Source organism: Papaver somniferum, chromosome 8 (genome assembly GCF_003573695.1).
Source record: "Papaver somniferum cultivar HN1 chromosome 8, ASM357369v1, whole genome shotgun sequence".
In the NCBI taxonomy this organism is placed as follows: domain Eukaryota; kingdom Viridiplantae; phylum Streptophyta; class Magnoliopsida; order Ranunculales; family Papaveraceae; genus Papaver; species Papaver somniferum.
In genome coordinates this window covers 171908053-171979248 of record NC_039365.1, presented here as the reverse complement: position 1 = coordinate 171979248, position 71196 = coordinate 171908053, and the positions used below count along the sequence as shown (strand labels likewise).

General features: G+C 38.2%; 6 protein-coding genes across 11 annotated transcripts; 2 read left to right on the top strand and 4 right to left on the bottom strand.

Annotated features, from left to right (window-relative positions):
• The first annotated feature begins 12151 nt into the window (after positions 1-12151).
• On the top strand, positions 12152-13405 carry LOC113306467. Its single transcript, XM_026555398.1, has one exon. The coding sequence runs from the start codon at positions 12152-12154 to the stop codon at positions 13403-13405; it is 1254 nt and encodes a 417-aa protein (XP_026411183.1).
• A 25085-nt stretch (positions 13406-38490) lies between these two features.
• On the top strand, positions 38491-40335 carry LOC113303983 (probable glycosyltransferase At5g03795). Its single transcript, XM_026553073.1, has 4 exons — positions 38491-38827; positions 38911-39116; positions 39203-39551; positions 39636-40335. Exons 1-4 carry the CDS (start codon positions 38636-38638, stop codon positions 40302-40304), a joined length of 1416 nt encoding a protein of 471 aa, XP_026408858.1. The 5' UTR covers positions 38491-38635; the 3' UTR covers positions 40305-40335.
• LOC113303984 (acyl-coenzyme A thioesterase 13-like) lies at positions 39133-41211 on the bottom strand. Of its 6 annotated transcripts, XR_003337964.1 has the most exons (5): positions 40925-41209; positions 40637-40777; positions 40437-40521; positions 40228-40321; positions 39133-39423 (listed from the first exon to the last, which is right to left on the bottom strand). XR_003337964.1 is itself a non-coding variant. In XM_026553075.1 (4 exons), the coding sequence occupies exons 1-4, from the start codon at positions 41093-41095 to the stop codon at positions 39374-39376; spliced, it is 447 nt and encodes a 148-aa protein (XP_026408860.1). In that variant the 5' UTR covers positions 41096-41211; the 3' UTR covers positions 39133-39373. The 6 variants fall into 6 exon arrangements, 2 of the variants coding, with proteins under 2 accessions (XP_026408860.1, XP_026408861.1); XR_003337961.1 differs by having other exon boundaries at positions 39525-40521; XR_003337962.1 differs by having other exon boundaries at positions 39936-40521.
• Positions 41212-47308: 6097 nt separating this feature from the next.
• LOC113306466 (MDIS1-interacting receptor like kinase 2-like) lies at positions 47309-48233 on the bottom strand. The gene is made up of 2 exons (XM_026555397.1): positions 47807-48233; positions 47309-47694 (listed from the first exon to the last, which is right to left on the bottom strand). Exons 1-2 carry the CDS (start codon positions 48039-48041, stop codon positions 47309-47311), a joined length of 621 nt encoding a protein of 206 aa, XP_026411182.1. The 5' UTR covers positions 48042-48233.
• Positions 48234-48577: 344 nt separating this feature from the next.
• Positions 48578-49276, bottom strand: LOC113306465 (MDIS1-interacting receptor like kinase 2-like). The gene has a single exon (XM_026555396.1). It carries the CDS (start codon positions 49274-49276, stop codon positions 48578-48580), a length of 699 nt encoding a protein of 232 aa, XP_026411181.1.
• Positions 49277-62647: 13371 nt separating this feature from the next.
• Positions 62648-67533, bottom strand: LOC113303982 (carotenoid 9,10(9',10')-cleavage dioxygenase 1-like). The gene is made up of 9 exons (XM_026553072.1): positions 67025-67533; positions 66843-66913; positions 65425-65439; positions 64911-65022; positions 64717-64816; positions 64460-64522; positions 63071-63189; positions 62883-62983; positions 62648-62714 (listed from the first exon to the last, which is right to left on the bottom strand). Exons 1-5 carry the CDS (start codon positions 67436-67438, stop codon positions 64724-64726), a joined length of 705 nt encoding a protein of 234 aa, XP_026408857.1. The 5' UTR covers positions 67439-67533; the 3' UTR covers positions 62648-62714; positions 62883-62983; positions 63071-63189; positions 64460-64522; positions 64717-64723.
• Between the last annotated feature and the right edge of the window lie 3663 nt (positions 67534-71196).

The window sequence follows — 71196 nt, the reverse complement described above, 5'->3', positions numbered from 1 at the left end:
GAAGGAGATCAGAGAAAAAGACATTCAACTGAACTGTCTAGCCAAAGAGAAAATGGATCTAGCTGTCAAACTAGAAGCTCTTGGTAAATCTCTTACAGATAAAGAGACACATCCTATGATTCTGACTAATGATGCTGTTGTGATTTCTTCTGATGAGGAAACTAAAAGTCCTTGCTCGGCTTTTACAGATTGTGACAAAACTGGGTTAATCACATCTGAAACAGCTTCTAGATCTACTGATGATCAAACGAAATCATGTCCAAAGGAAACTTTGAACTGATTCCGTGTTGACTCTAAGGAATACAACTTTCAGTCACTTGACAGGAAACTTATACTTCTTCAACGTACGGTGGTAAAATTTTTGAAAGAAGTTTCTTGTCTTAAAAAACTGAAAGATTATTCCTCAGTAGAAAGACAGATTATACTACATCCCAATAAGATCAACTCAAAGGAGTCAGAGGAAAGAGTTGATAATCACTTCTGAAAAAAGGTTCCTCCGCACCCATATCGAAACAATTCTGGTTTTGATGAGGAATGAATTCAGAAGGAAGGGAAAGAGCGAATCTCTGCCAAAAGAAACAATCAAGAATTTCCGATAGTTGTTTCATATTATCACACTAATGTGAATAATAAGGAAGTCCTTAGAATGAGAAAATCTTATGAAAATATCATTAAAAGAATTAAGAGAGATCTAGCTATCTCCGAGAATTCTCACATTAGTACTTTTTCTCCGCATGATCATATCTCTAGAGTTAGAAAAGATCATTGTCTTGGGAGAAAATATCTTGGGCAGAAATTTCCTAAAAGAAACATGAACTATGTTTCTGATATTCACTGTAAGCTGGAAATAGCTTACTCCGATACAACTTAGTTGTATCATATGTTGTGCTTTCTCATCTTTTCGTTCTCATAATCTTTGATGGGAAAGGCACAATAAAACAGGAGCACAATTGGTTGTGTAGTTGATTATCAGAAAATTTTCTATGAAAGTATATGGGTTGCTGCGAATCCATGGTAGTTGAAAATGTTCATGTTTAACATGATTTTCCAAAATAGGTGATATTTGTAATTTTCGGATGTGTTTAATAAACCTTCCAACTTAGAAATCTCGGACTAAGGAAAGGTAATATATTGTCTTATATTTTCGGATTTTACAGAGGTCTTTTGGTCCGAAAGTTGTCTCTTTTAATAGGAGAAACTTTTCCTTATCTGTATTCGAAACCCTGAGGAATCCTTTATATTCGATTATAACCGATCATGCCTCTAGTAACTCGCAGTGTCTCAAAGACTAATAAGGAGGAAGCTCAAAAGGTTGAGGATTGTCAAGGAATCAATACAGAGAGAAAGAAGAAAGGCATTATGTCTGAATATGACTCTGATAGTTCTGTTGGATCACAAGATGAGTCATGTATGTTGGCTTACAACCTTCAAGATCCAACCAAAACCAGGTGGATTCGTTCTGATAGTATGATTGACTATATCCAAGGTTTTGAGGAATTGAGAACCAATCTCATTACAACAGTTCGAAATCAAGATTGGCTCAAGGATAAGATTGATGAAACAAAAGATAATATAGCTGATATGAAGATTCAAGTTGAAAGACTTGAAAAACAAGAAGTGGTTGCGGACAAGTCCCTTGAGACATACTTTAAGAGTTTGAACACTGAAGAGACCTCGGTGAACAACAAGAGCACCACTGAAGATTAAGTGATGTGTTGTATTACTTAATCTAGTATAATAGACATGAATTTTTTATTTTTTCGTTGATTGTATTGGTCTATTATGAATAAAACTATTATGAATAAAATTATTTGATTACTAATTTTTCTTGTGATAGTTTTTGGTTTACATAGCTTGTGCTTAATTGCTTTTATCTTATTGCTATGTATGTTTATGGGATGTTTGGTTTCGGTTTTACTACCTTAATATTCGATCTCATATATTGTGAACCCTCATGGTTTGGATGACTTTTTGATTTAGCGAGATTAAGTTCTATCCCTAATAGGTAGGCTTTATCAAAGGATTATGAGGGGTTCTAATAGAAACAGTATGTGAAAAAGTCACAATATGTTGAATCGGTTTTTGGTTTAGCATAAAAGCATATGTGTTTCGACGGTTTTTAACTTTTGCTTGCAATTGTTAAAACCTGTTTTCAACCTTTCTGTGGTAAAGGTTGAGGTGTGTTGTTATTATTTTGTTTATGCATAAGGATGACAACGTGGTGATATTTCGATATCAATTTTCCCTGGACCAAGATGCTATCATATTGGAGAAGTGGATGCGAAATTTGAGGTAACAATCTTGTTAGTTAATTGGTTTCCTGTTTAAGAAAAGCCTGAGTTTATATTATATATATTTGTTGCTTTTGCTTAACAAAATTTAGGTTCAATTGATATTTATTCCATGATGTGTGCGTGGATGTGTGTTTCAATTGGTTCCTGTTAAGAAAAACTATTGTTATCATGCTTTATTGTGTGGTATCAATAGTTTAGGCTTATAAAATTTCGGTACAATTGATGCGTGTGTGATTCAATTGGTTCCGGTTAAGAAAAACTATTGTTATCTTGATTTTGTATAGTTTCAATGGTTTAGGCTTACAAAATTACAGTGCAATTGCGGTGCTTTTATTGTCTATGTTGTTTCAACTGCTTCTGGTTGAGGTGAATAATTATGCAAGTTGATTTTTGTTGGTTAATATGAATTATTTATGGCTTAACGAAATAATATGTGTATGGGATGAGTTGTTTAGTCCAATTCGATTCCGGATAAGAAACTAAGTTAATTATGATCTTAGTTTGTCTTATCGAAGTGAGGTTTCGGTTATTCAAGTCTAATCGAATGCCTAAACAAGGAAATGCTAGTTAACTAACCTAGTATTTGGTTTGTTTAAAATTCATAGGTCTAAGTTTATGTATAATTAGAATGTAATGAGAAAAATGGAGTTAATCTTTATTTTGGTCTTATCGAATTAAGCGGTTGTTTTTGAACAATCGGTTTAGCGAAGGAACTAATGTGATTAGTTGTTTTTGGTTTGTTAAACTAAATGGGAAAAATTGTTTCGTGCAATTGTTTCCTTGGTAAAATATCAAAATAAGACTACTTTTAGTTTCGGTTTTGATATTGGTTATCAGAACGTGATGTGTGGAACCCTCGTGCCTAACTCTATAGGTTTGCAAGTCTATTCTGATATTTGTAAGATTCTTTTCGTGTTGTCCTTTATTTTTTTGTTTCTTTGTCATTTTGTGACAAAAAGGGGGAGAAATATATGGGGTAAACAAGTGATACTGGCATTAATTTTATATTAACTGGTATCACTAAGGAAAAGAATATTGGTACTTGAATGTTTTATCTAACGAAAGAGTTAAAGCACAGACTAAGGTGGAGTAACATGTCATATAGATTGGTATAACAAAGTCGTGCGGATTGAATATCTACCTATCTTCCTTAGGGGGAGTATTTGCTTTGTTATTATAATGTCAACAACGACATTTTCAAGGATTCAATTTAAGCAGTTTTACTGTGTTGTTGGATCGGGAATCAAACAGAGTGTAATGAATTCTTGTAATTTGTTTATCCATATGATGTAAGAGTTTTGTCACTAAAATTAAAAAAGGGGGATATTGTTAGAGCATTCCTCGGTTGAACCCACCAAGCGTTGGTATGTCAAGTTTGGTTATCATATTTTAGTGAATCAAAACTCATGTTAAGAGTCGCTTGATTATGTTCTAGAGTTAAACTTTGTATAGGTTAGCTTGAAAGCATTAGGATATGAGACATTACAAGTATTTCGAAGTCTTAAAGATGTGAAGAAGCAAGGAGATACAACGACAACAATCATCCTTCCACTTGAGGTTAGTGATATTTGACTTGAACTGTTTCATTCCATAACGTATCTTTCAAGTCGTGCATATTGAAAACATAACTGTGAAGAATATATGAACTCTAGATAGACATAGCATTAAGGAATACAATACGAGGTTTATTGCTTAACCATTGAACTTTGTAGATAAGGCATCGCCATAATCATTTGAATGCTATTGTGATTATGTATGGTTATGAGGTGAGGATTTCATCCTAGGGAAAAATGTTTACATGTGTTCTAAGGAAGTAAGTTCATAAACTTGTTTGTGAACCGAAAAGGAAATTTCCATGAGTTATTGGTTTTTTTATTTATTGCATATCTTATGAACAACCAATATGTGTGATAGAGTATAACCGCTCACAACTTGTTGTATTCTTGGTAGAACTATTCACAAAGTCCTGACTTTTGTACTGGTATAACCTTTATTATTAAAAACAATCTTAAGTAATCACCTGTGATATGATCGGATTATGCCTGCCTTAGTGATGAGTGCCGAATATTGTATATATTTATCCCTTTTTGTTGGCATTTAACTCATCTTTTGTGCATTAATTCTACATTTTATCCCATATTCTGTATTTTCATTGTTTTCAAGAATAAATATTTTTCTTACTTAATTTTGCATTTTTAGGTAATAAATAAAGTCTGGATGACTTGCGGAGCGGAAAAGAGCTGAAGAGTAGTGAAAGGCCGGAAGAAATTACGCAAGGAAGCCGCAAAGAATGGAGCGCACGTCCAAAAAGCTAGGAATGGGCTCAAGAAGGAAGAATTGTTCTTAAAGAAGATATGGGCTTGGCATACCCAAGGCCCAAAACCCTTACCCAAACCCATTTTCTATATCCATACCCGCCTCCATTCTCAGCCGTTAGATCGGATCCATCTCATCATCCAATGGTCGCTTCTTCATCGTGCATCAAAATCTGAAGTCCCTGCAAAACACCATAGTACCTAAATTCCAAGCCTTCGGATTAGATCACATTTAGATCCTACGGTCGCTTCTTTGCCTGCGCATCAAACCTCGATACTTCCGCTTAACACTATAACACCTAACTCCATCTGGTGTCGTTAATTTTGTTGTATCTCATAATCCAACGGTCGCCACATACCTCTCCATCGTAGCCGTTCGATTCAATCTATATGGGATCATCCAACGCCTTCCACTCACTGTTCATCAAACTCCGCTGAACCTGCCTCACACCCTAGCGACCGAACACCTACACCCCAAACAAACAGACCCTTCTCCCATTCTATCGATTTCTCCTCCTTCTTCCCCTTCTTCCCAAAATTTTCAGAGCTGCTCCTCCTTCTCCCGACCAAATCAGAGCGTCACCACCAGTTCCATCACTGCCACCACCATCTCTTCACCGACACCACCACCATCTCTCTAGGCTAGATGTTTTGCCCATTTCACATCCCGTGAAGCCCTAGGGTTTGGAGTTTGTAAAACAGCTAGCTAGGGCATCAGTAGGGAAAAATATGAGCTGAGGAAGAGCATCAGAGACGCATAAGAGAGATGGGTTCGACAGAGGAGACAATTTCAGGGTAAGGGTTAACTTTTCACAGACCCTAATTTTGTCTGTAATTTAGGGATTTGGGTGAAAACCCTAATTTGTAATTTGAGGGAAATTTCTTTGGGTATAAATTGAGGACTGTGGTGTGTGTAATTTTTATGCCTGGAATAGCCGGCGTCCAGGACTTTCATGTTCTGTTAATGTTTTTTTTCTCTTCAATTTTGTGCTGTTTCATGCACTGCTCCTGTTTAATCATGTATATGTTCTACTCTTAATATCCTGTTGATGTTCATGTGTGTTAGTTTCTTTCCCTGTTTTAATTTCCTGTTGATGTTCATGTTTGTTGTGCATGTTCCTATGATGTTTGTGATGTTTGTTCCTTCATTGTTCATCTGTTGTTACAATTCACTGTCAAGAAGTGATGGAATGTTAGGTTAGAGCTTTGAAGCATTGTTTTGATTGAGCAATGGGGGAAATTAGTGCTCATAGCAAGCTAATTCTCTCTCCATTCCATTTGTATGCTTAGGATGCATTGTTTTGATTGAGCAATGGGAGAAATTAGTGCTCATAGCAAGCTAATTCTCTTTCCATTCCATTTGTATGCTTAAGTCTCTTGTTTTGTCACCACTGTTAGTTTCACCATCTTCCCTGCCCTTGGCTTAGGCCTTGGTTCCATTGTTCATTGCTTGTAGTTTCCCTTGCTTTTGTGCTGTCTGTCACCTTCCATTGTTTCCTGTTAACTGCCTTTGTGCCTCATTGCCACTGTTACCTTGGCTTAGTGCCACCATTACTTCACTGCCATCTCTTCTTTTCTCCTTGTTCTGCTGCTGCTGCTGTTTTCTTTGCCTTGTGTTGCTGCTGTGCAAGGCAGCAATTCTTGTTCTCCTTGTTCTTGTTACTGCATTCTAGTTGGATGCTGTTCTTGTTGCTGTTGCTGTGCTGCCTTGTTCACCCCTAGCTGCCACTGCTGCTGCTGCAACTGAGCTTGGCTCAGCTAAGACCACAGTTCATTTCAAAGACTGCTGAAGCCCAGAGTCATTACTAAAGCCCACTGTAACAGTTCACTTTCTAAGACCAAAAGCCCATCAGTCCACTGAACTTAACCAAAGCCCAGGTCATAAGCTACAAAGCCCAAGGTTTAGTTCACAACCAAAGGCCCAGAAATAGGTTCAGAACAAGAAAAGGCCTAGCTCCCAAAAGCCTCTGAGGCCCAGTTCAGCCCAAGCCTAAGTTTAAGGCCAAAGCCTAGTTCACAGTTCATTCCAAAATCATTCAAAGGCCCAAGGCCCAAAGCACTTCATTATCACACAAGCCCATAGTCCAAAACGGAAGCTTAATCATAACCCATTGGTACCCAAAGCCCAACAATAGCAACTAGAACCCAAAATAGCTAAACACTACAAAACACACCCAGTCTCTGTGGATCGACCCGTACTTGCACGAGCTACAACCGACGACCGTGCACTTGCGGTATTACTGTAGGCCCGCATTTCATTGCGCTTTAATTTGACACGTCTCCGGGCCCACCACTTAGGGAAAGGGAACCGATCCTAGTAAGGGAAAGGGAACCGATCCTTGTAAGGGGTGCAGTACATCAACGGGAACCGATCCTTGTATGAGGTGCATCAAGGTTTATAGCAGAAAGGGGAACCGATCCTATGGACATTTGCAACATATATAAGTTAGATACCATATATATGTGGGGAACCGATCCTAGTACCTAGTCAACCGAATCTTTGGGAAGCTAGTGTGACTATGCGTAATACTCACATGGAGGTAGAACCAAAACTTATTTAGTAGAACCGTAAACCCATGATTGTGATTGAATGTTGGTTTGATCAATCACATAGTTCTTGAAAGTCAGATGAACCAATTCTAAACTTGTTTGGAAGTGTGGCAAATCGGTTTCAAGGTTGTAAGTGTGAAAGAGAACTTACAAAGTAAAGATGTCGACAAACTTTGAACACATGTTGTGAATGTTTATTTCTATAATTGTTCAAAGATATTCCTTAACGGATAAGGGAAGAGAATCCCAGGATCGAAACATAAGTAAGTTAAGAATCTTTTAATTAAGGTTATTAATTTATATTTGTAGGGAAATTACAAAATTAGTAATGTGCATTTACTAATTAGATTTTCCGAGAGATTTTGATTGTTAGTTTTGGACAGAGCATTTCCAGGAATTATGAAAACCGAATCTGTGCATTTATGAATATCTTGAGAATATTTTCGGTTTTGCAAATTCCTTGGTGTCCAAACTTCCTTGTCTATAAATACACGAAGTTTGCTTTTCTAGCAAACTAATCCTTCGTAACAACACACTTCCTCTTTTGTCTTTGTTACTGGTGTAGCCGCCTATCGGAGAGGAGAGTAATCTAATTAGGTGAAATATCTTTCGACCGCTCGATTTAAAGTCTTCTTTGGGATTGAGAATCTCTAGCGCGACCCGTTGGTGGGAAAATAGATAATTGCGGTTTATTTTTGTTTTCGATTGATTTGATTGACTAACGGTGGTTGAAATATGATTGCACCTAGTTTGTTTATTCTTGAGAATCTTCTCTTCTGATATAAGATTCACTCAAACTAGTTCAGAGTTTCAACAGGGATCTTTAGACTGTTGTTAGTTCTAAAGACGATCTTGTGATAATCCATTGTTAACATACTTCGTTCTATGCGTGATTGATCAAAAGAGATTCAAGTGATTGTGTGCAGGTGTTTATTGAAGATTTAAGAAGATTTGAAGACAAAGAAGATATTGAAGATCTGACTTGGGTTTTATAATCTTTGGTGTGCACAATATTTGTTTGGGTAAAAGAGGATCCAACTACTAATCGGTTTATCCTTGTGGTAGATTGGATTAATTAATTGAGGAGATCGGCATCAACACGTATCTTTGGATTAAAGGTGTTGTTGGCTTAATCTTAATCGATTACCTTTGGGTGATTGAACATAAGATAGATCTAGACCCGATGAAGGAGTTTATGTGGAGATAAACGGAAGAGCCTTTGTCCGACTCATACCACTTGGTTGAATAGAGTTGATACCAAACAGATTTCTTGTTCCTTTACTGTTTGGAATACGAACCAAATGGATTGTTCCAAGTACGTGACTTATTCATAATTCGAAGGCGTGGGAATGCAGACGGAACTAGGTGAACTATAGGGTTAGTTACTTGGTCTCAATTATACGAAGTTAAGTGTCATTTTGTGTAGCGGATTAATCCTGGGAGTATTCAATACTGGCATAGTTCGTGCATGCCAGTGACACGGTGGAATGACTGGCATAGTTTGTGCATGCCAGCGGCATGATGGTGTAAGTGGCGCCTGGCGTAGCCATGGCATAGCGGCATGCCAGTGGCGTAGTCGTGGCGTGGCCACACCTGTTGCGTTGTAGCATGGCCAAAACTAGGATTTGGCTCCATGGCCAAAGTTAGGGCTTGGCGGCATGGCCAAGGCTAGGGTTTGGCGTCGTGTCCAAAGTTAGGTATTGGCGACGTGGCAAAGGCTAGGATTTGGCGCCGTTTCCAAAGTTATGGCTTGACGTCGTGGCCAAGGCTAGGATTTGGCGTCGTGGCCAAAGTTAGGGCTTGGCGGCGTGGCCAAGGCTAGGATTTGGCGTCGTGGCCAAAGTTAGGGCTTGGCGTGTGGCCAAGGCTAGGATTTGGCGTCGTGGCCAAAGTTTGGGCTTGGTAGCGTGTCCAAGGCTATGATTTGGCGCCATGGCCAAGGCCAAGATTTGGCGTCGTCGCCAAAGTTAGGGCTTGGCAGCGTGGCCAAGGCTAGGATTGGTACCGTGGCCAAAGGTAGGGCTTGGCGGCGTGGCCAAGGTTAGGATTTGGCGTCGTGGCCAAGTTTATGGCTTGGTGGCGTGGCCAAGGTTAGGATTTGGCGTCGTGGCCAAAGTTATGGGCTTGGCGGCATGGCCAAGGCTAAGATTTGGTGTTGCGGCCAAAGTTAGGGTCTGGCGGCATGGCCAGTTCTAAATTGGCTCGTGGAATGTTATGGACTATGACAAATAATTAGGGCTTCAGCTAATGCTACTGAAGCAAAAGTCTTGTTTAGATCATGAAATCATAATTGGAGTCCGTTATGGCATTGGCCACGAACAGAAAGTAGATTAGCACGGAGTGGCGTCATTTGTGGCACTTCGGCATGTTACTGCGGCAGAGTGGCATATTGGCATACCGATTAATATGTTGTTGTGGCAGGGTGCGTTTGGCTTGCCAGTTAGTATGGTGGCGCAACAGGGTGTGTTTGGGCTTTAATGTATGGCGGCAAGTTTAGAGCGACTTGATTGGTCAAGAAAAGGGACCGACCAAACATAAGGCGCGGCCACTCCTCTAGTGCTTGTGGCGCATTTAAAGTGACCCGGTTGGTCGGTAGGAAGGAGAGGGGCCGACCAAGCATGGGCGTGGCTACATTTCTGGTGTGAGTGTGGCGGCTTTAGAGCAACCTGATTGGTTAATGGGAAATGGGGCCAGCTAGTATGGGCCCAGTCACAACTTATGTGCATGTGGCGGGTTTAAGGCGACCTGATTGGTCGAGGGAAATAGGGCCGGTTTACGATGGGGCGTGGCCAATGGCAAGTAGCGCCAGCTGGCCTTAGGCATGGCCACGCCTTCCTTTGCTGTCGCGTCTCCTTTTTTTATTTATTCTGGGCAAGGTTTTACACCTACTGATCCATAGTGGATTCATTACCTAGTTTTCCTAGGCTTACTTTCGACAGTCAAGGTCTGGTATAATGTGCAAGGCGCAAAAGTAATTGGTTGAATTCTATGTGTTGACACAAAGTTCTTTATGTTCATTGCCAGAGAGCAGCATGCTTTTTATTTGAATACCTTATGCAAAGACCTTATCCTTGATATTTGGAAGTTCGTGCTACTCTGTTGCGAGTGAACACAAATTGTCATGCCATATCAACATTAAGGGTCTAGCCCGGGGAACATAGCATAGAAAGCATTCAAAAAACTTATATTAGGTTAATATAGGCAAGGTGCCGAAATTTACAGAACATATGGGATGGTTGCCACATGCGCCAGTCTGGATAAATTTCATGTAAATATATTGAACGGATCAATAAATATGCCATTGGAGAGGATAAAACTCATGGCTTTGCTTCCTTACAGAGTGACGTCACATCAAATTCAAGGATTTACAATTTTAACCCTAACCTAAAACCCACCATCAACATTAAGTCCCCTGCTTATCTCGGAACAGTGGCATTGTTGCGGGGTAAGCATGAGATGGTGACAAACAAGGATAAAACCAAAACGGCAAGTCATGAAGGGATTGTCAGGAATATTTGGCTAACCTTTGTCAGGAGGCATGAAGAATCTGTGAGCCATGTATTGGCGGATTTGCATAAATTCTACTTGTCCATGGGGTGTTGCATCAGTGCTGCAACTTTGGCTACTGATCGTCAGAGATGGCACTGCAACTTGGTCCGCGGAACGGGCGCTGGCTGGCTAGGAAAGGTAGATGGCGTTGTTGGATATGAACGATGAATGACGCTGCTTGCTTGGATATATCCATGGAATGGTGCTTCTGGCTCGATGCACGGAGCAGCGCTGTTGACTAGGTCCGTGGAGTGGTGTTGTTGGCTAGATCCGTGAAGCGGTGGACGGGTACTTGGCTAGATAGATCACGGAGAAGCAGAGATGGCACGGCTGGCTCCTGATTCATAGAGCGGTGGATGGTGCTACTTCTAACGGATAAGATGGCGCTGCTTTGAACGGCTAAGATGGCGCTGCTTTGGCTATGGAGCGAGTGAGGATGAAGCCATGGAGTGTTGGCGCTGGCTTGCTTGGTACGCGGACTTTGGCATGGGCGTGGTGTTGCTGACTTGGACGCGGAACGCAGAAGTGGCCACTGGATTGGACGCGGGGTTGTTGGCACTGTCTTGGCCTCGGACTGTTGGCGCCATGGAGCGTTGTCTCCGCGGGCCCAGCTTCATTCTTCAGCGCATAGCCCAAAAGGAAATTTCCTTCTACTCAAACTCCAAAAGTACTTTTCATATAAAATGCGTTACCCATCCTATTTATCTCGCATTATTGGCTTTGTTTCCACGTCTTGGTGCTAGCGGCAGAGTAGTAGTAGTAAAGGAGGCGAGCATATTTCAGGTAGGTACCCCAGTGTTTCTTCTTTTGCTTGCTCTTCCGTATTGGTGTAAACCCTAGCCATAGGTATATCTTCTATAAATTTGTAGAAATATTTCAGTATGAATGATTCCTCTTTGCCAGTAGCACCGCAGTAATGTTAGCCACCGCATTAGTAACAACGAAAACAATTATTATGCAAAGCAGGAAGGCACGGACGGGTGGCTGCCATTAATTCCTTTCTTATGAAAACCTAGCTTTAGGGTTTCCTTTTCCTTTATGGTCGTGAGCACACTTTCCGCGGTGGGATGCACTCTTCCTTTTGGCCGAGAGCATGCTCCCCGCTGCAAGACACGGTTTTGGCTAGGGGCGTGTTTTCCGCGGCAAAATATGGCTTGTTGAAGCGAGCATCAGTCCCCACTCCTTTGGCTATGCGTGTTCCTCTCGGCCACGCGTGTTATGACTTGTGGTTAAACAAAATTTCCATAGAAAACTTGTCGTGGATTTTTTTTTTGATCATTGTACTCGATTCTGACAAAGCCTTCATGCACGGTTTTCTCAAAGTTATGTCTTTTCTCCATTTTTGCTCCATTGTAGTTAAGTAGCATAAAAGGATTTTGTTAAAATGTCACTTGAAAGCAGTCCACCGTTGCGTCTAAAAATTCTAGCATCTCCAAACCGAATATGGATGATGAGTTCTTCACAATGTCTTCCACAATTAGGAGGACACATCACAAATATGTCACGATCCTTTTGACCGGTTCCGAAAATGAGGGAGACGTCCAATCGGTTCGGCCAGGGCATGCAATGCAGTTTTGTCTTCAGAGAAAAGAGTATCCTGCTTCTCCTATCGACTTCAAGACATGTCAAAGTCCATTGCAGTCTTTTGATAAATGGACGCAATTCATGATAAGTCAAGATTGCGTGAAGGCCAATCTGACCAAGGCGCAAATTATCAATACTGTCATTGCTTCTGCTACACTTAGAATCAGGAAAGACATTGCGGGCTTGATCACTTTTATCTACAGATGGTGTCCGGATACTCACAAGACCATATGTAGGTGGGGTGAAATGACCATTTATTTGGAGAGTGTAGCCATCTTGCTAAATCTTCCAATAACAAGGAACTTTAACATCACTTTTTCCGATGAAGAAGAAAAAATGCATACCATCCTCGTCAAGAAGTCTGCAGGATTCGTTCGGAAGGAAAATGAGACGAAATGCTCCTCTAACTGGTGGGTGTCTGAATGGTTCCCGGGTGAATCAGGGCAAAATCAGGAGCTGAGTAGTATGCTCCATGTTGCGGCATTTTTGGTTCTGTGGCTATCCAGGGACATTGTTGATGGTTGCTCTGGAAAGAAGGAGATAAAACAGGAACTCATCAAATTTTCCATCAAATTGGCGAAAGGTGTCATTCTCCTCATTGGTTGCTTGTTTCTTGGATCTTGGTACACCTATCTGGATCCTCTGACAACAGACATGCATGTTTCCAATGGTTATATAAAAGTAGACTCATATGTCCAAGTTGCTTTACTCCAAGCGTGGTTGTGGGAGCACTTCAAAAATTATGCTCCTAACTCGTTGGCTTCATTTCCTGAATCCCATGGCGGCTCTAGGATACTTCGTTGGTGGAATAAGCGTCCAAAAGCTGGATCAAATCTCATTGATTTCCTCGACAACGTGTACGCAATTAACTTTCGTCCCTGGGCTCCGGTCTATGCATCCATAGTTCATGCGAACACTTTTGCCTCTGCCCCGAACAAGACTTTTATTTTCACTAAAAACAATATGAGAGTTGGAGAAATCATATTCATGCGAAGCTATATTCCCGTACATGTGTCGTCTTTTTTCCGAGGATCTTATGAGGCCGTTCCTTATAACATTGACAGGGCTGCTCGGCATATGGGTTTTGACCAAGGAGTCCTATTTCTTCGTTAGTTAGTGGCTCAAGAAGAATTGCTGTCACCTTCTCTTGATGCCAGTGTCCTTGCGCCGGGTAAAAGTCTCCCTTTCATGCTTTCAGAACGAAATCCAGCGACTACCTCCATATATAACATATTTTTGCAGGATGAGTTTCTTGCCATCCACGGGTTCGTGAATGAAGTGGTGAAGGATCCCCGTGGAAATCCTTCCTCTGCGATCTTGGAGAAACATTCATTATTGAGGGAGGTTCCCAGAGTTAAGCGGAAATCTCTTAGCCCGGATATGAGCAGTCCCCAAAAAAGGGAGCGAAAGTCAAAAGATCGTGCAGGCGGCTTCCAATAGGGTTCAACATCTCTTGTGACCTTCAGTTCTTCCAACACATGGGTATGCCTGAACTCCTTATTAACTTGATTGGATTATACAAATCTTCTGCTTTGTTGCGGATCATCTCTTTTTCCTTTTTTTTTTCTTGAAAATCAGGGTCTTGACAACACGAACGCCTTTTCCCAACTCGCGCATAACCACAAGATGACGTCTCTCGAAAAAGTGGGTGGCAACACTGAGTCTCCCCATGATGAAGGAGGATCCGAAGAAAAGGAAAGTTCGGGATCCAGTGATGATGAGAATAGCTCTTCTGAAAGTAGCGATGAGTCTTCTTCCAGTGAGCCCTCAGACGAGTCGGTGAGTTTTCCATACGTGCGTTTTTTTTTTCTTGAGATATTCATTTGGAATAGATGCTCAATTGATAAATTTGCATGAAGGAAACATTCTTGGAGATAAACCTGAGAGAGAGAATCGTCATAGTGAAGATATAGCTTCATCTCTAATTATGGAAGTTGTACCCGCTCGTAATCTGGAGATGGAGGTTGATCGTACTGGAGAGGTTGTTATGCTTCAAACAACGAAAAACGCTTCTGTATCTGCTAGCGCAATTGTTACCAAAGAACCCTTGTTGCTTGCGGGTTCAGTTGTAAGGGCCGCTTTCGTCCCTCTATTCTTGACTCCTTATAAATATCACGTGCTGATTGGAGGTTTCAATGTACCAGTTAAGTATGAGGCGCTGTATACCAAGATATGGAAAAGGTATGGACATATTGTCACATCCAAAAATATCACTAGCCGACTTGCACTGGTCAAGCGCGTGGAAGAGGTTTTATCTTCGATTCATGACATGTGCAATGTGACTGGCCATACTGTTTCTGGAGATGTAGTCTCAAACTAGAAGTTTCACAGGGATATGTGCGTAGACTTTGAGTTCAATGTCTCTTGGTTCTGTGAAGGTTTTTCCGAGATCCAAAAGTTGCAGGCTGAAGCGATCGAAGGTGCCTCTGGGGATATGATCAACCAAAAGGAAGCAGAAGTTGAAAGGTTGTCTCAGAAGTTGAAGCTGAAAAGGGTGGCTCTTCAAAGCGCGAAGGATGCTTTCTCCAAGAAGAACAAACCATTATTGAATGATTTCACTTGAATACCCTCTGCCTTCTGAACTTCTTTTTATTAGTTTTTTTTTTCTTTTGAAAGACAAAGAAACGCCTAGTTCATGGTTTGATTTTCTGGTTTTTTGATCGATAGATAATTGTTACATATGAGGGTTTTGGATTATTCTTTGGAATGAATTATTTTAGAATAATGTCGTTTTGATTATGACTGTGAGTAGCGCAAATATCCCGGGAGAGTCATGAAATCATGAATGTTGTATGACAACGGAAAGTATGGGATAAAATTTAGGAATAACATGGTTATCGGTTACCATTATCAACGCGAAAACTCAAAGTAAAAGGTTATGTGATTTTCCTAACAAGACTTACTCGCTTTTAGGGTCTCCCAACAAAATGGATCCTCAGGGCGTAAGTCCATGTTTTATGGGCGACGTCGTCCTGACCGTAAGAAGTCCCCAGTCAATCCTCGTCGTGTGATAACCTGATAACTGAGCGGTTGATTCCCGAGCGGATTGTTTGCTTCTACCATCTCGAGATCGGGTTAAAGAATGAAATTGGAAATTGGAAATTGATATTATAACCGAGAGATTAATCTCCCACTGTGGTCTCCAATTGTTTGAGGGTGAAAACGGTTTCTCCTGTTTTTGGTAATTTCGTGTGTGTGGATGAGAAACGAGTCTAGACCCTAAACAATGTACTGCACATGAGTACTTTCGATTCGAGAGATCAATCTGTACAACCCTGGCCTAAACAAAGAAATGGCCGTTCCAGGATTGCTTCGGCCACAAAGTGAAGGATAAGGGTTGGTCTTGGGGAGGGAAGCGAAGAAAGTGTTGAGACCAGAATAGTTGATTCTAAAGGTGTGGTTGTTTACGACTTGTATCAGAAAGTAGAACTGGCTAGCTAAATGAAAAGTTATCAGGTGATTTCGGGATACTGTGTTGCTCTCCTCACTAAAACTTGTTGTTTGGTGCAAATAGGTGAAACATATTTATACAAGTCGTAGTAAAACGTACCCTGTCTCGTAGGAAGTAGAAATAATTGAGTAGTGGAAGAGTGGAGTAACGTGTAACGTTAGAATTTATACTTCCATGATGAAGGAAACGTTTACGCCATTACTTCTTGCCATTACTAAGCTCCCTTCTTCATGACACTTTCTTGTAACGGGCGCATTACACGCCGCACGCTGTAAACTGCCAGACCAATACCCTGATGAGTATCCCCCAGTTTGTGACATGTTTGATTCTCGAGTGTTTTCGTCGAAAACATGTAGCACTTTGCTACGTGTGGCAAGTTAAAATCAATAGAAGCTTGCCGCAGGAAAATAGCATGTGATGTTATTAGGCTTGTAAGCCTGCCGACTCGGTGGCGAACTTTGATGGCTTAGATTGCATCTCATGATGAAGGGTAGCCGTTGATTATGGATACCTTCTGTTAGCGTCTAGTAATGGCGCAATGGAACCTTTGGTGCATGCTAGCGGCATTGCAGCATGGCTGGCATGGCTCGTGCATGTTAGTGGCACGGTGGTACAAGTGGCTCCTGGCATATCCATGTCCACTATATTTAGGCGGCGGGTCGCCTAAAAGTTGCCACAAGTCTGTCGGTTCGGTGGAAAACTTAGATGGCTGAGATCGCATCACATGGGGAAGGGTAGCCGTTGATTATGGATACCTTTTGTTGGCGCCTGGTAATGGCACAGTGGCGCCTTTAGTGCATTCCAGTGGCATCGCGGCATGGCTGGCATAGTTCGTGCATGCCAGTGACACGGTGGAATGGCTGGCATAGTTTGTGCATGCCAGCGGCATGATGGTGTAAGTGGCGCCTGGCGTAGCCATGGCATAGCAGCATGCCAGTGGCTTAGCCGTGGCGTGGCCACACCTGTTGCGTTGTAGCATGGCCAAAACTAGGATTTGGCTCCATGGGCAAATTTAGGGCTTGGCGGCATGGCCAAGGCTAGGGTTTGGCGTCGTGGCCAAAGTTAGGTCTTGGCGACGTGGCAAAGGCTAGGATTTGGCGCCGTTGCCAAAGTTATGGCTTGGCGGCGTGGCCAAGGCTAGGATTTTGCGTTGTGGTCAAAGTTAGGGCTTGGCGGCGTGGCCAAGGCTAGGATTTGGCGACGTGGCCAAAGTTAGGGCTTGGCGGCGTGGCCAAGTCTAGGATTTGGCGTCGTGGCCAAAGTTTGGGCTTGGTGGCGTGTCCAAGGCTATGACTTGGCGCCATGGACAAGGCTAAGATTTGGCGTCATCGCCAAAGTTAGGGCTTGGCGGCGTGGCCAAGGCTAGGATTGGTATCGTGGCCAAAGTTAGGGCTTGGCGGCGTGGCCAAGGCTAGGATTTGGCGTCGTGGCCAAGTTTATGGATTGGTGGCGTGGCCAAGGTTAGGATTTGGCGTCGTGGCCAAAGTTATGGGCTTGTCGGCATGGCCAAGGCTAAGATTTGGTGTCGCGGCCAAAGTTAGGGCTTGGCGGCATGGCCAGGTCTAAATTGGCTCGTGGCATGTTATGGACTATGACAAAAAATTAGGGCTTCAGCTAATGCTACTGAAGCAAAAGTCTTGTTTCGATCATGAAATCCTAATTGGAGTCCGTTATGGCATTGGCCACGAACAGAAAGTAGATTAGCACGTAGTGGCATCATTTGTGGCACTTCGGCATGTTACTGCGACAGAGTGGCATATTGGCATACCAATTAATATTTTGTTGTGGCAGGGCGCGTTTGGCTTGCCAGTTAGTATGGTGGCGCGACAGGGTGCGTTTGGGCTTTAATGTATGGCGGCAAGTTTAGAGCGACTTGATTGGTCAAGAAAAGGGACCGACCAAACATAAGGCGCAGCCACTCCTCTAGTGCTTGTGGCGCATTTAAAGTGACCCGGTTGGTTGGTAGGAAGGACAGGGGCCGGCCAAGCATGGGCGTGGCTACATTTCTGGTGTGAGTGTGGCGGCTTTAGCGCAACCTGATTGGTTAATGGGAAATGGGGCCAGTTAGTATGGGCCCAGTCACAAATTATGTGCATGTGGCGGGTTTAAGGCGACCTGATTGGTCGAGGGAAATACGGCCGGTTTACGATGGGGCGTGGCCAATGGAAAGTAGCGCCAGATGGCCTTAGGCATGGCCACGCGTTCCTTTGCTGTCGCGGATCCTTGTTTTCTGATTCTGGGCAAGGTTTTGCAACTACTGATCCATGGCGGATTCATTACCTAGTTTGCCTAGGCTTACTTTCGACAGTCAAGGTCTGGTATAATGTGCAAGGCGCAAAAGTAATTGGTTGAATTCTATGTGTTGACACAGAGTTCTTTATGTTCATTGCCAGAGAGAAGCATGCTTTTTGTTTGAATACCTTATGCAAAGACCTTATCCTTGATATTTGGAAGTTCGTGCTACTCTGTTGCGAGTGAACACAAATTGTCATGCCATATCAACATTAAGGGTCTAGCCCGGGGAACATAGCATAGAAAGCATTCAAAGAAACTTATATTAGGTGAATATAGGCAAGGTGCCGAAATTTACAGAACATCTGGGATGGTTGCTACATGCGCCAATCTGGATAAATTTCATGTAAATATATTGAACGGCTCAATAAATATTCCAGTGGAGGGGTTAACACTCATGGATCCGTTTCCTTATAGAGTGACGTCACATCAGATGCAGGGTTTTACAATTTTAACTCTAAACTAAAAACCACCATCAACAACTGGCCATGCAGATTCTAGATTATCTTAGCACTTGAATGTAGAGTTGCGCCATCTTGGACGATCATTGACTTGGCCGGCTACACTGTAACGTACAATTATTGTGCAACACTAGTCTGGACAGTCATACCTAGCTAGATGGTACATCATGATCTAATAAGATTTATACGGATTCTAATTCCATGATGAGAAGGTACATGACCGGAGAATAAATCATTATTGTAGCGGTGGCGGTGACGGATTGATCTAACAGTATAGCAACAGAGGAATTTGTAGTAGTCACTAAAGATATTCAAGATATTTGCTTCAGAAGTCAAAAACTTATCCCCGAACTGAGATTTACATTTCTCTTCACAATATACCTGATTCGTGTAACCAATTTGGTTCCCATCTAATGTAAAGTCCACACAGTCGGCATTCACACTTCTATATCATCAAAACAAAAAAAGTCATTAGACTAAATTTCATAAAAAAAATTAACTAGGAATTAGAATAAAGAACATAAGAAAATTAACTTACTCGAAACTCAAGGATAACATTATCAAAGCAAGAAAAAGACCAAGAAAAGGTGGAGAGAAACGCAGAGAGGAAGTTTTTACCACCGTATGAATAACAACAATAATATTGAGTTTGAGATGATTTCTGATCAATTCCATAGCTTATAAGGTGTCATATTTAGGGCTTGGTGGTGTGGCCAATGCTAGGATTTGGCGTCGTGGCCAAGTTTATGTCTTGGTGGCATGGTCAAGGCTAGGATTTGGCGTCGTGGCCAAAGTTATGGGCTTGGCGGCATGGCCAAGGCTAGGATTTGGTGTCGTGGCCAAAGTTAGGACTTGGCGGCATGGCCAGGTATAAATTGTTTCGTGGCATGTTATGGACTATGACAAAAAATTAGGGCTTCAGCTAATGCTACTGAAGCAAAAGTCTTGTTTCGATCATGAAATCCTAATTGGAGTCCGTTATGGCATTGGCCATGAACAGAAAGTAGATTAGCACGTAGTGGCGTCATTTGTGGCACTTCGGCATGTTACTGCGGCAGAGTGGCATATTGGCATACCGATTAATATGTTGTTGTGGCAGGGCGCGTTTGGCTTGCCAGTTAGTATGTTGGCGCGACAGGGTGCGTTTGGGCTTTAATGTATGGCGGCAAGTTTAGAGCGACTTGATTGGTCAAGAAAAGGGACCGACCAAACATAAGGCGCGGCCACTCCTCTAGTGCTTGTGGCGCATTTAAAGTGACCCGGTTGGTCGGTAGGAAGGAGAGGGGCCGGCCAAGCATGGGCGTGGCTACATTTCTGGTGTGAGTGTGGCGGTTTTAGCGCAACCTGATTGGTTAATGGGAAATGGGGCCAGTTAGTATGGGCCCAGTCACAACTTATGTGCATGTGGCGGGTTTAAGGCGACCTGATTGGTCGAGGGAAATAGGGCCGGTTTACGATGGGGCGTGGCCAATGGAAAGTAGCGCCAGCTGGCCTTAGGCATGGCCACGCCTTCCTTTGCTGTCGCGGATCCTTGTTTTCTGATTCTGGGCAAGGTTTTGCACCTACTGATCCATGGCGGATTCATTACCTAGTTTGCCTAGTCTTACTTTCGACAGTCAAGGTCTGGTATAATGTGCAAGGCGCAAAAGTAATTGGTTGAATTCTATGTGTTGAAACAGAGTTCTTTATGTTCATTGCCAGAGAGCAGCATGCTTTTTGTTTGAATACCTTATGCAAAGACCTTATCCTTGATATTTGGAAGTTCGTGCTACTCTGTTGCGGGTGAACACAAATTGTCATGCCATATCAACATTAAGGGTCTAGCCCGGGGAACATAGCATAGAAAGCATTCAAAGAAACTTATATTAGGTGAATATAGGCAAGGTGCCGAAATTTACAGAACATCTGGGATGGTTGCTACATGCGCCAGTCTGGATAAATTTCATGTAAATATATTGAACGGCTCAATAAATATTCCAGTGGAGGGGTTAACACTCATGACTCCGTTTCCTTACAGAGTGACATCACATCAGATACAGGGTTTAACAATTTTAACTTTAAGCTAAAAACCACCATCAACAACTGGCCATGCAGGTTCTTGATTATCTTAGCACTTGAATGTAGAGTCGCGCCATCTTGGCCGGCTACACTGTAACGTACAATTATTGTGCAACACTAGTCTGGACAGTCATACCTAGCTAGATGGTACATCATGATCTAATAAGATTTATACGGATTCTAATTCCATGATGAGAAGGTACATGATCGGAGAATAAATCATTATTGTAGCGGTGTCGGTGACGGATTGATCTAACAGTATAGCAACAGAGGAATTTGTAGTAGTCACTAAAGATATTCAAGATATTTGCTTCAGAAGTCAAAAACTTATCCCCGAACTGAGCTTTACATTTCTCTTCACAATATACCTGATTCGTGTAACCAATTTGGTTCCCATCTAATGTAAAGTCCACACAGTCGGCATTCACACTTCTATATCATCAAAACAAAAAAAGTCATTAGACTAAAATTCATAAAGAAATTAAATAGGAATTAGAATAAAGAACATAAGAAAATTAACTTACTCGAAACTCAAGGATGACATTATCAAAGCAAGAAAAAGACCAAGAAAAGGTGGAGAGAAACGCAGAGAGGAAGTTTTTACCACCGTATGAATAACAACAATAATATTGAGTTTGAGATGATTTCTGATCAATTCCATAGCTTATAAGGTGTCATATTTATAACAGAAAATCGATGATATATGACAATCATGGTGAGTTGTGGGCATCTTATTTGGTGTTGATGGCACCAATAGATTTCATAAGGCCAGGTCCAAGCACATAATAATGCATGATCATCACACGATTATAATGATTCCGCACAATAATGTATACATAAACAACGCAGCTTATGGCAAAGTCAATTTTAGTATTGCTAATAATTGTTGAAAAGAAACCCTACACATGGGTGGTTTGATAATTACTGTCTCGAAGCAGGCCTTTGGTCGCCATGTTTCAAGGCCTTCCCCGTTCAATCTAGGAGGAAGTTGTGTTCGTGCCTTTGTAAATAGGATTTGCTATTCCAACTTTACAACAAGGTGAAAAGGGAAAACACACCTAAACATATGTACAGCGGAAGGTTGAAATAATAACTAATATAGTCTGAAAAGCCAACTCCAAGCACATGATGCAGGATCACACGATAATTAGATATAGACAACACATCTCAAGTCTAACTAACTATTGAAAGTTTGCATTATTGTGAATTAGAATGACGAAGTATATAGTATACCAAAATTATTTGGTTTAGTGAAATTTGCCAATAAGATTTTGGATAGTCAAATTTCCCATTATGATTTTGGATAGGCAAATTGCTGAACAGAAACATTTTATAGGGGCTGTATGGTAGTTACTATGACTGCCAGGCTAGTAATCTCAAAAGTTGCACGTTACAACATAGCCGACCAAGCCAGTGATCGGCCAAGATGGCGCAACACTGCATAGACTGTTAAGTGCTAAGATAGCAAGACCCTGCAGGGCCAGTGAAGCACAATGGTAGTGCTACACTGTAAGGACATTGGCTAAGTAATGAGGCTTATTGGCCGACACAATAAAGCTCCATTGAGAGAAAGGCAAGGCCAGAGTGACAAGATGCAACATGTGATATTGTCATTGATGCATATCCGCGGGATTAAGTTGGCCCAAATTCAAGGATGATGCAAGACTGTAGAATAGGAAAAGAGTTGGCTTATGCATTAGTTCAAGGATGTCAGAAGTTTGATCAAGTGCAAACAATCTAGTAATGCAAAAGTTGGCATTACTATTTTCGAGCAAGTTAGCTAAGTGAAGCATATGACGCATGAATAACCAGAATGAGATAAGGAGTTGGCTTAGATGATTTAAGCACAATGATTGTCCGTGCATTGGCTTAGGCCAAGAGGATTAAAGGGCCATGTTGGCTGAGTATGGAGATGACCAAGTTCAATAAAGTACAACAGTTGTGCAAAATGGCTCAAGTGACGGTTAGAAGTTGGTTGTTGGCTTCACAAGCGTGCCAAAAGTGTGAGACAAGAAAGGACGGCTATAAAAGGAGTTTATAACCATAAGAGAGTGTTCATAATTGCTTAGGAACAGGTTTTGGATGTTGGCTCGAATTTAAAGAGAAACTGGCCAAGTTGGCACTTTATAGGCGGTTATGAAACTGTTGAATGGGACAGATGGATATCCCATGCGTGTGCAACAGTTGTGCACGGATTTTGTCCAAGAAATCGGTTGTATAAATAGTTCTAAGGCATAGGAAAATCAGTAGGCTTACATAGGAGATTGCGAGACTCATATTGAGAGAGTTTTTGTAAGGTTAAGGCTTGGTTTAAGAGGAACAAGTCTGTGTAAGTCCCCAAGTGGCCAAGAGAGTTTTTTCGTTGTTTAAGTATTCTTGGCTGGATGATTGTTTTGGTAATGTATGGCATTGTTTGAGTGCTTTATGGGAAACATTTGAGAAGTTAAGAGAAGTGAAATAAGGCTAAAGACTTCCGTTGTATAATTGAATAGTTGGATGTTTGCATTGGTGCAAACTTATAAGGCTGAAGTGCAGGTGGGTGAATCTTGATAAACTGAACCACTGTGTTGTCGGGTTACACCTGCGCAAAAAGTTTGCAAGGTTCATTTTCGGGTGTGACAATTTGGATATCAGATCTATGTTTGGTACACAGTTCAAGAGTATTTATTGGATAATACGCTGGAACTTCTTTCTCTCTTAAGTTATTTTCCTGTGAGCAAGTAGTTGGTGCATTTTATTCAGAAAGTTTGCATTAGAAATGGGTTATAATGGCACTATGATCGATGAAAAATTACCGGGTACGTTTAATCAACTAGAGGAGTATGGTGATCTTGGAAGTATCACCATTGTCATGGGTTTTGATGTCTTAGATATTCCTCTTAGTTCTGAAGATAATTGCAGGCTAGAATTACTTGAAGGTCAGATTGGTTTGAAGAATTTGATGAAAGAGTAGGTGCATTCGAGGACAAGGTTTCTGATGCAACCTTGCTGAATTGGGAACCAATGCTGAAGTGACTGAATTGAAGGGGAAATTCAGTGACATGAAGACCATACTAACAGGCCATGCTAAGCAAATGTCCGAGGAGATGACAAGCCTTCGCAAGTTAATCAGTGATGGCATGTTTGCAGGGGAAAACGTGAATGGAGAAAGCTCAAATCGAGTCTCCGAGCCAAGGATTTATGCTGGTTCCATAATTGCTAGAGAAATTGAGAATTTCTTATATCGTTGAGGCATACTTTGAGGCGAATGGAAGTGGGTAAGGAAAAAAGATAAATCTCGCAGGAAAATACATAGGTGGTGATGCAAGGTTTGGTGGAGACTTATGCTACAAGAATATGAAGTTGCTGGTTATGCCAATTCTATATCTTGGAATAACATGAAAGAGGGATGTCAGTTCTGGCGGAGCAATGGTGCTTGGTACGCAAGAGAAAGTTTACCTAGGCTAAAAATGACGGGTACACCAGAGGCCTATGCTGAAAACTTCCTTGCATTGGTGCAAGAAGTACGTGGCATGAGTGAAGAAGAATAGATGTTCCAACTTATGAGTGGCGCGAGTTTTTTGGTCATTGCTGAACTCAAGAAGCGCAAAATTTAGAGAATTCGGGTGGCTATTCAAGCGGTAAGAGAGCTTACCAGTTGCACACAAACTGAAAATGTGCAAATCTGTCAAGGAAATGCCAAAGGAAATGAAAAATATGTAGGTAGTAAGCACAAGCATGAGCCAAAAGAAGATGAACTATTTCCTTCATCTCGGAAGTATAAGGGACGTTTTATTTGTAAAGGCTTACATTTCGGTAGAATTTTCCCACTCAAGGAGCAACTTAAGGCATCAGTTGGGGATGACTATGGGAATCATTCTAGAAAGACTCGTGAAGGCCGAAGTGATGGTTCAAGGAAGAGACCATGCAACAAAGGTTTTACTCATTTTGACAGAGGCAGAAACTAAGCAAGAATAAGAAGGAGTGTTGATGTTATAGCATATCTCGGTTGAACCCACCAAGCGTTGGTATGTCAAGTTTGGTTGTCGTATTTTAGTGAATCAAAACTCAATTAAAGAGTCGCTTGATTATTTACTAGTGTCAACTTCGTATATGTTAGCTAGAAAGTTACTAGGATATGAGACTTACAAGTATTACATGAAGACTTGAAGAATGTGAAGAAGTAAAAAGCTACAACGACGACATCATCCTTCCACTTGAGGTTAGTAATATTTGAATTCAATGGTTTCATTCCTAACATATCTTTCAAGTCGTGTTTATTAAAAACATAACTGCGAAGCTGTGAATGATTATACTCTAGTTAGACATAGTATTAAGGAATTACAATACGAAGTATAACGTCTATCTTTTGAACTTCGTATATAAGACATCGACATGATCGTATGAATCCTATTGTGATTATGTGTATGGGTATGGGTGAATATTTCGTCCTGGGAAACAATGTTTTACATTCGTTTAAAGGAAGTACATTCATAAACTTGTTTTCTGAGTTGAAAGGGAAATCGCTAGGCTTATTGGTACTGTTATCCATTTCAAATCTTTGGATTACCAATATGTGTATTTAGTATAACCGCTCATAACTTGTTTATGTATCTTGGTAAAACTATTCACAATGCCTGACTTTTGTATTAGTATGCCTGTTATTAGTGAAACCGATCCTAAGTAATCACCTGAGATGGTATGATCAATATTTGTAATTGGTGTAACCATTCCTAGTCATTGGGTGACCGATCCTAGAACTTGGTAATCGATCCTTGTAGTAGGTTAACAAGTTTTAGTAATTGGTGTGACCGATCCTATAACTTGTGAAACCGAATATAAGTTTATACCATATATATGTGGTAACGGATCCTAGTACCTAGTCAACCATCTTTTGGTAACTAGTGTGACCGATCCTAGTACCCACATGGAGGTAGAACCGAAAATTGTTTTGGTAGAACTGTTAAACCCATGAATGGTGATTGAATGTTTTTGATCAATCACATAGTTCTTGGAAATCAGATGAACCAACTCTAAACTCGTGTGGAAGTGTGGCAAATCGGTTCAATATATTGTCTTTGTGACTAAGAAGTATTGATTGCAAAATATAGACGATTACTTTGGTAGTTGTATTGAGATAGATTTAAGAACCTGGCAAAGGAGTTTATTGGGATAAACGGAAGAGCCTTTTTCAAACTCATATCACTTGTTTGAAAAGAGTTGTTACCGAACATATTTGTTGTTCCTTTACTGTTTGGAATACGAACCAAAGGAATTGTTCCAAGTGCGTGACTTATTACAAGTTGGAGGTGCAGGGATACAGACGGAATTAAGTGAACTATAGGTTTAGTTGCTTGGTCTCGACTATACGAAGTTGGTTTAGATTTTGTATAGCGGCTTAATCCTGAGAGTATTCAATTCTGGACAAGGTCCCGGGGTTTTGCTGCAATTGCAGTTTCCTCGTTAATAAAATCTTGTTGTGCCATTTACTTTTAATTTCTGCAATTATAATTATAATAATTATTTTATTATAATTAAAGTAAATAGCACTTTGTACGTTAACATGGCACTTGATATTGATCCCATTGGTTTCGGTTATTTCCGTACCTTTTATCAAGTGATCACTTTGTTGTTGTATTGTCTCGATTCCATATCCATAGACAATCACACAAAGTGTATTGGTTTTCTCCACTTTCCTTTGATATTTAATTCACGAGTTAGGACAGTTCGGACTAACCCTATATCAATTGGACACTGTGTTGAAATATTCCTTGAGTGATTGTATCTCCAAGAGGTTTATACACAGTGGGTCTTGTATAGGTTGTGATCAAACTAAAATATTGTGGTGTATTTGGGTACCCTCATCTTTTCAATTGGTATCAGAGCAGGCAAACACGAAAAGATATAACAATTTGTGTATGATGCGATCCAACCTATAATATATGAGTCAAAATAAGAAAAAAAAAGATAAACTTATGAAGAACTCAGTTAACGTATGTCAAGATAATGAGAATAATATCTCACGAAAGGTCAATGGAAATTGGTCTCGTAATTCTTTTCGAAAATCAAAGAAAAATTATATGACTAATAACTCTATAGAGATTCAGGTTCCTGATCAGAAAAGAATGAATCCGAAACTCAAAAAACATGTTTTGGATCCGACTCCAACCTCTAGTGAAAAATCGCTTGAAAAGAGATTAGATTCACTAGACTGCCCAAGTTCTGGTTTTCTTAAAATTTTAGAAAGATTTTTCAAACATGTTGAAAGCTATTCAGAAAAGGGAAAAACCATTGACAGTCTAGATAATGTCCTAGAACTTATTGTTCAATTGAATGTAAGAATTTGCGAAGGAAAGCGAGAAACACTCAGTCTTCAAAATAATTTGGCAGATTATTTGGAACAAAAATTGGCTCTATGCAACGAAGTTCATCAACAGACTACAGAGTGTGAAATTCTTACTCAATCGCTAGAGCATTCAAAACTAAGGACTAAGATCCTTATTGAAGATCTTTTTAAAGATTCATGTCGAAAGGTATATCTAGACAAGTGTTTAGAAAAACATTTCCAACAAGGAATGGATACCTTACGAGAACATATAGAATGTCTTGAACAAAAGACATCAGCAATTTGTCAATTGGCAGATCTAGACCACACGGGTTCAAGTTCAAGGAACATACCATCTTGGGCACAAGATATAATCAAGGATATAGCATCTCGCAATATTCCTAATGAAGAGGATGGATTCAAAACCCACACAAGGGATCATGATAATGTCCCTAAAAGTAAGAAGGAAAAAAATTCCTCAAAAGGAATTTAGTGAGGAAGATATTCACCTCAACGCTTAATAGTGTTGGAATGTGTATCCTTACAATGCCCAATCTGCTGATGTAAGGAAGCACACAATCTACCTGAAGATGTTTAATCTGTCTCCATGTGTAGAAAAGATGTTTTACAAACAACTTGTGTAAACAGGATAAGTTTCCCTATCTAAAGTAGTTTTAGATACGTGATCTAGAAGGTTGAATATTTCTAAAAAAGATAATCTTTGTGATTGTTTAACACATTAGATGCAAAAATCTTTTCAAATCTGGTCAGAAATATTTATTTAAGGCTGACTCCTATGTTTGGAATGTGTTAAGTGTTTCTCGAATATATGAACTCATATTATTTGAGAACCTATGGTAACAAGATGTATCGTCAAACCAGATCTCAAGCAAAACTTCTGAAATCCTTGAGTGGAATGACTTCTAATTAAGCTATTCATCTTGATAATACCTTCAAGAAATCTGGTTGTGAAGATAAAGAAAATGAAAAGGAAGATATGACTCATCTCCTTGTCCAAAATAGTTTGGATGCAAAGATTGATATTATCAATCTACGAAAAGTCCTCCTCAGTATTATTGAAACTCATCATAGACAGGCAGCGGTACTACGAAATTTTATCCGTAACCAAAGAAAGCTGATCAAACTTGGAATCGTTAACAGGGAGTATGCTCAGAATATTAATCGAAAGGTTAATGCTTTAGCCTGTGAACATAATCAAGGTATTGTGTGCAGAATCCGAGATATCAGTCGAGATGCTGTTGATGAAGATCCTGAAAAATTTGAGGAAATTGAAGATGATATTTGAAAAATCTGTTGAAAAATAGACATTAGTCTTTTGATTATTTCAGTAAAGTCTATTGTGAATAAAGCTATCTATTATTTATGAATAAAATTATTAGTTTATAATTTTTCTTGTGTTAGTTTTTCGATTACATAGCATGTCCTTGAATGCTTTATATTATTATTGCTATGTATGTTTATGGGATGTTTGATTTCGGTTTTCTTAACCTTGATATTCGATCTCATATGGTGTGAACCCTTATGGTTTGGGTGACTTTTTGGTTTAGCAGGATTAAGTTCTAGCCCATGTTGGTAGGCTTTATCAAAGGATCATAAGGGGTTCCGCTTGAAACTAATATGTGAAAAAGTCACAATATGTTGAATCATTTGGTTTAGCATAAAAGCATATGTGTTTCGGGGTTTCAACTTTTTCTATGCGTTAGTTAAAACTGATTTTCAACCTTTCTCTGGTAAAGGTTGGTGTTTGTTGTTGTTCTTTTGTCTTAGGATGACAACACAGTGATATTCCTCCCCAGAAAGATGCGAAGCAATGGAGAAGAGGATGCGAAACTTGAGGTAACGAATTTTTTAGTTAATCGTTTTCCTGTTTAAGAAAAGCCTGATTTTATTGCATATATTTATTGTTTTTGCTTAACAAAATTTCGGTACAATTGATGTTTATTCCATTATTTGTGTATGGATGTGTGTGTGATTCAATTGTTTCCGGTTAAGAAAAACTATTGCTATTTTGCTTTATTGTTTGGTATCAATTGTTTAGGATTACAAAATTACGTTGCAATTGCGGTACTTTAATGTCTATGTTTGTTTCAATTGCTTCCGGTTGAGGTAAATAATTATGCAAGTTGATTTATTTGGTTTGTATGAATTGTTTATGGCTTAACAAAAAGGTTTTAGAGATGAATTGTTTAGTCCAATTCGATTATGTATAAGAGAAACTAAGTTATTTCTGATCTTAGTTAGACTTATCAAAGTGGAGATTTCGGTTATTCAAGTCTAATCAAATGCCTTAACAAGAAATGCTAGTTAACTAACCTAGTACTTGTCTTGTTTAAAACTAAAAGGTCTAAGTTATTATTTGAATAATTAGAACCTGATGAGAAAAATAGAGTTAATTCTGATCTTTATTTTGGTCTTATCGAACAAGCGATTGTATTTGTACAATCGGTTTAGCAAAAGAACTAAGGTGCTTAGTCAATTTTTGATTTGCTAAACTATTAGGGAAATTGTTTCCTTGGTAACATATCAAAACAAAATTACTTTGTAGTTTCGGTTTTGATATTGGTTATCTAAAATGGTGTGTGGAACCCTTGTGCTTAACTCTTATAGGTTGCAAGTCCTTTGAGATTTGTAAGATCCTTTCATTTTGTCCTTTATTTGCTCATACCTTTTTCATTTTGTGACAAAAAGGGGGATAAATATATGGAGTAAACAAGTGATTTGGTATTACTAAAGAAAGGACAATGGTGCTTAAACGTTATATCTAACGAAAGAGTAAAGCATTGACTAAGGGGGAGTAACATATCATATTGATACTTGTAGTTATAAGGACTACAAAGTGAATAACAAAGTCGTGTGGATTGAAAGTATACCTATCTTACCTTTAGGGGGAGTATAAGCTTTGTTATTATAATGTCAACAGCGACATTTATGGATTGAATGTATAACAGGTTATTGTGCTGTTGAAACTCGGAATCAAGCGTATGTGTAATGAATTCTTGTAATTTGTTTATCCATATGATGTAAGAGTTTTGTCACTAAAATTGACAAAGGGGGAGATTATTAAATCATAGCTCGGTTGAACCCATCAAACGTTGGTATGTCAAGTTTGGTTGTCATATTTTAGTGAATCAAAACTCATTTAAAGAGTCGCTTGATTATTTACTAGAGTCAAATTCATATAGGTTAGCTAGAAAGTTACTAGGATATGAGACTTACAAATATTACATGAAGACTTGAAGAATGTGAAGAAGTAAAGAGATACAACGACGACATCATCCTTCACTTGAGATTAGTAATATTTGACTTGAACGGTTTCATTCCTAACGTATCTTCAAGTCGTGCATATTGAAAACACAGCTGCGAAGCTATGAATGATTATACTTTAGTTAGACATAGTATTAAGGAATTACAATTCGAAGTATAACGTCTATATTTTGAACTTCGTATATAAGACATCGACATAATCATATGAATGCTATTGTGATTATGTGTATGGGTATGGGTGAAGATTTCATCCTGGGAACAATGTTTTACATTCGTTTAAAGGAAGTACATTCATAAAATTGTTTTATGAATCGAAAGGGAAACCGGTAGGCTTATTGGTATTGTTATTGTTATTCATTGCAAATCTTTGGATTACCAATATGTATATTTAGTACAAAACCTCCTAACTTGTTTATGTATCTTGGTAAAACTATTCACAATGTGTGACTTTTGTATTGGTATGACTTTTATTAGTGAAACCGATCCTAAGTAATCACCTGAGATGGTATGATCGATATTTGTAATTGGTGTGACCATTCCTAGTTATTGGGTGACCGATCCTAGAACTTGGTTGGGACTAATCACAAGATGATAATAGATCCTTGTAGTATGTTAACAAGTTTTAGTAATTGGTATGACCGATCCTATAACTTGTGCAACCGAATACAAGTTTATACCATATATATGTGGTAACCGATCCTAGTACCTAGTCAACCAACCTTTGGTAACTAGTGTGGTCGATCCTAGTACCCAGATGGAGGTAGAAACGAAACTTGTTTTGGTAGAACCGTTGAACCCATGAATGGTGATTGAATGTTTTTGATCAATCACATAGTTCCTGCAATTAAAATCCATATCTTTAGAACATAAAAAATGGTAATGTGCATTTACTAATTGGAAATTTTCTACTGAGATTTCGGTCAATATTTGGACAGAGCATTTCCAGGAATTATGAAAATCTAATTTTGAAATATATTGCATATCTTGAGAATATTTTGGGTTTTGGAAATTCCTTAGTGTCCAAACTTCCTTGGTCTATAAATATCGAAGTTTGCATTTCAATCAAACTAATCCTTATAGCCAGCAAAACTACCTAGTTGTGTTATTACTAGTGGAGCCGTCTATTCGGAGAGAAAAGTACCCTAATTAGGCGAAATCTCTTACGACCGCTCGTTTTAAAGATTTCTTTGGGATTGGGAAGCTCTACGAGTACCGTTGGTTGGAAACTAGATAAATTGTAGTTTATTATTAGTTTTCAATTGATTTGATTGACTAACGGTGGTTTAACTTTGATTGCACCTAGTTTGTTTATGCTTGAGAATCTTCTCTTCTGATATAAGATTCACTCAAACTAGATCGAAGTTTCGACGGGGATCATTAGAATGTTTGTAGATCTAAAGACGTCTTGTGATAATCCATTGTTAGCAGACTCCGTTTTGTGTATGATTTATCACAAGAGATTCAAGTTGATTGTGTGCAGGTGTTTATTGAATATCTAAGAAGATTTCAAGACATAGAAGATTGCTTGTTTAAGTTCATAATCTTTGGTGTGCACAAAACTTGATCGGCTGGGGATCCAACTATAATCAATTTATCTTTGTGATAATCGTGATTGATTAGTTGAGTACATCGGCATCAATATATTTTCTTTGTGACTAAGAAGTATTGATTGCAAAATCTAGACAATTACTTTGGTAGTTGTATTGAGATAGATCTAAGAACCTGACAAAGGAGTTTATTGGGATAAATGGAAGAGCCTTTTGTCAAACTCATATCACTTGTTTGAAAAGAGTTGTTACCAAACAGATTTGTTGTTCCTTTACTGTTTGGAATACGAACCAAAGGAATTGTTCCAAGTGCGTGAATTATTATAAGTTGAAGGCGCAGGGATACAGACGGAACTAGGTGAACTATAGGTTTAGTTGCTTGGTCTCAACTATACGAAGTTGGTTTAGATTTTGTATAGCGGATTAATTTTGAGAGTATTCAATTCTCGACAAGGCCCCGGGATTTTTCTGCATTTGCGGTTTCCTCGTTAACAAAATCTTGCTGTGCCATTTACTTTTAATTTCCGCATTATAATTGTTTTATTATAGTTAAAGTAAATTGCATTGTGTACGTTAACACGACACTTGATATTGATCCCATTAGTTTCGGTTATTTCCATGCCTTTTATCAAGTGATCACTTTGTTGTTGTATTGTCTCGATTCCATATCCATAGACAATCACACAAAGTGTATTGGTTTTCTCCACTTTCCTTTGATATTTAATTCACGAGTTAGGCCAGTTCAGACTAACCCTATATCAAGTGGACACTGTGTTGAAATATTTCTTGAGTGATTGTATCTCCAAGTGGTTTATACACAGTGGGTCTTGTATAGGTTGTGATCAAAATAAAATATTTTGGTTTATTTGGGTACCCTCATCTTTTCAGTTGATGTCTCCATTGGAAACACTTAGTGCAGGAAACATGGTGTTTTCTGATCTTGTTATATGTAGCTTTAGTTGTTGGTTGTTACAAACTCTGTGTGTAGAGTTTCGTTGTATAGACTTTTATTTGAGTCTTCAAGATTGTATAGACTTTGCTTTGGTGTAAGCAATTTTTTTAATGAAGTTTTAGTTTTCCAAAATGATGAGTGGATCAATAATGTAATGGTACATGGTCTTACTATGTGAGAGCAGTAATGAATGAAGGTTCTTTTGTTTTATAAAGTTTTTCCTTTTTATTTACGGTGTAAAACTAGTTCATGGGGAAGTGTTGCAATAGCATACTTATCCTAACGTATGCAATTGTGAGACAAGGTGAAAGCTAATAAGCAAAGCATGGGAAATGGGTCCTAGTTGATGCGAAAATGATATTGCTGTCTGGGAAGTTGCAATATAGCACCACGGAGGATGGGCAACGACAGTGCGAGCAATGCAGCAAGGAAAGAAATCATTCCATCAACAAACATGAGTTGGATGGAACTCATGGTCTATACAAAGGCACACTCTTTCCACGCAAACAAGCAATGCAGTTCAAAGAAATAGTTGGAGACATATTGACTTTGAAGGCATGACATATGGACAGCTAAAAGGTTAGTTATGTTATGTCCAGAAGATAGTTATTCACAGTTGCATAGATGGGATGTCCAGACCAATAGTTTTGCTTTAGCGAGTTGGGAAAAGAAAACTTGCAATTCCAGTTAGGGTATGCAAGATGGCACGTTAAGTATAGAGAGTTTATACTTATCCACATTCAGAGAAATGAGTTCTTGAATGATTCTTGCATAATCAAAATTTGCGAGGCATGAAGTGTTAGGCTCGCGTATCTTATGAAAAGAAACACCTATGCACTTTATGACATGATTAACGGAGGGCATGGGGGACAAAAGTCCAAGGCATGTGCCAGCAAAATTGATTGAAAACAAAGGCCAAGTTGTTTATAAGTCCTTGTCATGTTGAATTAGATGTAAAAGGAAAAGCCTGGAGGCGAAAGACTATGTTAATGATCAGTTTGGGAAGAACCATTCTGTGCGTACACTTAGGCGTAAATGATTCAAGTGGAATTCATGCCTAGTTCAAGAGAATTGGATAAAAAGAATTTCAAGTTTGCATTTAGGTGTTGATGCATGATATGAGTATCAGCTGAAGCTTAGTGCACAACGCTAAGGTGTGACTCAAGTAGATGAGATCAATAGCAAAGCAGTAAAGCTAAGTGATGCTGATGCTAAGGTATGAAAGTTGTCTAAGACGGTCTGCCAAGGCCGACTAAGTTTGCTGAATTTTAGAAATGATTCTGAGTGGATGCTGCGAAGTGAAGACAAATATATAGTTTATACTGGGTCGCGTTCAACGAGGACGTTGAACAAATTAGGTGGGGGAGGTCTATGATCCCGGCCAGGCTAGTAAAGCGTAAAATTTGCGTGTTACAATGTAGCCGACCAAGTCAGTGATCGGCCAAGATGGCGCGACACTGCATAGACAGTCAAGTGCTAAGATAACAAGACTCTGCAAGGCCAGTGAATCACAAAGGTGTCTGATAGACACATTTTTGTGTCTGATATAATCTCAATTGTATATATTGTTAGTACTCGATTTTGTATTTATTTTGGCTTTTTATGTCTTTGTAGGTGTTTTTGGAAAAATAAGATTTTGCGGCGAAATTGGCTCGAAAAGTGTTTTTTGCGTTCATGGGGGGACATTTGCTATTCGGACCCTCACTTTGGATAAGGGGTAACCTAATTACTAAGGGGAATCCCATTTCCAGGCATCTGCTAATCGCACCCCTACTCTGGATAAGGGGCAACCATCTTCAACATTCAAAAATCAGGTTTTGGCGGGAAAAAAGTGTAGTTAAAGAGCAATTTTGGCAATCGTGATTTGGAGGAGTTTGAGGTCGATTAAACCTCTGATTTTCATAGGATGGACTCCTTATGGGTCTAGGAATCTGATATGGGTGTTTAAATCGATTAGATTGGGCTCAAACGACGAATTTTTCTCACAACAAGAAAATATGGAAAGTCACGTGTGTGACCTGTTTTAGGGAATTTTAGAGTGATTAAAACGCTGTAAACCTTCCCAAAGATTAGTATCTATCTAAGGAAGAGTTTAGAATAAAAAGGAAAGCTCGGAAAAACGTAGAAATCCTAAAACAAGAAATTGTCGCAACTTGGCCGTGAAGAGAAGGAAAGAGATTTTGGAAGATTTGGGAGATATTTAATCGGTATTTTTGATATAAATAGATGTCTTGGGTCATATAGAAGAGGTGTCGAGAGTTTGGGAACCTAAGGAGAGCCAGAGAAGAAGAAATCAGAGCTTTACCAAACTTTGTTTCTGCTGCTGCTGCTGTTGAAGAAGAACAGCTGAAGAACATTGACCCTCGGTGGACAGTCGCAGAAAAGTGTCAATGTTTAACATCTGAAGAACATTAAGCTGTTCAGGACAGTCTTATTCTAGGGTCTTAAAATCAGCGACAAAGCAACAGTTTTTCTGTAACAGTTCCATTCTAACAGCTGTTTTGCAACACCAATACATTGTTGCAAACAGTCTGTGTTATTACTTTTCACTCTTTTAATCATCTTTTGAGAAACAAACACATATTTTGAGATCATGATTAATATGAGGAGCTAAACCCCAACACTGGGATGACGAAGGAAGCCATATTTCATACGTGTGGTAATTATATTTAATTATTTTTATGACTTTTTGCATTAATTTAATCGTTTTATGATTTTTCTTAATTAGTTGTGAAGTCGTATGATGATGTATGCTTGGTCTAAGTGCTTTTGATGCATCATGCTAGTGATTTACAGTTAATCTTTTTAAAATCTACCCTGGCAAAGAATTAGAGTCAATAAACAAGAGATATAATTGTCTAAGAATTGATTTTTGAACCACATGGTATGAGGTTTGGTGGAATCCTGAGTCTCAGTAATCTCTCGACATTGTGACAAACCTTGTGTATATATTTTCTTTATTTTTATTGTTTTCTATTATTAAGTCTGAAATTGAGTCTACACAAGTCCGAGTTGAACGAACTTTATTTACCACTTAAAAAACTACATCAGTGTCGCTACACTCTAAGGACATAGGCCAAGTAATGAAGCTTATTGGACGACACAATAAAGCTTCATTGAGGGAAAGGCAAGGCAAGGCCAAAGTGACAAGATGCAATATGCGATTTTGGCATTGATGCATATCCGCGGGATTGAGTTGGCCCAAACTCAAGGATGATGCAAGAATGTATAATAGGCCAAGAGTTTTCCTATGCAGTAGTTCAAGGATGGCCAAATCTTGAAAAAGTGCAACCAGGCTAGTAATGCAAGAATTGGCATTACTATTGTCGAGCAAGTTGGCTAAGTGAAGCATATGATGCATGAATAACCAGAATGACCTAAGGAGTTGGCCTAGATGATTGAAGCATAAGGATTGGTCGTGCATTATCTTTGGCCAAGAGGATTGCAGGGCCATGTTGGCCGAGTATGGAGCCGGCCAAGTTCAGTAAAGTGCAACAGTTGTGCAAAATGGCTCAAGTGATGGTTAGGAGTTGGTTATTGTCTTCACAAGCGTGCCATAGGTGTGAGACAAGAAATGACGGGGAGTTTATAAGCGTGAGAAAATGTTCGTACTGCTTTGGAACATGTGTTGGATTTTGATTCGATTTTAAAGAGAAACTGGCCAAGTTGGCACTTTGTAGGCGGTTATGGAACTGCCGAATGATACTGATGGATGTCCCATGCGTGTCCAATAGTTGTGCAAGGTTTTTGGACAATAAAGTTGTTATATAAATAGCGCTAAGGGATAGGAAAATCAGTAGGCTTACATAGGATATTGTGAGACTCAAATTGAGAGAGTTTTTGTAAGCTTAAGGCTTGATTCAAGTGGAACATGTCTGTGTAATTCCCAAGTGGGCAAGTCTTGTATATCTTCCCTTTGATGCAATAAAATGAGTTAATTGTGTCATGTTCTAAGTGTTCTTGGTTGGTTGATATTTTTTTATAATGTATGGCATTGTTTGCGTTCTTTATGGTAAGAGAAGTGAAAGAAGGCTAAAGACTTCCGCTGTAGAACTGAAGAGTTGGATGTTTGCATTGGTGCAAACTTATAAGGCAGAAGTGCAGGTGGGTAAAGCTTGATTCACTAAACCAATATGTTGTCGGGTTACACTTGCACAGAAAATTTACAAGGTGCATTTACAGGTGTGATAATATCTGTTCTTATTATTTGCGAGTGTGACAGTTACCATCATAAATAATTTCCGCTAGTTGTGGACTTTTGGACAAAACCTTTGTTAGTTTTAACAAAACAAAAAAAAAAACGAAATTTTGGAATTCTACCTAATTTTTTTTGTTCATGCTGCAAGGAGAATGAGACTATTTTCGAGAATTCATCTGAGTCTTCCGGTGCAGTTCCCCCTCCTTATCGGATATGAGTTGTGGGTCTTCGCTTTTGCAACTACTAATATTTGTTTCGACTATTTTGCCTTTGCAAATGATTGGCAGTGGTTCAGCCAACCTGCTTGGAATGTCAGCCACCTCTGTGATGTGCATAGTAATAGCATATATGTGTTCAGTATGCTATTACATAGATGGGGGTTATCTTATTTTTCTTTCGTTTTGCTGAGCCAGTTGGCCTTTGTATTCTTCAGGGTTTATCATGTTCTGATTGGGAGGCGAACACCTTTGGAATGATTTTGTTTATCGAAAATTAGTCTATGAGCAATTAAAAATGAGTTAACTACGAAGAAAATTTCCATAAGATAGATACATAAGGCTGCAGAGAAGCATAAAAACAAGTTCAAAGACATTTCATTGCAAACAATGGCACAACTAAACTGTACGACGTATTCCATGTGACCTTGCATTCAATTTGGCTCCTCAGACTGAATATCCGAGTTCATGATTAGCTCAATTGATATAAACACCTAAAAAATATTCACTTAAATCGGAAATGATACAATCACCGGCCACTGGTCCCGCGGTGTGTCCAGAGAGAAAAAGGCAAGTCCCAATGACTCGGCGGTTTGCAGGGGTTAAATATAGGTCCCATCCCCTCTCTCACGCAAAACATAAACGGGGATTTAACACGTGGGACATCAATCACTTCCGCACTTAAATAGCCCGAAGAAGGGTACAGCGAGTATCTGACAATTTGTGTGTTACAGCTTGCTTTTATGTTTGAGATCAAACACAGACATCCATTGTTTTCCTACAGCAATTAACTTGATGTCCCACTCCGCAAATGAAATATTCCTCTAGTCCTCTTCTGGTGGGTCTGCTGAAATGCAAACTAGTACAAATTTGATATGATATCATCTTAAACAGTCAGGTGATTCAGTCAAATTCCCACTGGACTTTAGGGTCCGGCATTAAAGTTCTTGGTTGATGATACAAGCAAGGTCTATGTCAGAGTTCGGACGTTTTGCTCTAAATAAAAATAATACTCCCTCCTTTCTTAGAAAAAAGATATGTCATCCAGTCCGAACCTACTAGTTTCATTTATGAACATCTAAACATGGATAGGGTGTTGGCCTTCTTTGACAACAACTGTCCTACTTTTCACGAATGGTTAAATTTTTGGTTCCGAGATGAATACAAAGGGAAGTGTATTCTAGGTTGGTCTGACTTTTGTGGTCTTATTATTTGGCAAATTTGGAAGGCTAGATGTGAGTCTAGTTTTCAGAAAAATACAATGCTAGATGTGCAAATACAATGCATGTAGCTCATCATCCCATGGCCACTGATCAGCTATACCTTGGCCGCATATGTATTTCTCTTCCACATTTTTGACAACTCATGAACTTCCATATTCAGGAGTAAAAACTTTTCAGCGGTTTATCTTTTGAACTTAGTTTTCCATCTCCTTTTGGAAACAAGGAAATTTCGTGGGTGTCACAAAAGTCATTTCCGAATTGAATACAGTGCAGCATTTACCCTCTATATTAACAGCAGAATACTTGGAGGTAATTTAGTGCTAGTAGCTAACAGCAGAGCAAGAAAAGAAGAAGAAAATGAAGCTCTTAAATTCTTCTTCTTCTACCTCGGCACATTCTTCTTCTACATTGATTTTCATTCTAATTACATGTCTGTTTGGTGGTTCTGAAAGCAGAGCATTTTCAAATTCCTTTTCAGTTTCTCCTATCTACAGTCCTTATTCATGGCTGCCAACAATTCCCAAGCGCATCACAGCACCATTACCAACTGTAAGTGGTACTGTACTTCTTTAAACTGTTACCTTTTTTCTAATTGATCTGGAGAATTGGTAATTTTACATTCATGTCTGCAGGTCAAGCCAAAGGAGGAAGATGGGCTAATTGCGAAGAAATTTAGCAAAATAGAGAAGGTAGAACATGATCTAGCAAAAGCTCGCGGTTCGATTAGAGAAGCAATTTTAAATGGCGAGAACCAGACTAGATCAACACCCCTTCATGAAGATGCAAATGATTATGTTCCCCAAGGCAACATTTATAACAACGCTCAAGCATTTCAAAGGTATACTTGTAACTAGTTACATCAATAAACTTGCATTTCACTTTCATTCGGCGCCGTGATAGATTTGGTTGCAAATTAAATTACAGGAGTTACTTAGAAATGGAGAAGACATTCAAGATCTTCGTGTACAACGAAGGCGAACCACCTCTATTTCATGACGGTCCGTGCAAAAATAAATACTCAACAGAAGGAAGGTTTATTCATCAAATGGAGCAAGAAACAAGGTTTCGTACCTGCAATCCAGATGAAGCTCATGTCTATTTCCTTCCATTCACTGTTGTAAAAATGGTTTCATACTTGTACATTCCTGAAACAAGGGATAGGCGAGGCATTAAACGGGCTGCGCTTGACTATGTTAACATTCTTGCACAAAAATATCCTTACTGGAATAGAAGTCTTGGAGCTGACCATTTCATGCTCTCATGCCATGATTGGGTAAGCAGCAAAGTCCTTCTCATTACCTTTCTAAACTCATTTTGATCGATTGTTTTGGGATGGCACTAACATGTTCTCTTTCAGGGACCGGAGATATCATTTCACATTCCGAATCTACACAACAACTCCATAAGGGTGTTATGCAATGCAAATACCTCAGAAGGATTTAACCCTTCAAGGGATGTATCATTTCCTGAAATCTATCTTAGATCAGATAATGTTACAAGCTTCATCGGTGGTCCACCGCCTTCTAAGCGTAAACTACTAGCATTCTACGCTGGTGAGATTCATGGTTACGTTCGTTCAGTATTCGTAAACTACTGGAAAGACAAAGGTGACGAAGATATCAAAGTTTATACTTCTCTCCCAAAAAAATTATCCTACCTTGGCATGATGAAGAAGAGCAAATACTGCATTTGTCCAAGTGGTTATGAAGTTGCAAGCCCTAGAGTCGTCGAAGCTATTTACGCAGAATGTGTTCCTGTTCTCATTTCAGACCACTACGTTCCACCATTTAGCGATGTTCTAAACTGGGACGCATTTTCAATTCAAGTTTCGCTCAGTGAAATCCCAAATTTAAAGAAAATCTTAACGACAATACCAGAAGATAGATATATAAAGCTGCAGAGAAGCGTAAAACAAGTTCAAAGACATTTCATTACAAACAATGGCGCACCTAAACGGTACGATGTATTCCATATGACCTTGCATTCTATTTGGCTCCGCAGGCTAAATATCCGAGTTCATGATTAGCTCAATTGTATAAACACCTAAAAATGTTCAATTAAATTGCCGGTGAGCATCTGACAACTCGTTATTATAGCTTACTTTTGTGTTTGAGATCAAATGCAGACATCCATTGTTTCCCTACAGCAATCAACTCACCGTTTTCTTTGTTTTTAATCACCACCATGTTTGAAGATAGATTTCCTTTATGTCCCAATACTTTAGCCTCAATCTCTACTTCCTCCTGTTCATTCCAGTTTCAAAAACAACAACCTTAGAAATAAAAGAAAATTGCCAACTAAAATGGGATCAATGAAACTTGACTTAGTCAACTGTATTTGACCACAAAAGATTCTTACATTAATCTTTGCCGGTGAGAAGTAGGATATGCTGAAATCAACGGAGACGTTGATGTTACCAACAACAGTGACAATAGCAGAAGCGCCAACGATGTCAATTAGAGTTGCAATCGCTCCTACATGCCAATTTCCATCTCTATCCTATCACCAAAATCACAGAAAAAACTATAATCAATTCAAAAAAAAATTTGTTCAAAGAAGAAGATATCAATTCAATCCAAAACAACAACAAAAAAACAAAAACAAAAAAGAAGAGAAAAAAAATGTGAAATTGAGATTGTGATTTACAGATAAGTTTTTGGGTACTAAGAAATTGCATCGAATTAAGCCTTTCTGGACATGAACAGAGTAGAGACTTTGAAGAGCTTGAGTTTCAATTTCACGACCTTGGCGACCTTGAGCTAGACTTTGTATCCAATCCTTTGCCATTTTGATCGACTCATTCTCATCTTTCTTCATCTTGTATTTTCCTCTTTATCTCTGTTTCTCAGTCGATTTTGTTTCCATTTAGTATATTATATATGATACATCCCACTAAAGAAAAGATTAATGTAATATTTCCTTCCAATTGCTGGGAACCAAATTTGATGTCCCAGTCCGGCTTCGAAAATGGAATATTCCTGTTGTTCTCTTTTAGTGGGTCTGCTCAAATGCAAACGGCACTGGTAAAAATAATATTTTATTCTGGTCGGAAAATTTAGATTCAGGTCATACGGAAGCAACCAAAAAGGACTAGGTATCGTGAATAAAATGTGACATAAAATCTTTGATAAACTTGTGACCCTGTGAGCCATATGGCATTCACAACGTATCTGACTTGAATGGCTGATCGAAAAGAATTTGTTTATTCTTTTTTGTTTTTGTTTTGGTGAGTTTGAAAAAGAAATTGTTGACTACAGTCAAAGGATAGTCGGGGTGCAAAGGCCAATCGCCCGCATTCGCAAGTATAGTCGGAAAATGGGTCATTTGTCCAAATATTTTTAAAACATGATTCAAATGGACGAATAAAAATTATTATGGGTGAAATGGATACCAAAAAATAGCAAGGATGAAACTGGATTCATCCTGACTTAAACTTAAAAAATAACAAGGATGAAACTGGATGCATCCTGATATAAATTAAAAATAAGAAAAAGTATTTAAAAAATGATAGGATGAAACTGTTTACATCCTGGCTATTTTTACATTTTTGTCCATTTAAACAGTATCAAAATCTAAATGTCCTATTCACCCAGAAATTATTGATTTTGGTCTTTTTAACCAATTTTGTGAAGTATAATCTGGTATAGATAACTGAAATCCATACCAGATATGGGAATACAATATTCTCTCATGAAATCATAACCAAGTTGAAGGAGCCAATCTCGACTATCTACTTGAAATGGAGTATCGCGAAAAAATAAAACTGAGCCATACAAATCTTAAATTAAGGCAATACCAGAAAATGGATACATAAAGATGCAGAGAAGCGATAAAACAAGTTCAAAGACATTTCATTGCAAACAACGATATAATGTATTCCATATGATCTTGCCTTCTATTTGGCCCCCCAGACTAAGTATCCGAGTCTATGATTAGATCGATCGTGTAAACACCTAAAATTGTTCAATGAAATCTCCCAACCTAAAACAAGTTGCATACCAAAATACAATCAAAAGAGTGTCGAACTTGACTTGGTCAACAGAGTCTTACACCAATCTTAGCCGTTGAGAAGTAGGATATGTTGAAATCAACAGAGACGTTGATGTTACCAACAACGGTGACAAAGGTGTCAATTAGGGTTGCAATTGCTCCTCCATGCCGATTTCCATCTCTATCATGTAACCAAAATCACAACAAAATTATATCAAAAAAAAAGGAGAAAAAAGAAGAAGGTGAAAGTGAGATGGTTATTTTATTTTATTTTGCAAGGCAAAGGTTATGATCTTTTATTGATAAGTATAAAAGAGTATTACAAAGAATAAAGTACCCCGATACCGTTTATATTCAGTTACACTTTTCCTTCTAGGATAATCTTCCAGTGGGTAATAAGTTGACTGAATTGTATAAATCTAAACCAATTTGAGGTTGAAACCTATGAGAAGATTGTGCTTTTGATCTCATCAATGGCTACTAATGCATCTCGTCCCCTTTTTCTTGCCATCACCCTTTGATTTCTTTCTTTCCAGATCACCAATATAATGGCAAAAATTATGAGTGGCCATATCTTTCTCCCTCTGTTTCTTCCTCTTCTTTGTTTCCATGCCAACAATTGTTGTTCCATATCTTTGCCTTGTACCCAATTCTTATTGTAGCCTTTTATGAAATAATTACATATTTCCGTTGCATAAAAACAATGTAAAAAGATATGTTCTGTAGACTCCTCTTCTGTGTTACAAAAGTTGTATCTAGTGTTAGAAATCGTACTTCCCCGTTTGTTTAGATTGTCAATAGTGGCAATTGCATTTTGAAGAACCATCCACATAAAAAGTTGTACCTTAGGAGGCACGAATTTTATCCAAATACTTTTATAAGAGACTTGAGATACCTGCAACATTTGTGCTGAATTTTCTTGAGAGCTCAGGGTTTCATAACAATCTTTGGTAGAGAATTTCACTCCAAATCTGCAGACAACTTCATATGGAATGTTGAATAATATTGGTGGTGATCCTATGTGCATAATCATATTCATGATATCTTGCATTTGCTCCATACTTGCATTCATGTTGAATTGGATGTCTCATCTTCCATTTTGTATCATGTTCTGAATGAATCCATTTTTGTGTGTGGCCTTTTTGTAAGCATCAGGGAATAAAGTCTTCAAATTGTGTGACCCCCTTCATATGTCATGCCAGAATCTAACTGAGGTTCCATTGTTTATTATAAGAGTTGAATTTTGTTCCACAATTTGTCTTGATTTTGGATTCCTTTCCAAAAACCTCTTCTATGAGGTGTATTCAGAGTTTTTGCCCACATATCCTCTTCTTCACCTTTTACTTTTTCTTTAATCACCTTCCTCCATAGTGCTTGTTTCTCCATTCTGAATCTCCAAGACCATTTCGCAAGCAATGATTTATTTGTTAGTCTAAGATTTCTAACTCCTCATCCACCGTTCTATTTCGATCTACTTACTCTGGACCAGGCGATCCAATTGATTTTCTTTTTCTCCGATGCAGATCCCCAAAGAAAGTTTCTCATAATTTGGGTGAGCTTCTTTTCTACACAAGCCGGTATAGGAATGATGGACATAAAATAAATAGGTAATGCAGCTAAAGTGCTTTTGATTAGTACCAATCTGCCAGCTTTGTTTAGGAATTTCCTCCTCAAAGGTGCAAGCTTTTTCTGGAATTTCTCTATGATAACATCCCAAATGGTTCTTGTATTACATGTAGCCCCCACTGGCATTCCTAGATACGTGAGAGGAAGCTTCTCAATTTTGCAACTTAGAATCTTTGCACAATCTTTAATTTTATTGTCATCTCTAATGCTCAACCATTGAGCTTTTCTGCAAATTGACGGGCAGTCCTGTGATGGCTTCATAAATGTGCAAGACTAACAATAAACTTTCTACTTCTTCTTCTCTTGCATCTATGAAGATCAATGTGTCATCAGCAAATTGTAGATGAGATATCATCTCCTGGTTGTTGATGTAAAAACCCTTGAACATATTTATTTCCATTGTCTTCTTCATTAATTTGGTAAAAATTTCAGCTAATAATATAAACAAAAAAGGAGACAAAAGATCTCCTTGTCTCAATCCTTTTTGTGAGATGGTTATTTACAGATGGTTATTTACATATAAGCTTTTAGGTACTATGAGATTGCATCGAATTAAGCCTCTGTGGGCATGAACAGAGTGGAGATGTTGAAGAGATTAATTTTCAATTCCACGACCTTGAGCTAAATTATGTGTCCAGACCTTTGACATCTTGATCCATCCATCCGAATTATCCCCATCTTTCTTCATCTTGTATCCTTCACTGGATCTCTATTTCTCATTCAACTGAGAATGTATTATTTATTTCCCTCTAAATGGTGGGACCCAAATTTAAATATGAATACTCCCGTGGTCCCCTTTCTTTCTCTCCCAGCCTCGGATCTACAGCACGGAGTCACATGGCATTAAGTAGTTATGTTTCAGACTTGAATGGCATGTTCGAGGTCATGGTAAAATAAAACCATGCGTGGTTGCATGCGTATAGGATAGCCAAAAGTACACGTAAAGTGCTACTTGTTGTGTGACATAAAAATGATAAAGAAGAACACAAAATTGGTTAAAAAGACTAAAACCAACAATTCCTGGATGAAACAGACTGGTAGGATTTGATATTATTTATCTGGACACTAATTAAAAAAATACTGTTTAAATATTCGGTTTGGTTATTTCACCCAGAATATTTTTTATGAATTAAATAGAACAGACCAATGTGTCCCTATCTTCTTCAAATGTTTGCTGGATTAGTAAAGGTTGGAGAAAAATAGAGTACTCTGCAATCTCAACAAAAAACAGAGTAATCTCCTTGGAGAAAAACAGAGTAATCTGCAAATCCACTAAAAATTACAGGAACAAACAACATAATACCATAAAACAGAGTATGTGGATATTCCATACAATAATTGGAAAAAAAAAACATAGTAATATACAATCTCAGCAAAAAATAGAGTAATCTCCTTCAACATGTACGTGAGTAAAAACAGCTCAAATTCACCATTGCAATCTCATCTCAAATCACCACATTGCATGCTTGTAAAACCCTTAATTTCACATCTTCTTAGCAACATCAGACCCCCCCCCCCCAGCTCAAATTTTCTCAACCAAACACTAATTCAAACCAAACCCAATAAACCCATGAACATTTTCTCCTCCACAACCGTCAGTAACCTCAAACATAAATATGAAATACAAACAAATTTAGTATAAGATGAAACCAGTTGCATCCTAGTTTAAAATGGGTGAAAAAAAATTCAACCCAATTTAGTATAGGATGAAACCAGTTGCATCCTAGTTTAAAATTGGCGAAACCAAATTCAACCCAATTTAGTATAGGATGAAACCAGTTTTATCCTTTGTTTACAATGAGTGATACCTAATTCAAAAATCATAGATTCATCCTACCTATAGATGAAACCGGTTTCATCCTAGTTTAAAATGGGTGAAAGCAAATTCAACCCAATTTAGTATAGGATGAAACCAGTTTCTCCATGTCTGTTCAACTCAATCTAGCACAGGATAAAACCAGTTTCATCTAATTAAGATGAACAAATTTGAAATCAATTGCAATCAAAACACAATTAAGGTTAAGAAATTTACCAATTTGAGCATAGTCTTCATTTCTTATCTTCTGAAATCGAATTAACATAAAACCCTAATTTGAGAAATTTAACAAATTACGCACACAGAAAACCCATTTTGATGGTGGTGTTACTAGTACCTATGATGGTGTTGTTGGATAAAGTTGATGATGTCGATGATGGTGTTGGTGTTGGTGATTGTGGAGGAGATAGAGATGGTAGAGGAATATGATGGTACTGGTTTGATATTGGAGACGGTGTAGAAAGAAGACGAAGACGATGGTACTTGTTGTTTGGTAATGGAGAAGATGAGGTGCAGAAGCTGATGGGAAACGAGAGCTTGTAATGACTTTTTTAGATCTGGTTTCTGTTTGAGGCGACGGAGAAGACGAGAAAAAGATATTAAGTAGCGTGATTTAAAGGGTAGTTCAGTCTCTTTCAAATGAAAAAGAGTACTGTCCATTTGACCCAGGTAAAATGTTTACCCGTCCATATGACCGTGAAAAAGTACTCTTTTGGCTAAATAGCCCATTTTCTGAAAGAAGAATGGCATTTGAGACTGAAAAATCGAAGAGCACAAACCTCAAAGGGTCTAATTTTTTACGGTTTCTCTCACTCCTTCTTCTCTAACAAAACCATCAAAAATAACTCTTCTCTGCTCAGATCTAGTCCATTTTTGGACTAGATCTGAGCAGATTTCTTCATTTTCCTTGCTTTCTAAGATAGTTAGTAGATTAGTTTAGTTTTTATTATGTTTTCTACTTATCTAAACCGTTTTGGTGGTTTTATCTACTCTTTTGAGGTTTATCTTCGCTTTAATGGCGGTGTTGGGTTATTGGCTTGGGTTCTAAGATCAATAGTGATACTCTCCAACGACGAAATCTCCATCTCTGTTGTCTCCGACGAGGAACTCTTCATCATCAACTTATCCGGCGACGAAATCTTCATCAGTGGTCTTTTTGACGACGGAAGCTTCATCACTATTTACAAGACATTTGAGCAAATCATTCCTACTTTGGGAGCATTTCTTTCTAAAGAAGAAAAACAAACTAAATGGTTGGAATTTAATTCCGAGAAAAACCATCCTTCTTCCGATTTAATCGGATCTTATTCACACTTGTATTTGTCTTACTCCGGTAATCCTTCTCTTTCTCTTGTCGGATTTTTAGGTATTGTACTTTTACCGTATGTTCTTGTTTCTTTGCATTCTCTTATTTTCGATCTTAAACTCATTGTAACCTTGAAATCCCATTAATGAAAAGGTTCCTTGTTTATAAAAAAAAAAAAAAAAAAAGACTAAAAAATCGAAGGATTCCGGTTGAAATAAAAATATATTCATAACTGAATTATTCAGAGGAAAGAAATGAAAGCAAAATAAAAAGGTGACTTTTACATAAATTATTATGACAGTATGTCTCCTAGTGTAATAATTTCAGAAGGCTTTGCAAAATCTATTCTGCTCTTAGGCGACAATGCTAGCTCTACTGACACTTCTTGCATACTTGGCCGAGTGCATGGGTCACTACGTAAGCATGAAAATCCAACTTTCACAAGGTACGTTATTTCTTTCTTAACAACTTCATCCGTTGGCGCTTCAATGCATTGATCCAAGATGTCTATCAACCTTATGTTTTGTCCAACATTACTCGAAGACGAAGATGAGAGGAGATTTTGAGAGAGTAATGTGATGATTTCAGATGGGTGCCTTCCCATCAGTACTTCCAGTATGATCACCCCACAGCTATAAACATCACATTTTTCGGTCACCTTCATTGTGTAGGCAAGCTCTGTAAAAACATTATGTAACAAAGAAATGGATGCAAATTTATTTAGTAACTTCATAAAAATGGTACCCAATAATTAATAGTGAACTATAAAAGTTGCAGTTTGATTGTATACCTGGAGCGACATATCCATAAGTTCCTGCAAGTGAAGTCCAATTTGATGAATCTGGCTTCAACATCCTCGCCGTGCCAAAATCAGAAACACGAGCATCATATTCAGCGTCTAACAAAATATTGCTGCTAGATATGTCCCTGTGAACTATTGCTGGAATGCAATCATGGTGCATGTAAGCAAATGCATTAGCTGCTCCCTTGATGAATCTTACCCTCTTTATCCAGTCGAACTCCATTGCTTGTTCCCCGTGGCTCAAAACATGTTTCAAACTTCCCTTTTCCAAGAACTCATAGACCAAAAATGAGATCCTCCTTTCAAGATTAGAACAAAAACCGAAAGTTTCACAATGTTTCGGTGCCGGATTTCTGTTAAAGCATGAATTTCACTTTCAAATGACCTGAGATCAAGTATCTCAGAATCTTCATCTGATGGGTGAAGCTTCTTTACAGCAACAACCTGACCAGTCTACAACTCTGCTTTGTACACGGTCCCATATCCTCCCGTTCCAATGCAGTATTTAGCATCAAAATCCTCAGTTGCTTCGATTATGTCTTCATACACAATCTTCCCATTATAGTTCCATACCGAAAATAAATTGCTTCCGATGTTGGTAACTCTAGCTTGATCTGTAGGCACCATATCTCTTGCAGATTTTTTTCGGAGGCGAAAGAAAATGGCAAAAAGTGTGATTAAGAGAAACAATGAACCAAATAAAGGAAGTAGGATTATCAGCAGACGTTTATGCTTGGCCTCTTTTCTTCCAACCGCAATTTACGAATTACATGGTTGCAAACCTCTGGAGATATTACCACACAAGCCTTCGTTGTGCTTCAATGCATCGAAGGGAGCATCCTGGAAGGCCTTGATGTTTGGAATAGGACCACTCAGCTCATTGTAAGAAACATCCACAGTAGTCAAGCTGAGCATTTGATCAAATGAAGAAGGAATTGAACCGGAAAGCTTGTTGTGGGACAAATTTAAGATTTCCAGTTTCTTTAGTTTACTGAGAGCTGACAGTATCTCTCCGGTTAGCTCATTTCGACTAAGATCCAGCATGATTTGTAATGAATCCAAGCTTCCAACTTGAAAAGGTATTCTTTCGTTAAAACTGTTTCTACTCAAATTCAAAGATAGTAAGCTTGAACAATCCCCAAGCTGTTTTGGTATCGGTCCGGTAAAGTTATTGGTGGATAAATCGAGATGTGGCAAGTTAATTAACATTCCAACTTGGGAAGACAACCCACCAGTAAGTTTGTTGTTTCTCACATCTAGTCTGATCAACGAAGACAAATTGAACAACTCATTCGGAATTTCCCCTACTAAATAATTTGATCTAAGATCGAGTTCACGTAAAATCTTCAACTTGCCAAGTTCAGAAGGTATTCTACCGGTGATTCCGTTCCCCGAGAGATATAAGGCTGTCAGATTTTGACAATTCCCCCAGTCTTTTGAGATTTCACCATACAACATAATTGTTAGTTACAACAAACCTATCTAGATATGGATACACGTGAAACGCCTCTGTTACATTATCAACCAGTCTATTGTTATCGAGCCCGAGATTTATCAGGCTAGTACAATTTCTAAGACTTCTTGGAATACGACCAGTGAAATGGTTATTACCTGCTACAAATTCTTCAAGTATTCCACTTTGACATACATTTTGAGGTAAAAAACCAGAAAACTCGTTCTCACTCAAAGACAATAGTTTCAACTGTGTTAGATTGTTGATCCCTATGGGTAATGAACCAGTTAATTGATTTCCAAAAAGAGATAAAATAGTTAAATTTCTCAAATCACCCACTGATGCAGGAATTGTACCAGTGAGTTTGTTCAGGGACATATATAAGGTTGTTAAAGACCTTAGCTTTCCAATATCTTGAGGGATGGGCCCGTGATAGACGCATTTATGTGTCTAATATAGCTCATTTGTATATATTTTTAGTGCTCGATATCGTACTTATTTGGTTATTTTATTTATTTGTACGTGTTTTTGGAAGAATAAGGCTTTGTGGCGAAATTGGCTAAAAATGCGGCATTTGGACCTCCGTTGATAACTACCAGAAGCACCCCAGAAGTATGTTGGAGACACCCAGCAATACCCCGGAGGAACCCCGAAAAAGAGCGGAAAACACCCCGGCTGATAAAGGCGCCCAACTTTTGGATTAGGGGCACCCCCTTCTTCACGTTTCAAAAAAACAAAATTGGCGGGAAAAATACATGCAAGAACTGGTGAAATTTCATTTCGATTTTTGATGGGCTTCTGAAGAGATTCAATCGCTGGAAATTGTTGGGTTAAGCCTGTTAAGGCTAAACAGGCCGAATACAAGTAATTTTAGCGATCAAGTTGGGCTGTTTTGGCCTGGAGAAGGATTCAAAGTCCTAACAGGACACGGTGTTCTGTTTTGAGTTTCAAAGATCGGTGAGAGATTTTTTGGGGATTTTCTACGCTGGACAACCATGTATTTAGTCGAGTTCAAGTCAGAGAAGATTTTGGGAGCAATAAAATAGCTAACAGACGCATACAAAGATCGACAGATGGAATTATTGTTCAAACTGCACGTGAAGAATAAGAGATTTATTCTCGAATTTGATCGAGTTTCTAGGGAATCAGAAGGCTATATATAGTTGGGTTTTTGTCATAGAAGGGTTAGAAAAGTTTAGAGAGAAATAGGAGAGAGTTCAGAGCCGAAACGAGGAAGATACCATTTATTGTTGCTGCTGCTGCTGCTGTTCAAGGACGAAGAACGAAGAACAGACGCTCCTGGAGCGTCGTTCTTCGATAGTACCTACAGCAGCATAACTGTGTCGTTATTTTGCTGCAGTTCAGAAGTATCGTTTACAGGCAGTCTTTTTCGAACATTGTAACAGTCACGCTGTAACATTTATATAGCGTTGCAAAAATTCTGTTAAACACCATATCATCAATAAAAACATCTATTTAGCCATGAATTTATCTTGTGAGTGTGTTTTTGGGATGAGGAGCTAAACCCAAACCCAGGGGTGACAGAGGAAGCCATTCTCACAATAATTATGTGGTAATCTCTATTTTATTAATTTATGCAATATTTTTATATGATTAATTGCATTGATAAAAATGATTTAAATGGTTTTTATTAATCAACTGTATTTTCCCTTGATAATGCATGCTTAGTTTTAGACTCTTGATGCATTATACTTGTGATTAACATTTGATATTTTGGAAAATCTGCTTTTGGCAATATTTAGAATCAACCCAGTTATTTAAATTGCATAGTAAAAAAAATATTAGATCACATAAGTATTGTTGAATGGTGGAATCTTAACCCCTATTTCTCAATAAAATTTTACGTCAGTTTGCTATTTTCCTAAATTTTATTTAAATCTAGAAATTTTGTTACCTTCACAAGTCTGAAAAGAACCCTTTTACCACTACAACTACAACCATTTTGAAAAACCATCAAATTTTTGGCACCGCCGACGCGGACCTGTGTTTAGTTAGCATATTTTTTTAGATTTATTTTTTTTATTTATTTGTTCTTCTTTACGTTTCCGATTTTTTGTCTTTTTCTTTGAGATTCTTGAAGCTAGAGCGAAAGAAATTTTTGCCAAAGTTTTTGGTGGACATTTAAAGACTTGGAGTAAAAGGCAAAGCAAAAGGAACAAAAGAAGAAGAATTTTATTTATTTTTTTGATAAAAAGAGAGAAAAAAAAAGAGAGACATTTTTATTTTTGTAATTTTTTTTAGACTTTCTTTTCTTTTGTATTTTTTTTATGGACTTTGGACATTAATTTTTGGACATTTTTATTTTTATTTTTAAACCCTACGGAAGGGTATCCTTAAATACAAACTGTGTGCAGGGAAGGACGACGATTACAATATCGTCTCGGCCCCTCGGGTTAGCACATGACATAGGAGTCGTGGCCCGAGTCGACTTCAGCGGTTCATCGCCCGTCTGGTACGGGAGGTAAGTCTAATCGAAACACTCGCGAATCCCCTGCAAGCGAGTTGCTGTATTCCTTAAGGTGATAATTGTTTGAGGACGAACCAGACTGTCTTTATTTTCCTAGTAAAGGGAAAGGCCTGGCCAAAACAAGATAAGGGTTCGGATTTCATCACCGTTCTCTTCTTTCCCGCCTTAGGAAAACAAAACCTAACGCGAACCCAAGCTTTAAAATCTGATTAGAAAGAGACCTATAGGTATCGAGCTTGTTAGGAAATTTTTTTGAAGGATATTGGTCACCTTTTAAGCAATTTCAAAGTTCATGATGACTTCTGGGAGTTGAAACAATCCGCCTTGTAACGCCGGTGAGGCCTTGGGTATTAAAGCTCCATTGAGCTTCCCTCGCCTCAGTTTCATCTCACATTAGCTCGGATTGATCCATAGGGGTTGCTCAAACTGTAACGAATTCCCCTTCGAAGGATTAGAAGCTGGTCTAGAAACAATCTAAGTGGAGCCATCATGCTTTTTGTTTGCTAGAAATCTTTAGGTTTGCTTTGGTGAAGTCGAGTCATCCTGCTGTGTGTTTGTTAGAACAACCTTCCTTGTTAGGTTTTTATTCTTTTTGATTTTTAGTGTATGCCCGATTTTGTTAATAGGGCTTGGAAAAGAGATACTCTAGGTCGATTGATTAGCGAAAAACCTAGTAGTTCTTCTGATATAAGCAGGGAGCTCGAAGATTCTTCTTTTGAGAGCCCTGTTTTTGGAAACTTCAGTTTTGAGAATTTATCTCTGAGTGACAAAAGTACCCCTAGTACTCCAGTTGTGCCAACGATGACAACTTTGAAAGATTACATGTTCCCAACTAGGACCAACCGAGCTTCATGCATTAAATTTCCAGCCACTACGTCTAATTTTGAGATAAAACCTAGTATTCTTCAGATGATCCCTATATTCTTAGGAAAAGATGATGAGAACCCTTATTTCCATATTAGGGACTTTGAGGAAATCTGTGGGACAATTAGAATAAAAAACCTTACTGATGAAGTCTTGAAACTTAAGATGTTTCCCTTTTCTTTGAGAGACAAAGCCAAGACCTGGATGAACAACCTACCATCTGAATCCATTAAAACATGGCAGGAACTTATTGCTGCTTTCTATATGAAGTTCTACCCTAAGCATAAAACTGCAGCTGTTAGGCAGAAAATTAGTGCTAGTGTGCAACAAGAGGGAGAGTCTCTTTATAGGTTTTTAGAGCGATTCAATGATCTCCTATCTCATTGTCCTCACCATGGATTTGATAATATGAAACTCGTACAGATTATTTATGATGGTTTAGACTATTCGACCAAAGCCATGGTTGAGTCTATGTGCGCTGGTGAGTTCACTAGTAAAAATGCTGATGATGCTTTTACCTTCTTAGGAGCTATCGCTGAAAAATACCAACAGTGGGAATCTTGTGTTGAAACCCCTAAAAGACTCTTGGTCAATAGAAGTAGCACGAATATGGTAGATACGAGTTTTGCGTCAGATGCTAAGTTTGATGCTTTGTCCAGAAGGTTAGAAGCTTTGGAATTGAATCAGTCTAAACATAGGTCTCTTGTTGAACCTGATGATAGGAATAGAGCCTCTAAAGTCTCTAGTTGTGGAATAGAACCCGATAATTCATTTTGGGAAGGTCAGGTTAGTGAAGAACAAGCCCATGCTGTCTATAACAACGCTAGGTTTGAGAACCGTCAGAAGTTTGACCCATACTCAGAAACCTACAACCCTGGTTGGAGAAACCATCCTAATTTCTCTTGGTCTAAGGGCCAGAGTCAAGGCCAGTCTAGCAATTCTCAGCCTCCCCTAGGTTTTGGTTTAAAGAATTCTTCAGGTCAAACCCAGTTTCAGAACACTTCTGAGAAAAAGATCTCTACCTTAGAGGAAGCTATCACTATGTTAGTAATTAACCATGACATGCTATCAAAGAACCACATGAGCTTTCAACAAGAAACTAGGCAGGAATTGAAGAATACTTCCCAGAGTCTTGCCAAGTTAGAACTTCAAGTAGGACAAATAGCTAAGTTTATAAGTGAGAGAGAAAATGGAAGGTTCCCTAGTCATACTGATCCTAACCCCAAAGGAGAGAAATCGTACAATCATGTGAATGCTGTCACAACCCTGAGGAGTGGAAAGAAAGTTCACAACAAGGTTTCCATGCTTGATAGTGAACATGCTGTAGTTCACCCTGCTGAGCCAGAAAATGAGGAGACTGATAGAGTCTCCAAAGAGACCAATAAGGGTCCTGATGAGCCCGACTTTGTTCCCAGAGCCCCGTTTCCCCAACTGCTAGTTCCGACTAAGAGGGAGTCCAACTTTAATGATATATTGGAGGTTTTTAAGTAGGTTAATATCAACCTTCCATTATTAGAAGCAATTAGGCAGATTCCCTCTTATGCCAAGTTCCTTAAGGACTTGTGTACGCGAAAGCGTAAGCTCAGTGTCCAGAAGAAAGCCTTCATAGATAGTCATGTGAGTTCTATTATTCAGAATACCACTACTCCTAAGTATAAAGACCCAGGGTCCCCTACCATTGCTTGTACAATAGGTAAACACCGTGTTGAGAAAGCGTTGCTTGACTTAGGACCCAGTGTGAACTTACTTCCGTACCATATGTACCTTAAGCTAGGACTTGGTGAGATGAAACCTACCCAGGTAACACTTCAGTTAGCTGATAGGTCCGTTAAAGTTCCTCGTGGTGTGATCGAGGATGTTCTCATAGAGGTTGACAAGCTTATTTATCCAGTGGATTTTATTATCTTAGATACCCAACCTGTCCCTAACCCAGAGAACCAAATACAAGTGATTTTAGGTCGCCCGTTTTTAGCCACGTCTAATGCGATCATAAATTGTCGAAATGGTATTATGAATCTATCCTTTGGTAATATGACTATTGAGTTGAATATTTTTAATGCCAATAAGATACATTCTGAGCTAGATGACACGTGCATTGAAGAGGTCAACATGATAGGAACCTTAGCTCCGAAGTCTGTACCAAACACCGAATCGGAAGATCCATTAGAGAGTTGTATAGCCCGTTTTAGCATGGATTTCGACGATGATAGCAACATCGAACAAGTAAATGCTCTGTTGGATTCGATTCCTATGTTAGATACCGATAGATGGAAATATAGGTTTGAACCATTACTAGCTACCGAATCTACCTTAAGCCCTTATTTCGAAGAGCCTAAAGATCCTCCTAAGTTGGACCCCAATTATGCATTTGTAGGCCCATCTGAGATTTTGCCTATAACTTCCGATTTGGATAGTGATCAGGAGAATAGGCCAGAGACCATGCTTTAAGAAAATAAGGAAGTTTTAGAGTGGACCATAGCAGGTATGAAGCAAGTAGAGGATGAACCACCTGATTATAACTTAGAGAAAGCAATTGACCTTTTTCAAGAACCCGATGGTCTAGAAATTAGGAACATTGTGACTAGTCTATGTAGAGGCACCGAAAATTCTAAGTTTGGGGGTACAGAACTAGAAGAATCTCTTGAGCATTTTAAGGACTGGGAAGATCCGGAAATCCAAGCAATAATTAAAGGTTTGTCTGAGAGTAGTGAAAACCCTAAGTTTGGGGGTAGTAATGATTCTTGTGATCGTCAAGTATCCCCATTGGAAGTACCTAACTTGGGACTCAAGCCTAGTGCATCTGAGGTATCGCTTGAGTCTATTCAGACTCCACAACCTGATCCGCCTGATACTGTTCAGGAGGAAATCCATATATTAGAAACCCGTTTTTCGGATGAATCTATTTTTCAATACACTCTTATGAAGCCCAACTGGAGGCTTTGGATAGATCCGGTTGTCTTGCAAGAAACCTTAGATGAGGATGTGCTCCTTCTGTTCATTTTTCTAAACCAGTGCAGTTGTCTCATATTGATGTTAGCTCTATTTGGTATTATGGACCCACAACTTTTTCGGCTATTGGTATATGACTTTGGAAGGTGAAGATCCTTTTTGAGGTATTTGATGTCTGGCTGAAGACTTTAAACTTAGCACTTCTTGGGAGGTAACCCAATCTCACTCAACACGGTAATATCTTTCCTCAACCCTTTTTGCTTCAAGTGGTAACAATTTCTCCTCGTTCATGTTGTTAATTTTATCATTAGAAACATTGAGGACAATGTTAGATTTAAGTTTGGGGGTATGGGAGAAACTTTTTAGTTGCACTTTTGAAACTTCTAGCGTCACATGGTATCCGATTAGCTAAGTTTACATATTGTTTCTCACCGAAAAGATACAAATTGGAATGCTAGAGATAACAACTTATTGAGACATTAGAGAAAAAGACATTGAGATCCTTGAAATTCAGGAGAGAACTTGTTCCTTTTAGAGGGTAACCGTGATGGACCTAACCATACATGACGGAAAGGCAAGTAGGTCAGGAAATGCCAGAAAGACAAAGCAACCTCACAATGTAGTCTTGGTTACTGGATTGTGACTCTCTCTCAGTAGAAACTTATCATCATCAACAAGCAGAGCGACATCAAAATCTATGAAGAAAGTGAAGACGTTTTAGGTTTAGAAGCAACAATAGAAGAGAATAATTCAAAAATCAAAGTTGAATTTATAAGAGCAAATGATATAAGTTGTTAGAATCCATGATACCAAGACATCACAAGTTGCGAAGATCCAAGTTTTGAAAGTCCTTCTCTCATGGCCATGTAAATTTTTGTAACAAAAAAAAAAACAAAAAAAAAATAAGAAAAAAAAATAAGAAAAAAATAAAATAAAATAAAAATAAAAATAAAACATCATTACGTCCTTTTTGTTCAATAAGGCCATAGGGAAGAAGAAATTTATAAGTCAAGCAATCGAAGAGAAGAGTTAATTGTCAAGGTTCTATGAGGTTCGAGAGTTTATCATCAACAGTTGAAGACCGAAGAAGGCGTTGTTTCTACTGGTCACTGTGAGAGAGTCGAAGAAAGATGCATTTTGGTTGCTTTGTTAGTCTGCTTTCAATCTGGTACAAGATCTTTCTAGCACTGGTTTAACTCATCACACGTAATTAGTCCAGCTGTATAGCAGATGTCCCTCTGATTTTTATCTCTCTCCTAATCTTATCCAGCTGTAAAGCAGCGGACGCATCTTACAATGTTTATCTAGCTGTTTAGCGGATATCTCTTTATCTAGCAGTCGTGTGGATGTGTCTCCCCTTTTCTTCAGTTAGCTTTAGAGCTGACACCTTTAATTTCTCTGGCATTCTAGTTACTTGGAGATAGGTTGGGAATATGTATGTACTTATAGCTCTTTGGATACTTGTGACCAATTAGGAGTAAAGGTTTTGTGGGTATATCTCTGGTAAGCCCTACCGAGACTATAACTCGGCCACTAGGGCCACCTAGGGGTTTAAAGGCTTATTGCATACGCTAAATGCAATCGACGATGCCTGCGACAGGGAGTTAGGATTTTATTTTGTAGTTTTGATTTGCTCGAGGACTAGCAAATAATAAGTTTGGGGGTATTTGATAGACACATTTATGTGTATAATATAGCTCATTTGTATATATTGTTAGTGCTCGATATCGTACTTATTTGGTTATTTTATTTATTTGTAGGTGTTTTTGGAAGAATAAGGCTTTGTGGAGAAATTGGCTAAAAATACGGCATTTGGACCTCCGTTGATAACTACCAGAAGCACCCCAGAAATATGTTGGAGACACCCAGAAATACCCCGGAGGAACCCCGAAAAAGAGCGGAAAACACCCCGGCTGATAAAGGTGCCCAACTTTTGGATTAGGGGCACCCCCTTCTTCACGTTTCGAAAAAACAAAATTGGCGGGAAAAATACATGCAAGAACCGGTGAAATTTCATTTCGATTTTTGATGGGCTTCTGAAGAGATTCAATCGCTGGAAATTGTTGGGTTAAGCCTGTTAAGGCTAAACAGGCCGAATACAAGTAATTTTAGCGATCAAGTTGGGTTGTTTTGGCCTGGAGAAGGATTCAAAGTCCTAACAGGACACAGTGTTCTGTTTTGAGTTTCAAAGATTGGTGAGAGATTTTTGGGGGATTTTCTACGCTGGACAACCATGTATTTAGTCGAGTTCAAGTCAGAGAAGATTTTGGGAGCAATAAAATAGCTAACAGACGCATACAAAGATCGACAAATGGAATTATTGTTCAAACTGCACGTGAAGAATAAGAGATTTATTCTCAAATTTGATCGAGTTTCTAGGGAATCGGAAGGCTATATATAGTTGGGTTTTTGTCATAGAAGGGTTAGAAAAGTTTAGAGAGAAATAGGAGAGAGTTCAGAGCCGAAACGAGGAAGATACCATTGATTGTTGCTGCTGCTGCTGCTGTTCAAGGAGGAAGACGAAGAACGAAGAACAGACGCTCCTGGAGCGTCGTTCTTCAATAGTACCTACAGCATAATTGTGTCGTTATTTTGCTGCAGTTCAGAAGTATCGTTTACAGGCAGTCTTTTTCGAACATTGTAACAGTCACGCTGTAACATTTATACAGCATTGCAAAAATTCTGTTAAACACCATATCATCAATAAAAACATCTATTTAGCTATGAATTTATCTTGTGAGTGTGTTTTTGGGATGAGGAGCTAAACCCAAACCCAGGGGTGACAGAGGAAGCCATTCTCACAATAATTATGTGGTAATCTCTATTTTATTAATTTATGCAATATTTTTATATGATTGATTGCATTGATAAAAATGATTTAAATGGTTTTTATTAATCAACTGTGTTTTCCCTTGATAATGCATGCTTAGTTTTAGACTCTTGATGCATTATACTTGTGATTAACATTTGATATTTTGGAAAATCTGCTTTTGGCAATATTTAGAATCAACCCAATTATTTAAATTGCATAGTAAAAAAAATATTAGATCACATAAGTATTGTTGAATGGTGGAATCTTAACCCCTATTTCTCAATAAAATTTTACGTCAGTTTGCTATTTTCCTAAATTTTATTTAAATCTAGAAATTTTGTTACCTTCACAAGTCTGAAAAGAACCTTTTTACCACTACAACTACAACCATTTTGAAAAACCATCAGGCCGGTAAGTTGATTTCCAAAAACTGATAAAAAGGTGAGGTTGGCTAACTGGCATATAGAAATAGGGATTGAACCCATGAAATTGTTTAAGGACAAATCCAAGCCTGTTAGAGAACTTAGCTTTTCGATTTCTCGAGGAATGATACCAGAAAGTTGATTTTCGTGAAGGTAAAGATGGACTAGACTCGTCAAATTGGTCAAAGAAGCAGGGATTGGACCATTGAGATTGTTTTTATACAAGTATAATCTAGTTAGAGACGTTAGCCTGCCTATATCACGAGGGATGTTTCCAGAGATACTGTTTTTTTGCAGCGCTAAACCAATGAGCAAATGTAAATTGCCAATTTCTCGAGGGATGAATCCACTAATATGATTTTCAAAAAGAACTAGATATTGCAATCTGGTAAGGAAGCCTATTTCTGGTGGAATATGACCAGAAAGATTATTATTAGAAAGGACAAGGTGGGTGAGTTTCGAAAGATTACCAATTCGAGGAGGAATGAACCCGGAAAGTTCGTTGAAACTCAAGTCGATAATAGCAAAGTTGGAGAAAGATGAGAAGTTGAAATCATGGAGCGTACCTTGTAAACCCAAGCCTGTTACATTCAGTTCAGTAACGCTTCCCTCTTCGTTACAAGTGATTCCATACCACTTACATGAGCTTACTGTACTAGCAGTAGTATTTCTCTTCCAGGAAGGGAGGAGCAAATGAGTATGGTTGGTGAGGGATGATTTCCATTTCAAAAGAGCATCAACTTCTTCTTTAACAGCATGTACTTGTTTTTTATGCGTCAAAGAAAAAGAAGCACCACAAGCACAAAGAGGAAGATTAAAAGCCGAAACCAGCAACAACAATACCAACACGAATAAATACCAACACGAATAAAAGAGCAGTGGCAGCGCTTGCTGCTCGAATCATTTTATTGATTAAATATCTGAAGAAAAACAGTTTAGCTTTGAAGTGGTGATGATTAATTAAGTTACATAAGGTAATACTCCTTCCGTTTCTTTTTAATAAGCCAATTTTGTTTTTAGAGAAATTTAATGAAATTAAGAAAATTAATCATTGAAAGTGGTCCTCATGACACTTGTCAATAAAAGAAGTGAAGTGAAATGGTCCCCATGACACTTGTCAGCAAAAGAAGTAAAGTGAAGTGGTGCACATGACACTTGTCATCAAAAGAAGTTAAGAGAAAAATGGTCCAAAAAATTAACGTAACATTTGACTTTCCCAATTAAAAAACTGTCATATTTTTTGAAACTTTCATTTATAGAAACTGGCCTATTAAAAAAGAACAGAGGAAGTATATAATACTCGACATTTCTTTTTGTCATCGGAAGTCTTCATTTCGAGTCAAGTCAAGTCAACATAATTATTTTGAACTTGTGATAATATTTATTATCACAGCTTGGGCATGCAGTTGGGAATGGTCTACCGTGTGCCCTTGCCTTCACGTATCTTCAGTCTTCATTCGTAATTTTGTATCCCCTCAGCCACACACATTAGTGTCTTAACGGACAGGTGATGGAAGTTCCACCACAACCATCACCACTTGCATTTTATTTCTTTGGTTGACCACGGACTATTCCCGAGAATATGCCTCAGCTGGATTAGGCGGAAATATCGATATAGCTGACAATTTGTTATAGCTTATTTTAAGTTTAGGATCCATGCATAATGCATTGTTTTCCTACCAGCAATTAACTCACCATTTAACATTAAAAAAAGAAACTCACCATGTTTAAGAAAATTTTCCCACGTGTCCCGGTACTTTAGCCTCAAACTCTTGTTCTTCCTGTCCGTTCCAGTTATATAATATTATCTTTTTAACGAACTAGTAAAATATTATGCCCACCAAAACGGGTTCACAAGTGTGGAGCCTAACTTGGTCAACTAAGTTTGACCAAGGCTATATTGATCGATTTGTTTTCATAAGAAAAATTAGAACAAAAAAGTGACTGGTATCCTATGAGAGAGGGCAAAGATTAACGTATTGTTTCCCTCGATACTGGTCAACAGTCGACATTTCTTCTTTGAGCATACTGGAATTCAAATACAAGTAAAGAAGCCAACGCATGGCGTGCCCCCGCCGTTCCGCCTTTTGATTTATTTAATTTTGGAAGTTATAAAATGAGAGACGAAGTTCTTACCATGTTAATGCAATTACTATACGTGTATGACATCCTATCAAATTTTCCGTTTAATCCAATATAGGAGGTAAAAATAGCCAATCAAACATAGATGTGTGCATAAATAGTAGCCCCATAACATGTGGATATTTAAACCAAGGCAATGTTTGCCTGAACATATTTCCTGGAACGTAGTTCCAATACTGTCTTTTCTCCTTTTTTAACATTCCGAATTCCCAACTCTAAAACCGTATTTCCAATTCTGTTTTTAGCATTTCGGCTGCTCCTGTACATTATAAATCCCAAACCAACAGGGTAATTATTATAAATACAAACGAAGCTAAAGAACAGATAGTCCGATATAATGAGGCCGTAGGTCTCGTTTATGATATAAATGCAAATGGAACTAGTATTAATAAGTCAAATGTGGTAATTGAAGTATAAACTTAAATTAAATAATCAAGTACTTCGGTTAGAACCCCAACACATGGTTCACTTTAGACATCTCAATTTTAACCATAGCTCAGTAATTGGACCTTGCCGTCCTGGCCCAAAAAAACTGATATGCAAATTTACAGATTTCAACCTGAACTAAAAACTGACCTCTGTTGCAAAGAAATGATGGAGTCCAAAGGGAACTCTACGGGGTAACTCAACAACTGCAACCGGATCAGAAGACATTGTTTTTGCGTCAATTACATTCACTACAGATTTTCTGCACCAATTAACATATCAGTGGTTGTTAGCTGACAAAGAATGAACAATAGATTAAATAAATTTCAACATCGATTTGATCCTAGTGATTGAACATAAAATTTGAAGTGATATGAAATACTTTAGAAGCAAATTTAGGACCATGTCTATGTGAAGTTATGAACCATATGGTAAGAACAGATATTGTTGGAATCGCAGTGTATCAGACTTGAATGGATGTATTTTCAAGGTCATGGTAAAAGAAAACCTCATGGAGATACATGTTCATAATATACATATTATGCATGCTACTTGTTATGTGACATGAGAATCAAAAGACTAGTAAATGCGGCAAGGTTAAAAGCCCGAAGAACATTCTCAGTTGTCTTTGTCTTGCTCTTATCTAATCTCTAGTTTCTTCTACTCTTTGAATAAAGGAAGAACCTAAAGGTGGAGATTCTTTTCCTACAACTTATAGTTTCTTCCTAATATGAATTGGAAAGTAAAATATAATAAGAGGCATCTACTTGAGGCTCTATAATTAGATGATCTAATTGCCCTAGAGACAACAATTATGATTCAAAGAAGAGATAACTCTCATCCTCACAAATATGATAAACCAAGCTTAACCCCTTCCCTAACCTTATCTCTTCTAATTTATACTAGCTCCAAGAGCATACTCGACATATTCAAAGTATTCATCCTCACAAATATGATAAACCAAGCTTAACCCCTTCCCTAACCTTATCTCTTCTAATTTATACTAGCACCAAGAGCATATTCGGCATATTCAAAGTATTTTTGAGATGGACTATAAATGGTGCTTCAATATCGACATGGAACATCCACAATACATCAAATACTTATGTGCAACATTTGTCTACTATTGGAAAAGAAAAATTGTCAATAAGGATGAGAAATCAGAAAAGATGAGACAATAATTACCCAGTGTTCTCATCGTATACGAAGAATATTAAGTACCCGTCATCTTCTTCAGATGTTATTCCTGACTCACAAGAAACGAAAATAGTGTCTCCGCAAAAATTTCTAGGTTCCAAGTTAAAGATACCTTTAATATTTCCCCCGACCTCAAAATTTTGCTTTCCCAGCAATGGATCAGCATGCAAATCAAATTTGATAATTCCTGTCAGTTTTCCAATTATAGTTGCATACACAAACCTTTGTTTCATGATTTATAGATGATGCATTAGCCAAATAAGAACCATTCGCAACAAAATATCATAAGATGCAAAGAAGATGAAACTTACCTGCCAACGTAATTGTCATTAATCCGAGGAAGATCTACAGAAGATAGGGAAAGTTTTTCTGTGAAGCTAAACCATTACTCATGTTGAATCTCATCTCATACCTAGTAGGAAACAAAAGAAATGTTTAAAAAAAAAAGCAAGCTAATTAAGTAGACTTTTCTATGCGCAGTTAAAATTAAACATCTTACAGTTCACTTTTGAAATCGAAAGGATTTTCAATCCAGTATGCGACGCTCATTGAGTCGGTATCTTGAAGGCGACAAGTGATCAAAACTACTTCGTCACCGTCCTCCCAAGCATTGACTAACTAGTGGAAGAAATATATATTAGAACAAAAAAAAAATAAGGAAACTACTAATTCATTTTTCACTTGAGTGGTTAGATTAACCGCGAACGAAATGTAGTTGTTTGATAATAAAAGGAAAGATATTGGCGCAGAAACGCAGTTCATTGGTCGGCTATGGATCTTACTTAGGACTTCCATAGGCATTTGGAGAGTATGGATCTTAGGACTTTCCATACGCCGGGCACATTGTCTCTAATCGGTTTTTTAGACTTATCAAGAAAGTGTTGAGTGAAACGATATGGCTTACCGTTGTGAAATATAAAACAATTAGGAAGTTCGAACCATCTGATTTTATGCTCATCCGTTGAATATCGGGGAAGAACTCCAAAGCGAGCTTTCTTTGTTGCATCAAATGCGAGAATGGGTTCTCCCGTCATGAAATTTTGAAATATAAGTGAAGATAGAAATATACCTTCAGTCGAAATTTCAGAGGCAAATCCATGAAATATAAGTGCTAATTGTTTTGTGTATGCTAGCCAGCTTATGTTTTAAGAGACAACAAGTTTAATTACTTGTAAATGTTTATATTGTACAAGTTTAAGGGTTTATTCTCTAAATAACACTGGCACGTAGTTTAAAAAAGAAGATAGAAATATATCTTCAGTCGAATTTTCAGAGGCAAATCCATGAAAATCACGAGATTTTCTGTAATGGCAAAGTCATGCATCAAGGTAGGCTCTGATAATGTGATTGGCACGGGATCATGCATGAAGCCGTCTTTAGAAATGGCCCGATATACATAATAAGGTGGAGTGAACTGACACCCAAAGGTAAACATCTCGTCTTCAATCAACAGTAACATTTATATCAAATGAAAGCTAAGAGGTATTATTTTATGAGTATTAATGGCTAGCTACACAATTAAGCTTTACCAGTGAATGAATCGATCTTTGGGTGTGCAGTGAGAGGATGTTTTAGTTATTTGTCATAATCTAACACTCCAACTGTCTTCACATCTCCATCTTCTAAAATTTTAAGAACATCTGAAAAATTGTAAAATATAAGAATGATACAAGTTTTGAAATATTTGACGTTTTTCTTTTTGTTAATTGGTTAATGAGTTTGAAATTGTATACAATTGTTATATTATTATTTGATTCTCTTGAATGTGTACGCATCACCAATGATAAGTTGTATAATGATTGTTCTTTTTGTTTGTTTTTTTTTTTTTTGGCCAAAACTTGAAATTTTGCACTTGATGTTGAAACTTGCGTTATAAACAATTACTTACAGGGTTTGTCCAGTTCTCCGAGAACCAAAAGCTTTCCATGGTGATACGTGAGATTAGAATTACCTGTTGGAATAAATCATAAATAAATTCAACCAAAATGGGAATGTAATAATATATAACAGCTAAGAAATTGAAAATGCTAGTCATTCACTTGCTAATGTTTGTGGTGTTTTGAAGACGAAGTTTTCAACAACCTATATATAATTAACAAGGAACTTTCTTTTCTTGTTTTTGTTAATTCCGAGGTTGATACCTACTTGTTCCTCATCCATAGTAAAAATCCAATACTTTAAATATCGATCGAAGAAAATGAATGCTGGCCATGCACAATCCAAATAGTCCATGAAGATGTCCGATCTGCAAATGCCATTACAAACTATGTCAGTTGATTGATACGTATATTAAAGACCAGAGCAGATATATGACTTGCCTAGATTACAGTTATATATACCTTGACAAATTTAGCTCCACCAAAATGTTCTTCCTGTTTAAGACGAGATGTCCTTACATAGCGGGAAACATATGTTGCTTTTCCATCTTTAATATGCAAACCATGAACCATTCTGCAGCATAGCATAACTCATATTAATAGGAATATACCGCTTGCGATGCACGCGTTTTTCGTACTTCAGACATTTGAACAAATTTTTTTGGGAATGCAATGCGGAATATCTTTAAGCATGTAGTAGCTGATCAGAAAAATGTGGATAATCTTTCATAGACCACTTTAGCTGTCGGGTTCGACACAATCTTTAAAGGTAAAGTTTACAGAAGCGCCTTAGTTTGGATCCGAAGTACACACTAGTGAACTACCACCTTAAAAATTGTAGTTTACTCGAGCGACTTTGTTGACCAAAGTCGTATAGCAAAATGTATTTGTATTTGTGCTGAGACCGAATTCAGCACTCTTGGTTAAAAGTGACGTCAATAATATCACAGAAAAAGAAAGAACAAGATACACGTACCCATCTCCATCGAACCTGCACACAATATGTAAAACAGTAAGTAGCAAGGTATATTAATCTTCAATGATTTCCGGTCTTTCATTTAAAACTTTGTATCTCCAATATCAATTATGGACAATATTTATCACTTTATACTTTCATCTGTTGGAATTTATTCAGAATAATCCTAGTTGAATTATAACAGTAAATCAAGTCATTATGTATGTATACCGCAAATAATAAATGATAACACGAAATCACAAGACTTTTTAAGTTTTGCCAGTTGGAAAGTGAGTCCACCCATGCCTGGCTCGTGCATCAAATGCCCTCGCTAGTCGTTAAACTTTTAATGCAATATACATAAAATTTACTATTTTTGAAGTTTTAATCAAGTTAGTCTATTAAAGGCAGTGTTTTAAGAACCGGACCGGTCGGTCCGACCGGTGAACCGGTAGAAAAAATGGATCTGGTTGCTATTAACCTACTAATATGTCAAAAAACCGTTGAACCAGATGAACCGTTCGGGCTAACCAGTAAACCAGTTGATCCAGTTGGGTTTTCAGTCGGTCATCCAGTTGTTTCTCTATCAAATTTTTTTCTTACTTCAATTTCTTTTCTCTCTACAAGTTCAACCGTATAAGATGCATAATTTCATTATAAAAACCACCTCCAAAAAATCAATCGAAAAGCCACTAATATTTTGTATCACATAAACAAGGAGAAAGCTTTATAAAGAGAATAACGGAGAGTAAGAGACGTATATCATCCAACTTGCAGTGGGAGAGTGGGAGGCGTTAGGAGAAAACCATCTTTCTGATTTTGGTTGCAAATCATTATTGTTTGTAATAATGAAGCCTTGATTTCTTTACGAAGTTTTTGTTGTGGGTATTGCAGAGGCGGTAGAGAGAGAGGTCGTAGTGGGTGAGAAGTGGAAAAGATGATGTTTTAAGAGTCAGGGTATAGTGGTAGAAAATGTAAAAAGTTTACAATAGGAGGGAAAATATAGGGTTAGGAGTTAACAAAGGAAGAAAACTACGCCACGATTAAATCACATGCCCTAATTATTTCCAAACTTGCACTAGTCACCAATATACATGCATAATTATTTTCAAATTTGCATGAGTCACGCGCCCCTCTTTAGCATGCAAAGCATACTTATTACCTTTATTACCTTATTCTTATCAAAAAGAAAAAAAAAGAAAAAAAGAAAAAAAACCTTTATTACCTTATTTGTCTCTTTAATTTTCTTTACATTAAATTAGTTTTTATATAGTTGACCCATTAATCCTGGTTGAACCACTGGTTGAACCAGCCATCTTTCCGGTTCGAATCCCGGTCCGGTTTTAATAAAAATATTGATTAAAGGTATAACCGATTCGTAACTGCAAAATCTCGATATATTACGTAAATGAACAGTGGATTTTGTCCAAGTAACTTGCCAGTGATATCCAGCAACAGGCATAAAATTAGGATTTGGACCAACCATTAGCAACTCTCCATTCAATCCTTCCTGCATAGCATCACGTAATAAGCTAGCGGTCAACAGAAGGGATATATATATGCGTACATATATATATATAGTTCTCCAAATTTGTAAGTGCGGATGATTATTCGTTCTTACCGGAAGGTACCCTTTGACAGGGAGATTTGGTTGAGGGGGAGTTTCTTCGTCCACCGGTGCGAAAAGTCCAGACAAATACTGGTTAGGCTGTTTTGAACCATGCAAGTGCTTAACTACCAACTTCTCAACGACATCAAAGAATTGAGAAGCAACTCCTTTCATAGGCTTGGGATCCACCAACAAAACTCTTCCATCTCTTGACCCGCCAGTACTTTGTTGATTGTGGTTTGCCGAATGGGATGATCTAGCAGGTGAGGATCTTCCGCATCGGACCATTTTCAGTTTGGTACTCTTGCCTGTCCGGTTATTACAAGGAAACAATAAAACCGCCAACCGCTGATGGGTCATTGAATTTTCTGAGTTCGCGGCACTCAGTATTCCAGAGAAGATCCCTGAATTAATCGCTAAATACATCAAATCCTGCTTGAACGATGAGCAACAAACAAAAATGTAAGTATAGAGTTGAGAGAGGACAGAGCGAAAGAGAGAGAGAGAGATCTGTTCTGTGCGTCTGGACTCTGGATTGTTAATATGTAGACGTGTATGTGAATTGTTAAGGGGCAACAGGATCATGACTTGATAACACCGTTTATGAGTTACTGTAGTTAATATACATATATACAACTGCCCAACTCGGAGCCTAAGATCAAAATATACATGGATGCTAATCGGAGTATTTTGGTACCCAAAAAAATTGGTTCCTGGGCTATAGTAAAAAAAAAAATCTAGGCCAGGGCTTTGCTACCAAAAAACTTTTTGGCACACCTAGGCTAGTCGGAGTAGTACCATCTTCTTTTAAGCCGTTAATAGTGAACAGATAACGGGTGCGTTGCCTCCGTCGATATTAATTGGTAATTTGTCACGTCTGATGATGTATTTTAAGTGGTGAGTGGTGATGATACACCACTTGGACATAAAGTGACGTTGGTGGGTAGTCAGGTACTAACCATTAAACATCTATGTACGCAACTAATCATGCATGTCCATATTTGGGATTTAACTAGACACCAAAATTCAGGAGAATCAAATTGTTCACTACCAATTCAATCAATAGGAGACAAAAGATTAAAGATCCATCAGTAATCATCTTACCTTTTTTTGTTGTTAACCGGGGACCAATTGTAATTTAAGTCTCATCAGACTGAGGGAATACAGCGTTCGTATCGGCACTAATTTGAAAACCTACCGCAGCCGAAACTACACACGGTAGCCTTCTTTCCGAGGTATAATTATCCGCCTAATATCCATGTTGTTATTTGCCCCTTTGCTTTCCAAAAAAAAATAAAAATAAAAAAATAAATCCATGTTGTTCAATTACCCGCCCGAGATTAGGGTATACCTAATGAGACAAAATTTGGGTCATTTTGAAATAAAACAGGACACCCCTTAACCATGTATTTTCTAAATGTCTAATCTACCCTTGTTTAATTAACACTAAAAAAATATGATTAGGTTAATTAATTGAGTTTAGATTAATTAATTGAGTTTAGATTAAAACTTCTCAAATGAATTTAAGTTATGAAATTTTGTTTTTGATTGAACTCATGTGGGAAGATGTTTGATGAAAAATATTTGTTTTGAGAATATTTTTTGCAACGGAAATGAAAACACACTACCCAAACACTTCTAAAAAGGGGATTGCAAAGCTGTTATATGAAATCATACTCAAAATTAGATCAGAAATCAACACTTTCAGTTCTGAAAGTATGAAAAGTCGGCAAGGTCGACGAATGAAGACCATGCCGATTTACGTTGGCCGGCATGCTTAACAATGCCGATTGTATTGTTTTTGACACACATGACATTGTTGTAAATGCTTCGCCAGTCGGCAGGGTCGTTCATTTCTTACCATGCCAGCTAACTTCTCGTCGGCACTGTTTTAATTTCTCACCTTGCCGGCTAATGTATAGTCGGCACTGTAATAATCTTAATACCTTGCCGACCATTGGGGAATACCCAAAAGAAAACAGATTTTTGAAATCTATAATTCACTTTTTTCATGCAATTTTTGTTACTACATTGATTAAAACATAAAATCTAACTCCTTGTCGTAGGAATAATGGATGCACTTAGCATGTTCATCAAGCCTTTGAACCCCTAGGCGACCCTAGTGGACGAGTTATAGTCTCGTGAGGGCTGTTTACATAGAGATCTAGCCACAAAACCTACACAAAAACTACTAAAACCATCAATCTTCGTTGGAGGAATCCGAGTCCGATTCACCCACCGTCATCTCCGGGACATACTCCGTAATCTTGGATACCATGAAGTGATAGCTTGCATCAAATATGAATGCTTCCCCCTTTTCCTCCAAGTAATGCGCTTTCGCGGCTTCATGCTACAAAACAACACACAAACTTACTTTGTTAGTGGTGTTTAATAGGAAGATCAAACAACATGGATTACGTAAAATAAGCCTCAAAAATGCTTACAAATTGTTCAACAAGTTAAAGTGGGTACCGTTCAAAATCATATGTTGGATAGCTAAATAAGCAAGTATAGCATTTTCGATGACTAGGTGCCTATCATGGATTTGTTGAACACTTTTTTCGTTCGGATTCCCAAACTCTTTCCTACTTTTGTTGTATACCTTTGCCCAAAAGTTTTCGGCATCTACCCTTCCGGAGGACTGGTTTATAACCCGAGTTTCGGCATACCATACTTTGGTGATGGATAGATCTTCAATTCAATCAAATGATGCCATTGTTGTATGTTGAGGTATTGGGTGAGTTAAAAAGAGTATATGATGATATGAGCTTTGGAGAGCATATGCAAATAGGTGTGTGTTGTTTTGTAGAGAAAACTAGTGTATTTATAGGACGGTGCCCAATTTTGGCTGTTAGGGTAGTCAATCAATGCAGTTGTACTTGCAAAATTTTGAATTTTGAACTCGCCAGCGAGTTTTTTGTTTCCCCAATATGCCGACTAACATACCTTCGGCAGTGTCTTAATTTCCTTACCTTGCGTACTTCATGATTTTTGTAACTCAGGATAAGTTCATTTCTGCTACATATAATCGGCACGGTATTTGGTCATTAGAGTGTCGGCTTTTGTACAGTCGGCAAGGTCGTAATTTTATTACCTTGACGACTTTATGATTTTTGTAACACATGAAAAGGTCATTTTCTGCTACATATAGTTGGCAGGGTCGATAATTCATTTGATTGCCGAATGTTATACCATCGGCAAGGTATTAATTTTCTTACCTTGCTGACCCTGGTAACTGCACCATTTCTGCTGTCAGGGACGGCAGTCTGCCAGTTCACAACCTTGCAGGCCCTGGTTTAGTCGGCACTGTAACTTAACAAAACATTCACTGAAGACCCTGCCGGCTGAATTATTGATACTTAACATAACTAAACAAACCATTCATTCAACAAGTAGAAATCCAACATTTGTCCAAAATAAGAAAACATATATCCCATAAACATTAAAAAAATATTTTTCCAACCATTAACCTTAACATTTTTCTACCACATAAAGAAATAAACTAGAAATGCATTCATTCACGGCCACGACCACTACCACTACCACGGTCCCGTTTAGCATTTTGAAGACCGCTACCACTACCACCACCACGGGTACGATCCCTCTTTTGTTCAGTGCATTCCTCTTGGTTTGTGCTTCCTTCTTGGATTGTGCTTCCTTCTTTAGCTTAACATTAGATTGATGGAACATTTCGGTGGCATCCTCATTGTCAATGTTGCTATCATAGTCAATTTTCTTAGTTTTCTCTTCAATCGACAAAGGCTCTCCTCTTTCTCTCGCGCAACACATCATCTTCACAAGGGTCTTCAAATTCTCCTTCTATTTTCAATTAAAAAACAAACAATTGATAGATTGATTCGATAATGTAATCTTAAAATAATAAGAGCAAGTCTAAAATACTTACAAAGTTCTTAAGACTTGTTGTTGGGTCTTTCGGTGGCATCTTCCTCTTAAGAGCCGGTTGTTCAACAGTCTTTTCCATAATCACAGTAGGACGAGCAAAACCCAAGTACCATGGCATGTAATTTTCAATAGCTTCATGACCTTCGGTCACCTCGTCCAAAAGACTCGTATCAATTTTACGGTCACTTCTTTCGTCCCAATGAGAAATCTCTGGTGGTGGGGAGTAATGGACGTCAATGATTTTTTGGGATGTGATGCACTCCTCTCTTACCACTTTAAAG

Bases quoted from the DNA above. Each gene is read 5' to 3' on its own strand.
- LOC113306467 (XM_026555398.1), top strand. From the start codon at position 12,152: ATGGATGATGAGTTCTTCACAATGTCTTCCACAATTAGGAGGACACAT.
- LOC113303983 (XM_026553073.1), top strand. From the start codon at position 38,636: ATGAAGCTCTTAAATTCTTCTTCTTCTACCTCGGCACATTCTTCTTCT. The intron at 38,828-38,910 runs GTAAGTGGTACT...TCATGTCTGCAG, and splicing joins TCACAGCACCATTACCAACT to GTCAAGCCAAAGGAGGAAGA. The intron at 39,117-39,202 runs GTATACTTGTAA...ATTAAATTACAG, and splicing joins AACGCTCAAGCATTTCAAAG to GAGTTACTTAGAAATGGAGA.
- LOC113303984 (XM_026553075.1), bottom strand. From the start codon at position 41,095: ATGAAGAAAGATGAGAATGAGTCGATCAAAATGGCAAAGGATTGGATA. The intron at 40,522-40,636 runs GTAAGAATCTTT...TGGAATGAACAG, and splicing joins TCTCACCGGCAAAGATTAAT to GAGGAAGTAGAGATTGAGGC. The intron at 39,424-40,436 runs GTGAGTTGATTG...CCCTTGTTTCAG, and splicing joins GATTAAAAACAAAGAAAACG to GAATGTACAAGTATGAAACC.
- LOC113306466 (XM_026555397.1), bottom strand. From the start codon at position 48,041: ATGGAGTTCGACTGGATAAAGAGGGTAAGATTCATCAAGGGAGCAGCT. The intron at 47,695-47,806 runs GTATACAATCAA...ATGTTTTTACAG, and splicing joins TTATGGATATGTCGCTCCAG to AGCTTGCCTACACAATGAAG.
- LOC113306465 (XM_026555396.1), bottom strand. From the start codon at position 49,276: ATGTTGTATGGTGAAATCTCAAAAGACTGGGGGAATTGTCAAAATCTG.
- LOC113303982 (XM_026553072.1), bottom strand. From the start codon at position 67,438: ATGTATTTAGCGATTAATTCAGGGATCTTCTCTGGAATACTGAGTGCC. The intron at 66,914-67,024 runs GTAAGAACGAAT...GATGCTATGCAG, and splicing joins CTGTCAAAGGGTACCTTCCG to GAAGGATTGAATGGAGAGTT. The intron at 64,817-64,910 runs GTATATATAACT...TGGCATTTGCAG, and splicing joins GTGGAGCTAAATTTGTCAAG to ATCGGACATCTTCATGGACT.